We start from the raw sequence: 72,089 nt of genomic DNA on the forward strand, positions 1-72,089 counted from the left end.
TCCTCCTCCTCCTTACAAAGAAAAATTATTGAATGAAAGAAGAGTTTATTTGGCACTAGTGGTTTATAATTAATGTATGTTTCCTCCCCTTTGTCCCTCTTCTCCTTCTCTTGCCTTGTCCATGGTCAGAAGTTTTCACTTTTTCTTTCTTTTTGTAAAAGACCTCCCTTACCTTTGACATGCTGAGGTTGAAATTTGTTTTATTTGTGACTATTTCTTCACATGTCCCACCCCACCTTCTTCAATACTCTCTTTTTTCTCTACATCACTTTATCTTCCTGTTGAGTATAATGTATTTCTACACCAAACTCTTCATGTGTTTTTGTTGGGTGTGTGTGTGTGTGTGTGTGTGTGTGTGTGTGTGTGTGTAGTATGTATGTGAAAGTGCATTTAAATTTTCTTTATGCAGTTCATGTGATATTGAGGTTCATGGTATGAATATTCCTCTCTACTCTTCTTCCTTATTCATATACTTTTCATCTCATATAACTTTATTATGTGTAATAGTATGTTTATTCTTTTCTTTCCTCTCCAGTATATTACCATTTCTCTCCAATTTCCTTCTTTTTCTAAGTCCATGTAAAAGAGTATGACCATCTTCAAGTCTTCAGTATAACTCAATCTTACTTTATGACCCTTAAAGCCATTAAGTTTCTGAGAGGACATTTATATTTTCTATCTCTTTTAGAGAGAAAACCATTAATCATTTTACAGTCCCTTTCCCTGAATCAAATGTCCTTATCTTTCTCTGTTTCTCTTGATTCTTAAGTTTGGATTTTATAGTTTCTGCTGAATTCTGACCTTTTTATGAAGAATGCTTGGAAGTCCTCTATTCCATTATTACAGGTACATTTTTATCTTTTAAGATTATACTCACTTTTGCTGGCTAAGTATTCTTGGTTATAATCTTATATCTTTGGTCTTTTTTTTTGGCGGGGTAATGGGGGTTAAGTGACTTGCCCAGGGTCACATAGCTAGTAAGTATCAAGCATCTGAGGTCAGATTTGAACTCAGGTCCTCCTGAATCAAGGGCAGTGCTTTATCCATTATATCTTTGGTTTTTTTATGCCTCTTGTCCTAATTTGTTAATTCTCTTCTCAAGTGTTTCTTCCATAGCCATGGCTCCTTCTCCTTGTATATTTCTGAACTATTTCTGTTTTCATGCTGTGAGCCTGATATGCCCCCAAACACATCCTTTTAATTGCGCTGATGTCAGGTTTCCCAGAAGACCCAAGGTGTTTTGCTTTTCAGGTGTGGCGCTGGCTCTTTTTCCTATTGTGGCTCTTCCGTGATTTGGACATTGGCTGCCTAGTCACTGTGCTGCACAGGTGCTGGTCTGGCATTGCATTCTGTTTTAGTTCAATTTGGGTTGCCTGCATTCTGTTTGGGGCACAAGTAGCCTGGATACTAGTTCAGGTATAGATCCCACATGTGAACGCCAATGCTTAGTACTAATCTGGTCCTGTCTACTGCAAAGGCTGGTAAGAAGGCCTTGTGCTAGATGTTGATCTGGTCCTTGCTCCTATATACAGTCTTTGTAAGAAAAAGAAAAGAAGGAATGTGCTAGGAAAAGAAGAAATGTCTGCTTCTTAGCTATTCCAGGTATCTAACCTGAGGCTCTGCCTGTTTTTGAAAATCCACCCAAGGGAACAGTTATCTTCGAATCTCATTCTTAGTGGCTCAAGTTCATTCTAGGTGGAAAGGCCAGGTTGACCTGGAAGTCAGATATGGGCAGTATGATGGAAGAATAAGACTGAGTTTTTACCTATAAATTGTGCCTACTGTATAAAAACACATGCTTTTTTATGTACAAGAAGACATTTTTTCCATTATCCAATTGGATTCCATGAATAGATGTTCATAAATCTTGGAGGGACGTTGAAGATCACGTATTCATTTCCTCTCATTTTAACAGATAAGGAAATCCAAGCCTTGAGAGGTTGATGATATTTTCACATATATTTGCTGGCTAAAGACTTCAGAGCAATGTATTGCTTAGAATGGCTTTTTCTTGCACATCCCCCTGACCCCAAAGCTGTATGATTGTGTGTATGCATGTGTGTGTGTACATGTATGCATATATCTACACAATGGGACACACATGCATACATATATATGAATTTTTAACTAGTGGAGATCTGTGTAGGTTGTAGGAATAAATATGTACAGAATCATAAGGTTAGGTAGAAATTCAGACATTCCTTTAGCGTCAGTTGTTGCCACATGCTTGACTCATATATATTTTATACCAAGTAAAATGCAAAAATACTGATTTTGTAGGGTTATACTAGCTGTTCTATCAGAAACTCAATGAAAATTATGGTATTCCTTTTCTAAAGGTTATTGATATGAGGTACTATTGTTAGAAATTGCTTCTAATAATTATTATTTTTATCATTATAACATTTATGTAGTATTTCCTAAGGTCTCTATTGCATTCTTATATACAGTGTTTGATTTGAACTCCACAATAACCCTGTGAGGTAGGTATTAGTTATCATTCATATATTTCAGATGGAGAAACTGAGGCTCCCATGTAAAATGTTTTTCTCATGATCGAGTGTCAGAGTTAGTATGTAACTTGGTCTTTTGCACCCAAGTCTAGCATTTGTTACCATACTATATACCATGATAGATTTTTTTCCTTCATTTTAAGAATTGTGATGCCATGCATTTTTTTACATTAGTCATTTCTTAATATATTCTAGCACTTCTTTGTAACAAGGAAAAAATTTAACGAAAATATCTGACAAAGCAACTACTGGTAATAGCATGTATAACTTTCTATAGCTATAGTCCTCCTACCCTTCCACCAACAGGAAAAATTTGTTTTCATTTACATATTTATGTGTATTCTTTATGCATATTCTCTTAGTTCTGATCTGCACAACTTCATACTTTATCTTATGGCACAATAGTATTTCATCATATTCATGTGCCATGTTTTATTTAGCCATTTCCAAATTCATGGGCCCCCATTTGGTCTGTAGTCTTGTTTTTACAACAGAGTGATGCTATGAATATTTCTTTTTTTTTTTAGTTGATTATTTTTATTGTTTGTTTTTTTGATGAGGCAATGAGGGTTAAGTGACTTGCCCAGGGTCACACAGCTAGTAAGTGTCAAGTGTCTGAGCCCAGATTTGAACTCAGGTCCTTCTGAATCCAGGGCTGGTGCTTTATCCACTGCACCACCTAGCTGCCTCGAATATTTCTTAATATAGTACATATTCATTTATTGTTTACTTTGTTGGTGGTGTATATGCCCAAAAGTGGGATCTCTGAGTCAAAGCTCTCACTTTTTTTTGTATAATTTAAAATTTATATCTGGAATGGGACTAGTTCACAGTTTAACCACTAATGATTAGTATGTCCATCAGAGTCAGAGTCAATAAACATATATTAGCTGCCTGCCATGTGCCAGGCACTGTGCTAAGCCCTAGTATTTGAATGAAAGGAATAAGACAATCCCTCCTTCAAGGAGCCCATCATCTAATGGGGAAACATAACACAGGAAAAGAAGCTGAAAAGTGAGATGAATGGATCCACCCCTGAAGCTTGATGAAGTCTTACAGATAGGCTAGGAAATGATCTGAGAAGGTTAGTTCCAGAGTGGATTTCATCTTGCAGAATGATGAGTTTCTGGAGATCATGAAATCCAGAATATGGTGGGAAATGATGAAAAGCCAGATGGATTATCTTTTTCTAGGCTCTCTGTGATTAACTATTTTTATCTTTTGCCTTGTATATGAATTTGTGGGGCATGTGGTGAAACATCAGAGTTGTTTGGTTTTCTATTGAAGTCCTGATTTGCAACAGATTTCCAGATGGTAATTTGTAGTTGGAAATTCTTCTAAAACTATTTCTTGATACCCTTAGCTTCTCTAGTGGGGAATGGCTTTTGGTATTAGATATTTGTGTTAGTCAGCAAGTGTTTATTAAGTGCTTACTATGTTCCAGGCACTTGTAATTAGTGCTTCACATACAAAGTAAGGCAAAAACATATTCCCTTCCTTTAAAGAGCTGACATTCTAACATTAGAGAATCTTTCTGTCTCTCTCATATCTCTATCTCTGCAGATATCTCTGCATAGATCTTCACAGATCTAGATTTAGATGTAGATATTTGGCTATATATGGAGATAGCTATGTATTTGTGTACAAATTATATATATGTGTGTGTGTGTGTGTATATATATATATATTCTATATGTTGGGTATCAGGTTTCTATCAGTGATACTTGATGCAAATATTTTCCCACTTGACAGCTTTTGTTCTATACTTATTTGTGCAAAAGCTTTTTATTTATATGTAGTAAACACTATCTGTCTTGTTTCTTATCATGTCCTCTATTTGCTGAAAAATTCTCTCCCTTGATGGTGCTTTGTAAATGATCAGATTAAGCTCTATACTAATCTAACTGTCAAGGTGATACTTTATAGAGCTAACAAAATTATAACAAAATTCATTTGGAAGAACACAAGATCTGGACTCTCCAGAGAAATAATAAAAGAAGTAGAAACAATTGGGGAATAGCTCTTCTAGATTCTAAATTATACTCTAAAGAAATAATGATCAAAACTATCTGGTACTTGTTAAAAAAGAGAAAAGTAGATCAGTTGAACAGAATAGAAAAGGAAGAATCAGAAACAATTGAACTCAGCAATTTAGTGTTTGATAAATGCAAGAATTACTTAATAATTACTTAGAGAAGAACACCTTATTTAATAGCAATTGCTAGCAAAACTGGAAAGCTTTGGGGCCAAAATAAGGTTTAGGCCCATACTATTAATGTATGCTTATATTAATATTGTTCCAAAAAGTACTACAAAATGGTTTGATATTTTCTTTTGTTAGAAAGCACTTTATATTTTTGATATATAAATATATATATATGTATATATACAATATATGAATACATATTTGTGTAATATAATATGTATTTATCAACTAATATAATGTTAATTATGCTGTTCTTCATGTTTTAATAACATACTGTGGGGGCCAAATTTAATATATGGAGAGTTAATTGGGTGACTTGCCGAAATATTGGGTCCCAGAAATAATGAGGGACCTCTGGGTTCAAAGCTCCCTCCCCTCCAAACTGACTTTTTAGATATTTCTCCCAGGCCAATAAGAAAGGAACCGTACAGCTTCTTTTCCACAAAAGGATCAGATTTTATTACTTGGGAATTAATTAAACAACAAAGGTGAAATTAATAAAAATCAAAGATAAGGAAGTAGGGAAAAAGAAATACAGATAAATTCTCCTAGCTCTAACCTAAGTCTATACAGTCCCCAGCTCCTTTCCAAATAAGCTAATTCAAAGGAATTTGTGTTCACTCACCACACCTGGGATGTCTGCAGTTTCTCATGCCACCGGAAAGGCAGAGAAGAGAGAGAGAGAGAAGAAAGCAGCTTTCCAGAAGCGACTCAGCCTCCCCTCAGAAAGCCTTCAGTCTTCCTCCCCAAAAGGGGAGGTCCTTCAAAAACTGCCTATGGAGAGGTTTCTCCTTCTGACCTCAGTAGCATACGTAACTTCAGGGTGGGCCAGGTGTGGCCCCTCCCAAATGAGTCAGCTAAACTCCAATAATTCTTGCCACATTACTATCATGACTTTATATGTGAGAGGCAGTGTAGTATAGTGGCTAATGTAATGACCTTGGAGTTAGAAAGACCTAGGTTCAAATCTCACTTCATAAATATGCTAGCTATATAACCTTGGGCAGGTAGTTTAACATTAGGAGCCTCAGTTTCATCATTTGTAAAACTAGGCTAATATTTATAGTACTTGTACATAGTGTTCTGAGTATGAAATCAAATACTGTATGTAAAGTGGTTCATAAATTTATGTAAATGGAAGTTTTCTTAGTTCATGTGTGTCAGAAAAGATCAATGCATTATATTGTGAGCATGGTGGAGTGCCCTGAAATTTTCAGTGATTGTCACCACTTGCAACTGCTTTAGATTTAATGTCTGAGGTAGTTTAGCTCAGTTCCTTGAAATACATGATGGTAGAAGTCGAGTCATATCCATCTGGACAAGTTCACTTCATTCTGTCGTCATAGACTATATCCCTCATTGTGATGAGCAACCTTGGAAAAATCATGCAGGTGGCTAAAGTACTTGTTGAAATTGCTTAATCCAATAAAGCACAGGCCCTGGATTCAGGAGGACCCGAGTTCAAATTCGGCCTCACACACTTGACACTTACTAGCTGTGTGACCCTGGGCAAGTCACTTAACCCTCATTGCCCCACCAAAAAAAATTGCTTAATACAACCCTTTTTAAAAAAAATGTTGTGATTCATCAATGGACTATTGTGCAAATAAGTTGCTCTCTCTGGATCTCTTGAACTGCTTGACATATCTCTCTGCCTCTTTTTGTAGGCCAATTGAAGTAAAAGACCTTCGATACACAATAGCCTGAGCAGTCTAATACTTAGATTAAATATGTTCATAAGGAGCATTGTGCCTATTAAGAATACACAGAATCTTTCACATCAACTTAATCAACCATCCACTGGGGCTAGTTGCACCTTCTTAGGAGATGCAGTGGTCTTCCACATCCTGAAATTTCAAATGGCCTCTATCCTTTAACCTAATCAAATTGAGGTTCTCCTCATCAAGACTGTCCTCATGAGCCCTCTGCACTGATTACTTATCACTTGTGTTAGAAAACTCAGTTAGTAGCAGTAGTAAATATTGGGCTCAAAGCTGTCATGAAATCGTGCTAGCCTTCTGTATGAGTGCACAGATAGCACAAAGTAAGGCTTTGTGCACTAGCATGGGGCTCAGAAGGTAGAAATCCTCAAATCAATTTCACCTGTGACCAAATGAGGGTTTGGGTAGCTGAAAAATTGGTGCATTTATCTATTCTGACGTAGTAATTAAATGGGAGACTATATGTCGTTTTTCAGAAGAAACTCTGATATAATTTTTGGCTAATTTTTTAAATTTTATTTTTTTGGGTAGGGCGGTGAGAGTTAAGTGACTTGCCCAGGGTCACACAGCTAGTGCGTGTTAAGTGTTTGAGACCAAATTTGAACTTGGGTCCTCCTGAATCCAGGGTCATTGCTTTATCCACTGTGCCACCTAGCTGCCCCTTGGCTAATTTTTAATGAAGTGGTTTGAACAAAGGGCTATCCCCTGCCAGGTCATTTCAACTAAGTTAACCAGACCTTTTTTCCTCTCAAAAGTACAAAGAAGGTGTGAGGCTGGGTCTGAATTGACTTTCGTTGGGACTGTCATTTTTTTAGTTCCACGTTTTCTGCTTCACATCTTGAGCTGTAACTAGAGCAAGCAGGAATGAGGAAGGAAACAAGCTTTTATTTTAAAATTATTTTTAAAATAAAAAAAAAAACACTAAGTACCAGAGATAAGCACAAAGAATGTCTCTGCCTTCAAGGAGCTTATGTTCTAGTGGGGCAGCGCAATGCGATTTTTCAGTGATGTTTCATGACAAAGAAAGTCATGATGAAGAGTTTCAAAATGAAAACTGAGTGAGTGTCCATCATTTGGAGAGTGAACATGTTTTGGTATATGAATGCAATGAAAAACTATTGTACTGTAAGAAATGGTGAAGGGGATGAAACCTGAAAGGTATGCTTGAATAAATGCATAATAAAGTAAACAGAACTAGAATAATTCATACAGTAACCATGCCATTATGAAGATGAACAACTTTGGAAGTCTTAGGAACAGTGATTAAGACAGTGAGCAACCATCATTCCAGACTAATGAAACATGGTACTCACCTTCAAAGGAGGTGATAGAATCAAAGTGCAAATTAAGCCATTTGGGGGAGGCACTAAATGGAGAATTTGTTTTGCTTGACTATATATGTTTGTAATGAGTTTTGTTTTAAATTCTTGATAGATGGGGGATGCAGGAAGGAAAGAAGGTAAATTTTTATGGAATGAAAAAAATTGATTTAAAAAGAGTGAACTTGATTGTTGTTTTTTTTTCCCCCAGGGCAATGAGGGTTAAGTGACAGCTAGTAAGTGTCAAGTGTCTGAGGTCAGATTTGAAGTCGGGTCCTCCTGAATCCAGGGCTGGTACTTTCTACACTGCACCACCTAGCTCCCCCCATCCCTGATTTTTTTTTTTTTTTTTTTGTGGAGCAATTAGGGTTGACTTGCTCAGGGTCACACAGCTAGTAAGTGTCAAGTGGCTGAGGCTGGATTTGAACTCAGGTCCTCCTGAATCCAGGGCTAATCCTTTATGCACTGAACCACTTAGCTACCCCTCATCCCTGATTTTTTTTAATTAACATAAGAGAGCAGAAGGCAGTTTTGGAGGGGATATAGCCAAGTAGTACAATTTGCTTACTACCATGATAAATTTAATATACATTTTAAAAAACAAACGGTATGTAACAGATTCCGCAGTTTTATGTACAGTCTTCTTTTGTGTTCTTTTTCTATTGAAATGTTTGTGTTGATGTTTAAGTTCATAATAAAAACAATTTTTTTTGAAAGGTCAAGGGAGAGAGATTAAACTGTTTCAGTTTCTTTAATCTGCTGCTACAGAAATTTATTTCAGAATGTTGTATATTATAGAGGCTATTGGATCTTTGTTTCAAAAATCTTCACTGGCTACATGAATAGTATACTAAAAGCATAAACAGAATGCACCCTTTCTGATCTGTTATTACATTTTCAGTAGTATTTTTTTAATTTTTAAGATGATAGTACGGAATTATGTGCAGATGAAAACCTCACACTTGCTATGTAGTAATTATCTGTTTAATGGACATTTAAAGAAGATATAGATTTGACAATTTCAAAACAAAATTAAGTGAGTTGTACACAGGGTAATGCAAAACCAGATGTTTTCATTCTGCTCTAAAGAAATCCAGATACTTTTGCCTCATTACAAATTATTTTGAAATTTTTTTTTTCTGTGTCAACCAGTTCTATCCTATTTGGTGATTAGGAAATAAAATTCCATATATGGATGTTGATGAATAAACATAAAATTCATCATCACATATGTTTAGTGCTGAAAGGTATCTTAAAAGTCATGTAACTCAGCTTCCTTAAAGAGGTGGGAATTGAGGCCTAGAAAGGTTCAGCAATTCATTAGAGGTCACACAGATATTAAGGGACAGATCTTGGATTTGAACTCAATTTGAATTTGCTGACTCCAAATCCAGTTGTTGTTTTTTTCTAACATTTCATCGTGATGTAGATGAGTTTCTCATTTGTATCCTTTTTCTTATATACACAAAATAGCAAGTTACGTAAGACATTCTGAAATAAGAACATATAATAATACATATCTAGATTATATTTCATATTAGTCAATTGAATGTGTACATGTAGATAGGTAGAAAGAAAAAAAAAAGAAAGAGACTTTTGGTATGTTGTAGTATAGGTCCCTGTTTTGACAAATAAGAAATTGAGACCCAGGGAGATCAAATAACTTGTCAAAATCACACAATACCTTAGTGGCATTTGGGACTAGAATTTGGGGATCCTGAATACTTTTCAGCATATTTCCTCCGTATAAGTTATTTATGACCTTAACTAGATAATAATGTCTTGTGTTTTTGGTTGTTTGAAGCATTGGTGAATTTCAGGAAAATCTTAGACCTCTTCCTTTCCTACTCCTTCCATCTTCTGGCAATGACTCAGATATGGTTCTTTACTGATGATATTGCTTTCCCTTGCTACTTTTTCCAATTACCGGGTATACTTTCTTTCTTTACCCCGTTCACCCAACTCTTCCCTGCTCTCCATTTCCAATTCTAGATTCTCTTAATATGACCATTACTCTGTGAAATCTCTCCTCTTTTGAGGTTCACATTATTCAAATTTATCACACGATTTAGATCCTGTTGGCTGTTAACATGTCAACCCTGAGGACATTCCTCTTCCTTCCCCAGTGAGTTCAGTGCCACTTTCTAATCTCCTCCACTCTAACACCTGCCCTCATACCTTCAGATATCCTAACTTCCCCATTTCATCCCCATGATCTGCTGTTCCACTCCGCTTCAGCTATGCACAAAATCAATCATACCTTTGACCATGCCATCATCCACAAGTGTTCTCTTCCCATGTCCATAAAATAATTTTATCTGATCATAGTCTTTAATACTTCTATCTTTGCTATGTTTGCTGTGACCTCCATTCTCTCCTTACTTTAGTTCCACCTCAGGATTGGCTACTTTTTTGCACTAATGCATCACAACCCATTGTTGAATCCATTTAAGTCTATGCTACCTTCTATTCTCTGCTCTCTTGCCCCCTTGTCCTATGTCAGGTCATGGCCTTGCCAAAGGCCAATCTTGGATTATTCCCAGTATTGGTCTCCTTCATTTCTATCCATATGCTACATAACAGAGCTAGTGAATATCATAAGTCATGCTGATTGGGCCCATTACAAATTTATGTTACTTAATTTCACCTGGAACCTTACTCTAGCAAGTCCTTCCTACCATTCTTCTCTAGTCAATTCACTACCCCCTTGTCCATGACAATTATTACCAAACTTTCTTATTTCTATTTATGCCTTCTACTACAACCTCCCTCCTCCTTGGTACCTCACTTTATAATCCACAAAAAATTCAAGGCTTTTTGCTAAGATAAGAGCTCTTTATCCTCTCTTCATTCTCAGTTCACATCACTAAAATATTTCCCCCTCTATCTCCTCCTTTACTCCACATGAAGATGTGGCCCTACTAATTTCCTTGACTTCTTTAAAGATTTAACTCAAATCATAGGTTCAAATTTAACCTCACATTCTTACCAACTGTGTGAACATGGGTCACTGAAGACAGAATTCCTTCTCTTAATTGGGTTTTTTTTTAGTTTAGTGTCTTCAATTGTTTTATTAAATTCCTCTTCCTAAAGGTTTCATGTGTCACACTGTTTGATCTATGAGAGGAAATACTGGAAATATTGAAAAGTGACTGACCCAAAACAGCCTCTTGATTTTGGGTTCCTGCAGTAATGAGGATAGGGGAATTTTGCTCCTTAAGACTCATGGTTGCCTCCAGAGTAGCACTATACATTTTTTTTTTAGGGGGAAAAAATCCACATTTCTTTGGAGGATTCAGTTTTACAAGGATTCAAAGTGACTTATATTCTTTATTATCTAAGTGTTTAATGAGGCTAGCTGACATAGCTTATTCCTTTGGCATTTTGTACTCACATAAACTCTACTAAGGCCTGAGGAGAATGATACAGTGGCATTGAACTTTCCTTATACTTTATGTTATCTATTTCTCAAACCAGTTTGAAAATATTATAATATTATAATATTATAATATCATGTTAAACATTTATAATGTCTTCAAGCTTTCAAATTAATTAATTTTAAATTTTATTTTCAATTTACCACATGCTATAAATGTTAAAAAATTCAGTTGCATTTTCATCTTGAGCCTAATGGGAAATGACATGTCATGGTTATAGCTACAAAGCAGAAGCACATGGGATTTGGGAACCCTGAATGTTGGTTTATTTTCTCATCTAAATTTACCTATTGCTTCTCTGGAGTTATGACTAGTGGAGAAGATTTTTGTCTTCTCTGTCTTAGTAACCATCTATTTCTTAGTAATTGTCAGACGTACTAGTTGTCATGGATGTCCTTTTGCCTTGCTGCCATCTTCATACCTCTTCCAGTACCGTCAGTATTTCGTTCCAGGAGATATAACTTCATGTTCAAAGAGAATTGTTTCATTTAACTGAACTTTGCTTAGTTCTGCAGTAATTTTCTGAAAGAAATGGTTGTTTTGCCTCCATCCAATTCCCATATTGCATTTTCATAAATGACCATTTTTAGAAGATCTTTGTCTCCATAAAAATACACAGGTTACAAAATCAGTCAAAAGCCTTGGTCACTTGAAAATAACTGATGATTATGTAATTAATGATTTAAAGTTTGCAAAGTATTTTATGTGCTTTTTTTCTGGTCCTCACAACAACTCAGTGAGGTTGGTGCTGCAGCTTATCCTTATTTTAGAGATGTAGAAACTAGTTCATCAAGAGGCAAAATGATTTTGCTCTGATTTCATAGCCAGTAGGTGTCACAAGGGATACTTGAACCCAAGTCCTTTTGACTTGAGGTTTATCACTCTGTCCACTCGTACCATGCTGCCTCTGAACAAACAAGAGAGTATAATTATTTACAGTGTAAAGAAAAAAGATGTAATATTAGCTCGAAGAAGCAATTAGAATCCATTTCTAGTGTTGGAATTTTGTGGAAAACACAGAAACAAATGGCAGTATATGAACCTGAAAAATGCGTGGTGTAATTGATCAGGACAGTTGCTGCTATAACAAAGTCAGTGAGTGGAAGGGAAACAAAACCCACTGACAATAGGTGGTTTGTGAGTAATTCAAATGCCAAAAATTAGAGAGATTTACCATTTTGCAGTCATCACCAATAAACCTTCCCAGGCCTTGCTACTTACTTCCTAAACATTCAATTAGGAATGGCAAGGAAGTGAAGTTTGCTATTTCTCAATGCTGACATTTCTGTACTATTTCTTAAGGGCATTTGTTCATTCTGAATGATGTTTGCAATCACAACTTCACTCACGGGAAATTCTGCACCAAGTAAAATGCCAATTTGACTTGCAACATATATTTACATCTCCTCTGGCTTCTTTCCCCTTTGTGTACCCATCCTCCCATATGCTTCTACTTCCCCCCATCAACCTTTTCTTTCTCCTTGAATCATGTAGGACCATGCCTTACACCATTAATATTTCTTTTTAAAATTTTATTTTTTCTCAATTACATATAAAATATTTTAAAGATTGATAAAAAAGATTGAGTTCAAAATTCTCTCCTTCCTAATTCCTCTCCTCCTTCCTTGAAAAGGCAAATGATTTGATATAGATTATATGTGTGCAGTCATGCAAAACATTTCCGTATTAATCATGTGGCAAAAGAAAACAGACAAAAATTTTTTAAAGTAAAGTATGCTTCAATATGCATTCAGAGTCTTTCAGTTCTTTTCCTGGATGTAGATAGCATTTTTCATCATAAGTCCTTCGGAATTGTCTTGGATCATTGTATTGCTGAGAATAGCTAAGGCATTTCACAGTACATCATTCTACAATATTGCTATTACTATTTACAGTGTTCTCCTGGTTCTGCTCACTTTACTTTGCATCAGTTCATCTAAGTCCAGGTTTTTCTCAAAACATCCTGCTCATCATTTCTTATATTATAGTAGTATTCCATCACAATCATATACTACAATTTGTTCAGCCCTTCTCCAATTGATGGGTATCCCCTATATTTATAATTCTTTATCCCACAACAAAAAAGAGCTGCTAGAAATATTTTTCTACATTTTGGTCCTTTCTCTTTTTTTTCTCTTTGGGATACAGACCTGTATTTTTATTGATGGGTCAAACAGTATGTGCAGTATTATAGCCTTATGGGCAAAGTTCCAAATTACAGTCCAGAATGGTTGGATTAGTTCACAATTCCATAAACAGGTCATTAGTGTTCCATTTTTTCACACATCTCCTCCAGTATTTGTCATTCCCCTTTTCTGTATTATTAGCCAATCTAATAGGTATGATGTGGTACCTCAGAGTTGTTTTAATTTTACTTTCCCTAATCAATGGTGATTTAGAGCTTTTTTATATGACTATAGATAACTTTGATTTTTTTTCATCTCTGTTCATATCCATTGATCATTTATCAGTTGGAGAATGACTCGTATTCTTATAAATTTGACTCAGTTCACCGTATTTTTGAGAAATGAGGTCTTTATCAGAGAAACTTGCTGTTAATACCCCCACCCTTTCTCCTACTTTCCTTCTAATCTTGACCGCATAGTTTTGACTGTGCAAAACAGTTTTTTTTATTTAATGCAATCAAAATTGTTCATTTTACATCCTGTGATCCTCTCTGTCTCTTGTTTGGTCATAAATTCTTACCTTATCCATAGATCTGCCAGGTAAATTTTTCCATTCTCCCCTAATTTGCTTATGATATTACCCTTTATGTCTAAATTATGACCATATCTCAGTGGATAGTGTGAAATGTTGGCATATACCTAGTCTCCCTTCTCAGCATTTGTCACATGTATTCTCTTCACTCACTGTCCATCATACTAGTTCATGCCTTCTTCACCACTTGCCTAGATTATTGCAGTAGTCTCCTAATAATTTATTGGTCTCCCTACTACAGTCTTGCACCTATACCGTTCATCTCCCAACTTCAGGTTACTCTTTAAAGTCTTTTGTTATCTCTTTCTGGCTACTTTTCCAGACTTGCTTCATGTTACTCTCATTACATAGTCTACATTACAGCCAACCAACTATTCTCTACAGGCCAATTCTACACTACAGGCCATTCAACTATTCTCTAAATAATATAGGTCATATTTTATATGTCCTCATGTATTTGTTTTTTTGCAGGGCAATTAGGGTTAAGTGACTTGCCCAGGGTCACACAGCTAGTAAGTGTCAAGTGTCTGATTTGACGTCAGGGCCAGTACTTTATCCACTGTGCCACCCAGCTGCCCCTGTCCTCATGTACTTTAAAAGACTGATATCATACCCTGAATAGCCTGTCTTTTTATCTGTTTTCCTTGAAATTGATTACTTTAAGGCTCAACTCAGGTGATATCTCCTATAGGAAACCTTTACTACTCACTCCTAGTTCCAGGTGTTCTTTCCCTCTTTAGTGTATCCTGTGTTTACTTACCTCCTACATATTGTATCCTCCAGTTAAAGGTAAACTTCTTGAAGGTTTAATTTTTTAATGTTTTAATTTTTGATTTTGTATCCCCAGAACTTAGCATAATGCCTGGAATAAGGAATATTCTTAATAAATGTTGATGGAATTTAGCGTCACATCTGACTTTTTGAATAGTTTGCATGAACACGTTTATATCTATTGAGCATTAGATGGCAAGATGGAGTTGTGCAGTTTCAAGTCAGACATCATTGAAGTAATGTTCATTATAATGCAATTCTGCCTTGTAGACTATAAGGAGAGAATAAGTGACAACAGGATGGCCAAGCACCTTTTCTATGGGCAGCTAGCATGGAGGCAGAAGTAAGGAGGGCAGAAGAAATGCTTTACAAGGCTGTACCACTTAAAGTAATACATTATCATTGAAGTGGCTGGGAAAAACAGCAGAACAGATGAACCAGCTTGTTATGATAGTATTAGATATAAAAGATACAGCCCTTCCTGAACAAAGAGTTCGAGGCATCTTTGAGATGGAAGCACAACCCCAAAGGGACAGTAAAACTGAAAATCAGAGATCAACTGTTAGAAATAGATCATCTACAAAAAGGAGTGCATAGTGGTCTTTCCAGTCACACCTGGACACACGTGTAGTAATCAGTGACCTGTAAATGTCTCTGTGTGTGTGAGTGGGCTGAGGTAGAAGGGTGTAGTTCACTGTTTAACAGATCTTGAACAGTAATATCAGTGGGATAGATTACTTCCAGGTAGGTCCCAGTTGGTAAAAATAATGAATCCCATGAAGTGGTCACATGTATACAAATGTGCATTATTCAAAGTTATAATGATATAAAAGAGTAATTGGTTCCAGGCCAATGCAGATATGTAGTGTGAATTAGTATTATGCAGCCACTTCACAGGATTTATTATTAGCACTAATCCGGAGCTAGCTAAAATATCCATAATTGTTTTGATCTGGTCACTGCCATTGTTAGTGTTTTGTTAAAGGTCATCATTTTAGTCTCCTCGGGGTGTTATGTGCCCTTTGATGATAGCTGTAAACTATGATGATTGTGTAAACATACATTAGCTAACAAGATCATTGAGAGGTTCAGATCAGACAGGAAGTCTGACCAAGGGAAGCAGATTTTGTGCATTTTGCTTTGTGAGGACTGTGCCCTTCTTCAAGAGAGGGAGGAATTGAAAAAGGAGGAACAGATCCTATTTTGATTATCAAAGATCATGGACTGTGATAGAGACAGATCAGAACCCAGAACCAGAGAGCCGAAAAGTAGTGCCATCAATACCCCTGGTTCTGTTTAAGCCTGGCCCCCACAGCCATCATAAAGGGCAGCAGTCCCCTATGTAGAAAGGCCAAAAGAGGCCTGTCATTCTTGCCACCACTGCCACAAACTGCTGACCAACTCACTCTGGGAAGCCATGCTAGCCTATTCTAAGCAGCAAGGTCTACTGAAGGAAAGACAGGAAGAAGCACAGACCAGATGAGGCAAACCTTTCCCCCACTCTCCTTCGACCTTAGTGGAGACAGCCCAGGTTACAGAGCACAAGAGCCGTGAGAATAATGCCCCCCCCCCCCTCATTGCGAAGTCCCCTGCCAAAGTGGCCCTCCTGGCCATCATAAAGGTCGAGTACCCATGTGAAGAGACATCCTGCCAATTGTCTCTCCAGATTACATAGCCCTTGGACTTTTACCACCAAAGTTCTTGGGACTTTTGTATGGCTCATCATCAGACACAGACATAGTTTTATGAATGGAAATAACATTTTAAAAAGATCTATTACCTATCTCCCAGAGCAGTTGTGAAGATCCCAAGATAGTATTTGAAAAGTACTCCAGGCACATTGATTAACACATAATAAGTGCTTAATAAATCCTAGTTTCCTTCCTGTTAGTGCTGCCATATCCTAAGGTTCACTAGATGTGTTTATGTGACTTGTAGATAAAATCTGCAGTGTATTGTTTGTTCATCTTAGACTGTGGTTTTCTGGAGACCGGGGACCATATTGTTATTCTCTCTGTATCCTTAGTGCTTAGCACATAGTAAGTGCTTATAACTACTTTTTCATTCTTTATTAATCTTATTTTGTCAGTGTGAAAACTGTGGCTTAAAGAATCACAGATTTTCAGAGTTGGAAGTGATTTTAGCAGCCATTTGCTACAGCTCACATCTGAAAAAGAAAACTTTCTCCAGCATACCCAAGTGACCATTTGGCCTTTGTTTAAAGACCTCTAATGAGTAGTAAAATCCACATCTTACTGAGGCATCCCTTTTGACTTTTTGGGTAGATCTAATCACTAGAAAGTATTTCCCCCAAGCAGAAAGCCTAAAGAAGCCCTTCAGTAGCCTTATTCTTCTTGGAAGTAGTCAGAATGAACCTGCTCCCTCTTCTCCATGACAGTCATTCAAATACTTGAAGTCAGCTGTGATGTCAGTCACTCAATCAGTTACCTAGCATTTATTTTTTTTGCCATCTTAAATATTTTATTTTTCAAATTACGTATAAAAACAATTTTAATGATCATTTAAAAAAATTTTGAGTTCCAGATTCTCTCCTTCTATCCCCCCCCCCCATTAAGAAGGAAAGCAGTAGATATAGGTTATACATGTACAGTCATGTAAAACATTTCCATATTAATCATTTTCTTTCACAATATACAGACTATCACAAAACCACAAGAAAAATAAAGAAATAAAATATAAAATATAAAAATAAAGAAATAAAAAGTATGCCTTGATCTACATTTAGACTCCATCAATTCTTTCTCTGGAGGTGCATAGCATTTTTCATCATGAGTCCTTTGGAATTGTCTTAGATCATTATATTACTGAGAATAGCTAAGTCATTCACAATTGATCATTGTACAGTATTACTTTTATGTTCTCCTGTTTCTACTTACTTCACTTTGCACCTATTTCTTTCTTCCCATTACCTAGCATTTATTAACTGTTACGTGCCAAATAGTGTGCTAAGTGCTGGAGTTACAAAGAAAAGCAAGAGTCTACTCTCAAGGAGTTTACAGTCTAATTGGGAAGATAATGTATAAATAACTGTAAAAACTCACTCTCTTTCTCTCTCTCTGTCTGTCTCTCCCCCCTTCCTTCCCTCCCTCCACACCCATACCATTTACAGGATAAATTGTAGATTGTATAAATAATTAACACTGACAAGACATTACCATTGGTGTCTCCTAAGTCTTCTCTAGGCTATATATCTCAAATTCCTATAACCAGTCCTCATAAGGCACAAACTTAAGGTCCTTCACCATCCTAGTTTTCCTTTTCTGGGTACTCTCCAACTTATCAATGTTCTTTCTTAAATGGTTGTGCTAAGAGCTAAGCACAATACTCAAACATGGTTTGTCTCCTTATTCCCAGAAGCCATTTTTCTTTTCATGCAGACCAAGATCATGCTAGTCTTTTGGGAGTGCTGTATCACATTGTTAACTAACTCAACTGAGCTATAATTCAATATCACTATACTGTTATTTTAAAAACCATTTGCTGTCTAATTATGCCTCTGCAATCTTGATCATGCAAACTCAATTATAACCCAAATATAAGAACTTCAACATTTATTACCATTGAATCTCATCTCAAGTAGATTCATTCCACTTATAGCCTGCCCTCTTTTTGAACACTGATTCTGACATCTAATGTAGTAGCTATCTCTAGCTTTGTATAATCTCTAAATTTGATGTGTATCATTTACATATTTATCTAAGTTATTGACAAAACTATTATATAGAATATGACTAAGCTCAGCTTTTGGGGACTTTGCACTGGATACTTGATTTCTAATTGTTATATCATCTTCCCCCTTTGAGGCCATTTACCATCTCAATTCTTCATCTTTTACACGCAAATTTATCAAATGCTTTGCTGAAATCTCAGCAAAATCCTGGCAATAATTATAGCATTCACCTGAATTACCAGACTAATTGTTCTTGTTGAGTTGTTTTTCAGTCGTGTCTGACTCTTTATGACCCCATTTGGGGTTGGCAAAGACACTGGAGTGGTTTGCCATTTCATTTTCATGTTCACTGTACATGAGGAAACTGAGGCAGAGTGAAGTGACTTGACCATGGTTACCCAGCAGTAAATGTCCAACAACAAATTTGAACTAGGGAAGATGAGTCTTCCTGACTCTAGGCCTAGGACTCTATCCACTGTGCAGCAGAGCTGCCCCATCTAGTCTAGTAATCCTGTCAAAAAAACCCCCAAAAACCAAAAACAACCTGTTCATTCTAAGGACCTGTTCTTGATGAAGTTGTGGCCATATTAATTTTTGCTCCTTTCTTTTTTTTGAACAAAACTGCAGTTTAATTTTAGAAAAAGTATTTATATATACATATATACATCAATTTCTGATATACACTTAATGTGTTAGTATACACAAAATGATGCTTTCTCTTGAAACTGTATTTTATGAAATGTACATTTTTAATTTAAATACTCAGTATATACTGCACTTAATCTTCATGTTTCATTTATTAAATACATTAAAATCTGCAATGTAACAAAATGGTGTCTGCATAGAAAATTCAAAGCACCATTTTAAATGAACAAAAGATGGCTCACTTCATCTTCTCCTAGTGCATGGCACACTAGCTCAGCTCTACCCACACCAGCTGTTTGTTCTTTTTTATTTGACATTGTTCACAGACTAATACATAGTACAATAAGAGTGCTGGATAAAAACATGAGGTATGAGAGTGGTTCAAAGATTACAAGTCATGCAGATCATTCTGGACAGCAAAGAAAATTGTGAATGAGAAAACTGAATAAAAATACATAAAGAATGTGCGTTATAAAAACAACAACAACAAACAACAAACTCCATTACACAGCTTTGCTTCTTTGGTTACAAAGTAGGTTGAACAATTTCACAGCTTTTTATTCACACCTAAAAATAAGTCATACAAAATGTTGAAAAGCAGAGGAATTGTGGCAATTTCTCTATAGAAAGTAGAAACAGAAATAAGAAAAGTTTTCTTCATCAAAATAGCCCATCAATTGATTATATCACAATAACTGGTGACTACCTGTACAGATGCACTATGGTCTTCATACTAACCCTATACAAAATTTACATTCATGCTGGGTCTTTACTACCGAACATAAATACCAAAGGTAAATTGCCATTGGTGTTACAAATATGCCAAGATTCTTTTGTTCAATTATTTCCTAAATCTAGTAAATGCAATCCTGTCTATCAATTCTTTTACTCATACTTACATTTATTTTTTAAAAATTAAGAAAAAGTTCTGTGACATTGTTCATGTACGTTATGAAAGTAGCAGCCCAGTAATAAATAAAACACAAAGAAATGAAAACGAACGTAGGCCAATGTTACTTCTATTGAAAGCATGGTGGCTCTTTAGATGAATGATTACTTATAACAAGATAGGAAGGCTCAAGGTAATCCATGGACAATGCGAGCTGGAGAGCCACCCTGCCTGCTCTTGGCCACCAGATTTTGGCTTTCATAACCCTCCTCTACGACTTTGCTGGGGTCCCAAAGACAAACAACTGGATACCAACTGTGCGGCATGATGTCTCAAAGTGAGGACTAGCTCTTGGAGAATGATTATCTAATACTGAAAAGGCCAACACACACCTGAAGCGTGGATCTACTTGCTTTCATTTAAAGTGGAAAGAACACCAGTGGCACACAAGGACAGCCTGCTTTCAGGTTTGTCTTAATGAAGCAAGGATGCTTTATTCTGAGGACACATCCGGCTGCTGAGGAGGTTGTGGTTAGCTGAGGAGGCTGTGCTATCACTGTCTGCTGCTGAGAAGTGCTAGTAGGTTTGGCCTATTGGGTTGAGAGTCGGGACAATTGATCATTGTTTGAAAGAGATTTTAACAGTGTATTCTCTCGTTCCAGTAGAGTTTCTTTCAACTAATTCTTTCATTTGTTCCTTCAGAACTTCCACTTCTTCTCTTACTGCATCCATCAAATGACTTTTCACCAGATTCATCACCTGCTCTATTTTTGTTGTCAATGGCTACGCTGCTTGCCCCAGATGCACTATCTTCATAGTCATCAACAGGAATGGAAATAACCAAGACAGAGCTGGCCAGACTGTTCATGGGAGTGGTTGAGGGCAAAAGGGGGTTCACCAGGGCATCCTGAATGGGAGGCTTCACTAGAGGTTTATTTTTAGCAATGAGAGAGAGTGGCGGTTGAAGTAGGGGTTCTGATTTTCTTCTAGTCTCATCAACTTTTCCATCTAAAGGTGGGGTCTGAGTCTGAAACTGGCAGACACTAAGGCAAACTCCCTGGAGCAGTCCACATGCCTTTCATTAAGAGGAGTCCCCTGGAACTTCTGCCTGATGTGTGGCTGCTGCTCAGCTGGGACTGGATGAGAGTCACAGGGACCTTTGGCATAGTAACAGAAATCATAGACATACTAGGCACACTGGGACCTGGCACAGCCATAGGCACTCTCACACCTCTGGGGACCATGACTTGGAAGCCGCTGGGTTCCCCTTGACTGCTGCCGCCCATTGGAAGCTGAGTCAGGACAGCACCCTGGCTGCAGATGGCCGGGCCACTTGTTTCTCCGGACTGGGAGGGTCCTTCCACCAAGTGGGCTCCCATGGAGGAGAGGTTCTGGCCGCTGCCTTGGTCCACAGGAAGACTGGACTCCCCAGTGCTGCTAACGGAGGCTCTGCTAGCTGGCTGAACACTTCTTGGGACTGAATTGCTGCCATGTGCTGCATGTAGTCTGGCTGGCTGGGAGGCTGGGCTGGCCGCAGATGCCCAGCAGCCACGGGTGGCTGAGGGTACGCTTAGGCGGGGTCCCCGCCACCCGGGGGGGGCGGTGCTGCACCTGTTGCCGGCGTTTCCTATTGTGTCCCCCTCCCCCCAGACCATGGTGGGCACGCTCCTAGGGGACGGGCTCTGCTGCGGGGGCCCCCACAGTGGGCTGGCTTGCTGGTCCGGAGTAGAGCAGCTGGTACTGGCGCCAGGGGCACAGCTTCACTTATGGGCGTCTGCCCAACGACAAAATGCTGGGACTGGGGCGCCAGCAGTGGGTTAACTTTCTCCGTTGGCAGGGCCCCGGGACACAGCGGTCAAAGAGTGGTCCCCACCTGGGTCGGAGCTCTGCCTGGTCTACACAGCCACGACTACCACCACAAAGCCCCCGTTAGCGCCCAGGCCACTGTCCCTGTCGGCACCGGGCTTGAAGGTGGTGGTGCTATGCTGAATGTAGTCGCCGGTCCTGGTGAGGATGACGCTGTCCGAGTCTTAGTCATAGTACTCCATACGTGTCCATCGCCCGCGTCTATAGGGTTCCCGGATCCGTGGTCCAGCTTGATGATCCGAAAGTGGGAACTCCAGGTATCCGTCATCTGAGAAACGGCTCCAGTGACCAGCCCCAGCCGAGACGGACAAGTGGGGGCTTCCGCTGGCTAGCGCCAAGGCCAACTGCCCGTAGAGGATGAGGTTGGGCGACACGGTGCCGGGGGTCTCGGCGTCGCCCACTTTGTTGAGGATCTCTTCTGACAAGGTAGGCTGGCACACCTCCTCCGGGCCATAGTCTGTGGCTAGGGAGACTTCGAAGATCTTGGAGGCCGTGTACTCAGTGTGGGATTAGTCCGGGTCGTCCAGGCTCTCCGAGTCCTCGGGGATGCTGCTGGCCACCTGCACCATCAGCTCTTCTTCTTGGACAGCGTCTTGGACGTGGTGGGGGCTCCAACGGCGGGGTGGTCCTCGGCCAGGGCTGTGGGGGTTGTTCCCCCCTGCCCGCAGGAGGGGATAAGAGGGGTACCCGGATCCTGCCAACACCAAGCATCTGAGTTCCTAGTCCTGGGGACTGAAACCCAGGTCTGAAATCTGGGTCAGGCGAGTCAGGGGCAGAGCCCGGCCTAGGAGGGTTGCGGGTCGGACAAATCCCCTTTCACGAGGGCTGTTTCCCCCCTCCTCCCAGGCGCCTCTGAGGCTCTGCCCCCCCCCCGTGGGCGTGGCCCGGGCTCTCCACACCGCTCCTTTATTTTATTGGCAATTGGTAACTATAGTTTAATAATATGTTGAAGAATTTTGTCAAGAGAGGTTAGAAGACTTGCCCATGGTTACACTGCTGGTAAATGGCAAAGGTGGGATTTGAAACATAGGTTTTCTCAGAATCCAAGTACTAAGCTTTAGTCACTGCACTAAGCTGCCCCTTATTTGCATTGAATAGTAAATTCTCTGTCATCTTGAGAATGTTTTACTGACCCTGGTTTTATTCTGAATTGGCTACCATTAATAATACTGAAAACTGCTTCTCTTGTGATTTGTGATTCAATAGGAATTTTTAAATTGGTTACCTCATTAAATTGTACTGAAGCCCTGACTCCATATCTGGAAAGATCAAGACACTGGTTATGGAAAGAGGTCATTTGGGCTCTGTTATTGGAGTTTGTTTAATTCTTAATAGCTATATTTCCTATTAGTTATTTTCCTTTTTCTTTTGACTTCAGGGACTTGGAAGATATTTTATTTATGACACCTCTCTCTGATCACTTATTGCTAGCAGCTGATAACCTTTCTTCAGGGTTTGGAAATAACATTTCTTTTTTCAACTGTGTCCAGCATTGCCTTCATTCATCAGGGGAATTGTTTTCCTAAGACATCTTTTGAAGGTCACTCATCACTACTATATTCTCAGTTCATTGTGCATGCCTGCAGCCTTGCAGCCTCTCAATAAGTCTAATAGAATTTATGGTACTAAAGCCCTAAGAGATGAGAGGGAAACTACCCCTTCAAGTTTTGACTTGTGGTAAGACTCCTAGAAAAAGAATTCATTGCAGTCATTTCAAATTAGGGAAAAAAAAGTAAAATGCTAAACTAAACTCTCTATTAAAATGGGAGACTTTTTTTTCACTTACATGTGTATATGGACCTGTGTGTACTAGAATGCTAGGGAACTGTGGATGGTAGATGTATAACAATGAATCAGAATCAAGAATGCTTAAGGCATGGCAGGAAATTGGCGGTCTAGGTTTGGTTGAAGTTCAGAAACCAATTAGGTAGTCTAGAACAATCCATACCCAGGAGCTAAAGGTCATAATGAGTCAAGGAATCAGAAAGTAGTTATGCAAACAGAAGGTGGGTCATCTAGAGATAATGGAGGTCAGGGAAGGAAGTAGGTTGTCAGAAAGTGAGAAAGCTGTTGTTTATCATTCATTCTTGAAGAGGACTATGACATTGGGAGGTGATGTCATGACTTGAAATGTATTGGATTTAAGTGAGGCAGGACTGTGCAAAATCACCAGCCTCACACTCTCCTCCAGAGCCATCTCGGTACAGTGGCAAGAGAGACATCAGGACGACTGGAGATGGCCCTGGATTTTTGAGGTAATGGGGGTGAAGTGACTTACCCAGGGTCACACAGCTAAGTAAGTGTCTGAGGCTGGATTTGAATTTGGGTTGTTTTGACTTCAGAGCCAATCACTGTGCCACCTAGCTCCCCAAGAGATAACAAATGAAGAGAATATAGTTACTGAAAGGTAATGCAAGGTAAATGGTCAAAAGGGTAGGTAGTCATTAAGTAATTACATTGATCACAGTATTAAAATGGCATGGTGAAGGAGGCATTATAGTATAATGGATAGCATTCTGGAATTGGTTTCATGAAAAGTTGGGTTCAAATTCTACCTCAAATGATTCTTGGCTTTGTGACTCTGGGCAAGTTCCTCATCTCTTTCAATCTCACTTTTCTCATTTGTCAAATGAGGATAATAATACTTATTTTACAGGGCTTTTGTGAGAATCAAATGCATAATGCATTTAAAACATCTTTTACACATTAAGGTCCTAAAGGGAAATTAGCTGCTATTATTATCCCTCTGCACTTGGATCCTTCTTACACATTGTTGCCAAAGTCATTTTCCTTAAGGGCAGATTCAACCACAGTTACTCTCTTGCTCGATTCTAATGGTTTCCTATTGCTTCTGGGCTAAAATATAAACTCCATTTAGTCTTCAAAGCCCTACACAATCTGGTCCCAACCCAACCTTCCAGCCTCATTCCTCATTCCTCATTCCTCATTCCTCATTCCTCATTCCTCATTCCTCATTCCTTATTCTACTGTCCAGCTAGACTGGCCTTCTCTCTGTTTCCCACGTGATATATTCCATTTTGTACCTATGATCTCCATCTCACATGCCTGGAATGTTCTCTATCCTGATGTCTGTCTCATGCAGTCATACTCTTCTCTTAAGACTAAGCTGGAGCACTTTATGATTAAAGCCTTTCTTAATTTCCCCCAAACTGCTAGTGTGTTTCCTTTCAAACCACATTGTATTTAACTACTTTGTAAATAGTTGTATTTATTCACTTTATGGTAATAGATTTCTAGTGTGTCCCAGAAGTTTTAGTGCAGTTTTCAGCTTCAGTAACTTCAGAAGTATAAATACTACAAACTTACAAAAAACAGCATTTGAAAGATTTTAAAATGTAAAATAATGATGTTTCTTATGAAAGTTTAACATAACCACCATCTTAACTATGCATCACTTCAGACAATATTCAATCATTATAAAAATGTTGATTAGTTTCTGTTCAGTGACTGAAATGATTCCATTTATATTTTTAGCCTTAAGGTCATTCAGAAAATTAGATTTTAATGCATGCATGACAGTTTTAGTATGACTGTGCAAGAAAAAGTCTAACGGAGGTGGGTCAAGTGATCACGGTGGTGAAATAAGATCTTCTCTGTCTGAGCAAGAGTCATTCAGAAATTATCACACATGCAATTACTGATGACAGCATGCCCCATCTTGTTAAAATTAAAATTTGAAAAAAATTCAAAATGAACAAAACTAAATAATTTGAAATAAATATATGTAAACTTTCAAATTATTTTTTAAGACTTTATAGCATTTGTACTTATGAAGTTAACAAAACAAAACTGCACTAAGAATTTTTGAATGTCCTCTATATGTCAGCTAATATACTTTTATTAAGTGACTTCTCTGGGCAAGTAGCTAACTGCTAGGGATACCAAGAAATGCATAAGACAATTCCTACCCTCAAGTAGTTTACAATCTTATGAGGGAAGGCAGTACACGAAAAGAAACTGAAAGGGAAGTAAGGTATGGGAAAGTCCAGAGGAGCACTGCTGGGTGGGAAATGAAGGAATGACTGGCCTGGGGAACTTCCTTAAATGGAAGTAATACATATTCTGGAAGGAACTGTACACTTTCAATCCGAGGGAAGAAGGGACCCCAGGGACAGAAGAGGGAGGAAGGGAATAAGTGCCTACTATGTGATAGGCAGTGTGCTAAGCACTTGATAAAGATTATCTCATGTCATGATGCTCACGACAACCCTGGGAGGTAAGTGCTGATATCATTCTCATTTTACAGTTGGGGAAACTAAGTCAGGGAGTAAGTGACTTGCCCAGGGTCACAGAGATTATAAATTTCTGAAGCCCGATTAGAAGTCCGGTCTTCCAAACTTCAGGCCCAGAGCTCTATCCATTGAGCCATCTAGATGACTACAGAAGTTACTGAGAGGTATGAGTTCCACGGCTAAAATGATCTTTCAAGTTGAAGACTTTCCTGGGGCATGATGAGGAAAATCCAGAGTAGAGCAGTTTGGAAATGAATGCACACATGTATGCACACTTCTTTATTAGAACATAAGCTTCTATATATTTTTTAAAATAATAATCATTTTTATTTAAAGTTTTGAGTTCCAAATCTTATCTGTCCTTTCTTCCCTTCCCCACCCTTCTCCCTGAGGTGGTAAGCAATTAGATATAGGTTATACATGTGCAATTATGTAAAACATTACCATATTAGTCATTTTGTATAAGAACACTTGAATAAGGAAAAAATATCGATATCAGTTTTTTATTTAGAGGTGGATAGTATGCTTCATCATTAGTCCTTTGGGATTGTCTTGTATCATTATATTGCTGAGAATAGTTGTCATTCAAATTGCTTCATCAAACAATATTGCTGTCACCATGTACAACATTCTCCTGGTTCTGCTCACTTCACTATATATCAGTTCATCCATTTCTTTCCAGGCCCTTCTGAAATCATCCTGCTTGTCATTTCTTATAGCACAATAATATTCCATCACTATCATATACCACAACTTGTTTTAGCCATTCCCCAGTTGATGGACATCTCTTTGATTTTGTAACGATTGGAATGATGCCACCTGCTGGAGACTTACTGTAGAAGAGTTCCGCCCATGAAGCGAAGGTCTTTGAGGGCAAGACCAGGAGTCTTTTCTTTGGCGTCAGGAAGTGACACGGGCTAGTGGGAGGAGGAAGGAAGAGACTGGCGCTCAGTCTCAGGCTCTTTCCTTTGGACTCTGGTGGAGAGCGGAGCTAGAAATGTGCTCTCCTTTTAATAGATAGGAATCTAGGCCTTTTCTTCTCTCTTTACCAAACTCTTATTCTCCTTAATAAATGCTTAAAAGTCTAACTCTTGCTAAAGCTTATAATTTATTGGCGACCACTCATTGGATATTTTAGACAGACTAGCTAGAATTTTAACCCTTAACAATTTCCAGTTCTTAGCCACTGCAAAAAGAGCTGCCATAAATGTTTTTGTACAGATAGGTCTTTTTCTCTTTTGGGGGATGTCTTTAGGATATAAACCTAGCAGTGGTATTGCTGGATCAAAGGGTATTCACAGTTCTATAGCCCTTTGGGCATAGTTTCAAATTCCTTTCCAGAATGGTTAGGTCTTTTCAAAACTCCACCAACAGTGGATTAGCATCCCATTTTCCCATCATCCAATATTTTCCATTTTTGTTATATTTGCCACTCTGATACCTAGAGTTGTTTTAATTGGCATTTCTCTGATCAATAGTGATCTTGCTCCTATATATATATATATATTTAGTGAGGCAATTGGGGCCAAGTGACTTGCCCAGGGTCACACAGCTAGTAAGTGTTAAGTGTCCAAGGCCGGACCTGAACTCAGGTCCTCCTGACTCCAGGGCTGGTGCTCTATCCACTGTGCCACCTAGCTGCCCCGCTCCTATATATTTTTAAAGAAGAAAATGCATTTATTACCCTAAACACCAAGACCCCTGCTACTACTGCTGAATCAAAGGGCATGTATGGTTTTATACCCTTCAGGAAAAGTTCCAAATTGCTCTCCAGAATGGTTGAATCAGTTCATAAGCCTACTAACAGTGCACTAGTGTTCCCCTCCAACATTTGTCATTTTTCTATCATATTAGGCAATATGATAGGTGTGAGTTGGTACCTCAGAGTTGTTTTAATTTACATTTCTCTAATAAGTAGTGATTTAGAGCATTTTTCATATTATTATAGATAGCTTTGATTTCTTAATATGAAAAATGCCTCTTCATATCCCTTCACAATTTATCACTTGACAATTTGACTCAGTTCTGTATATATTTGAGAAATGAGATCTTTATTAAAGAAATTTGCAGTAAAAATTTCCCCCTAGTTTTCTGCTGTCCTAATTTTGGCTGCATTTGTTTCATTTGTGAGAAACTTTTTAAATTTAATGTAACCACAATTGTCCATTTTACTTCTCGTGACCCTCTATATGTCTTGTTTGGTCATGATTTCTTTCCTTATGCCTAGATATGACAGGTAAAATTTTCCATGCTCCCCTAATTTGCTTCTAATATCACCCTTCATGTCTAAATCATATATCCATTTTCATGTTGCTCTATACTTCATTTCTACCAAACTGCTTTCCAGTTTTCTCAGCAACTTTTCTCAGCTGTTTTCAGTGCTAGTTCTGGGGTCCATAAGCTTTCAGTTCTTTGAAGATGGTATGATCTCAAGGAGAGTTGTATTTAATACTCTCTGGCCTATGCTCTGGTCTGCGAGTAACCACAAACACTTTTTTCTGCCCTGAAACTGTGATCAAGCTCCCCACTCTTCTGTGGCTACAAGCTATGATGTGCTAGTGGTCCTCCTCACCCTGGGACTGCAACCCAATACTGAGATCCAGATCCACATAAGGGTAATACAAATAGTCCTGAGTCCAGTGGGACCCATGTGATTTCATTCTCTGATCAGTGGTCCAACGCAATTACTGTCTGTGGGCTGAGACCTCTGGAAGCTACTGCTGCTGATACAGTTGCCCCTAATGCCTGCTGCTGGCTTTTGGGGAGTTGCCTGCACTGGACTGCATTCGACTCTCATCCCAGTGAACAGACCTTTCCTACTGGCCTTCTAAGTTGTCTTGAGCTTGGAAATTGTTTCATCCCATCATTTTGTGGTTTCTGTCATTCAGGAATTTGTTTTAAGGTGTTATTTTAGTGTTTTTTAAAGGGGATTTTCAGAGAACTCAGGGGAGTTGCTGCTTTTTCTCTGCTATATTTGTTCTGCCTTTGGTGCCTGATAAATTAACTTGGTTTATGTATTTTCCAAGTAATTTTTAATATATGTTTGTCAGGTTTTTATGCCTAATACATGGTTAATTTTTGTAAAGTTGTCATGTACCCCCGAGAAAAAGATATATTCCTTTTCCTTCCAATATAGTTTTCTCCAGAAATCTGTCATATCTAACTGAGATTTTATTCATCTTTTTAACGTTTTATTTTTTTGGCTAGATTTATCTAGTTTTGAGAGTAGAAAGTTGAGGTCTCCCACTAGTATAGTTTTACTGTCTATTTCTTCCTGTAACTCATTTAACTTTTTCTTTAAGAATTGGGATGCTATGCCATTTGGTACAAATATGTTTAGTACAGATATTACTTCATTGTCCATGGTTCCTTTTAGCAAAATTTGGTTTCCCTTCTTATCTCTTTTAATTAGGTATATTTTTGCTTTTTCTTAGATCATGGTTACTACCCCCTGCCTTTTTATGTCAAATGAAGCATAATTAATTCAGCTCCAACCCCTTATTTTTATTCTGTGTGTCTCTATTTTTCAAGTATGTTTCTTGTGAGCAAAATATTGTTGCATTTTGGTTTCTAATACATTCTGCTATCCATTCCATTTTTTTGAGTGAGTTTATCCCATTCACATTCACAGTTATGATTACTAAGTGTTTATTTTCCTCCAGAATATGAACTTCTTAAGAATGATTACTATATATTTCCCAATAGAATGTAAACTTCTTAAGAGTTTTAACTGATTCATTTGGTCTTTATTATTATGTACTTAATAAATACCTAATTATTTTATTGTTGTATGTGACACCTGAAATGAAAGCGATTTTGAAGGTGATAAGACAAGAAGACATATGAAGAGGAAGATAACTGGCCTAGGAGTTTGTGCAGTCCATGCCTTTGGCCAATGCTTAATGACTTACACAGCATTTATTTATACGACTTCTTCTCATTCGTTCCCCATTACAACACATTGAGTTATTTGTACAGGTGACCAGTTATGACTAGGGCCCATCACCAAGTTAATTTGGTGGGCACCAGGTTAATTTAGAGAACTTTGCAATCTTTTATTAATGCAGGAAAAAGTGGAATTTAGCATACAGATAACAAGAATAATTGCTTTAAAAGGAAATTATAAAACTGCATGCCTGCATTTCCTCTCCTTGTTGATGTATTCCAGGAAAGCTCTGCCTCTAGCTAGATTTGTTTGCTTTTCTGGCTCTTTTCTTCCCAGTAGCAATATTCCTAGCAGCAGCCTCATGGTGTTCCAGGATTTCTGCCTTCAGAGGCCACATCTCATCTACCTCCCAGCATTAGAAGGCTGATTTCATGCCTTGGGTAAACAGATTGGTATACAGGTATTTGGCAGGTGGCATTCTCATTTTACAGATAAGTTAAATGAAGCCCAGAGAATTCTAAAGAACTAACAATTAGAAAAGCTCAAAGTAGGAGATCAGTTCATATGACTTTTAGTCCAGTGGGAATTCTTTCCACTAAACTGTGCTGAAGTGAACTGTCTTGCACTTTGGTTATTAAGCCTGAATTACCATTTCCTTGGGGATTACATTATTTGGTATTAAAACTACAAGCATTTGTTTTACCAATATCAGGCACTTTGTAGTATGCGCAACAGATGAAGTTCTAGAATAGCTTGCAGGGTCTGAAGTTTGGCTAAATTCTGTCTACTATTTTATATACATACCTGTTACATATTCCCTTTGATTAAAACTTTTTTTGATGAACAGAACAGCAAAGGAAACCAAGAGACCTTAATATATTTTCTTTTTCCTTTTAGGAAAGACAGGCACATATTATTTTTCTCTCTTATTTCACTTTGTTTTTTCAATTACATGCATTTTTAAATATTTGTTTTTAAAAATTTTTGCTTTCAAATTCTTACTCCCTGCCCTCCCCTTCCTATAAAGGCAAGCAATTTGACATTGTTTCTACATGTGAAGTCCTCTAAAACTTATTTACATATTAACCTTGTTACAAAAGAAAACAGATTGAAAAATAAAGATAGCTTAAAAAGTATGCTTCTATCTGCATTCAGATTACATCATTTCTTTCTGTGGAGGTAGATAGGATTTTTCACCATAAACCCTTCAGAATTATTTTGGATCATTGTTTTGCTGAAAATATCTAGGTTGTTCACAGTTGATCATCATACAATATTGCTGTTAATGTATTCTCCTGGTTCTGCTCACTTCAGTTTGAATAAGTTCATAGAAGTCTTCTTAGATTTTTTTCTGAAAACTTCCTGTTCATTATTTCTTATAGCATGATAATATTTCTCTCTCTCTCTCTCTCTCTCTCTCTCTCTTTTTTTTTTTTTGGTGAGGCAATTGGGGTTAAGTGACTTGCCCAGGGTCACACAGCTAGTAAGTGTTAAGTGTCTGAGGTCAGATTTGAACTCATGTCCTCCTGATTCCAGGGCTGGTGCTCTATCTACTGTGCAACCAAGCTGCCCTAACATGATAGTATTTCATCAAAATCATGTATCACAATTTGTTCAGCCATTCCGCAACTGATGAGCATCCACTCGATTTACAGTTCTTTGCCACCAGAAAGGAGCTATTCTGTGTGTGTGTGTGTGTGTGTGTGTGTATGTGTGTGTGTGTGTATTTATATTTTTGTGGGGCAATGAGGGTTAAGTGACTTGCCCAAGGTCACACAGCTAGTAAGTGTCAAGTGTCTGAGGTCAGATTCGAACTCAGGTCCTCCTGAATCCAGGGCCGGTGCTTTATCCACTGTGTCACCTAGCTGCCCCCTTATTTATTTGTTTGTTTATTTTTTGCGGAAAGGAGCTACTATAAAAAATTTTTGTACTTAGAGGATCTTTTTCCATTTTTGTTTTTATCTCTTTGGGATATAGACATAGTAGTGGTATTGCTGGCTCAAAGGGTAATGCACAATTTTATAGCACTAGGGCCTAGTTCCAAATTTCTCTCCAGAATGGTTGAATCAGTTCACAATTCTATCAACAATGCATTAGTGTCTCAATTTTCCCACATATCCTTCAACATTAGTCATTTTCCTTTTCTGTCATATTAGCCAATCTGATAGGTATGAGGTGAAACTTCAGAATTGTTTTATTTTGCATTTATCTGTTCAGTAGTACTTTAGAGCATTTTTTCATATTGCTATAGATAGCTTTGATGACCGCATCTGAAAACTGCCTATTCACATCTTTTGACCATTTATCAATTTGAGAATGACTTGAATACTTATAAATTAATTCATTTCTCTATATGTTTGAGAGATTGTTTTTATCAGAGAAACTTGCTATAATTTTTTTACAGTTGTAATTACTAACTGTATGTCTCTCCATTCTGTTTTGCCTATCTTTCTTTTTTACTCTGTCTTCAAAAGCATTTTGCTTTTGACTACTGCCTCCTCCAATCCAGCCTTTTATCAGTACTCCCCCTTCTGCTGTATCCTTCCCCTTCTACTTTCATGTAGGGTAAGATAGATTTCTATCTCGAATGAGCGTGTGTATGTTATTCCTACTTTCCGCCAATTCAGATGAGAGTAAGATTCAAGCATCCCCCCTCACATCTTCCCCTCCACTGAAAAGCTCTTTCTTATCTCTTTTATAATTTACTCTGCTCTATCCCCGTTCCCTTCTCTCAGTGCATTCCTCTTTCTCAACCCTTACTTATATTTTTTCACATATCATCATATCATATTCAACTTTTACCCATACCCTCTGTACACTCCTAACTGTCCTAATAATGAGAAAGTTCTTAGCAATTACAAGTATCATCTTTCTATGCAGGAATGTAAACAGTTTAACTTTATTGAGTCCCTTATGATTCCTCTTTCCTATTTACCTTTTTATACTTCTATTGAGTCTTGTTTTTAAAATTAAATTTTTCTATTTAGCTCTGATCTTTTCATCAGGGATGCTTGAAAGTCCCCTATTTCATTAAATGTCCATTTTTCCCCCTGAAAGATTCTGGGTAGGTGATTCTTGGTTATAATCCTTGTTCCTTTGTTTTCCAGAATATCATATTCAGAGCCCCTCTGCTCCTTTAACATGACTATGGCTCCATGATATTTGAACTTTTTTGTTCCTGATTGGTTGTAATATTATTTCTTTGACCTGGGAGCTCTGGAATTTGGATATAATGTTCCTGGGAATTTTCATTTTAGGATCTCTTTCAGGGGGTGATTACTGTATTCTTTCAATTTTTATTTTACCTTCTGGTTCTAGAATATCTGGGTAATTTTCATAATCTCTTGAAATATAATAAAAGGCTCTTTTTAAATCATGGTTTTCAGGTAGTCAATAATTCTTAAATGATCTCTCCTGGTCTATCTTTGAAGTCAGTTTTTACAATGAAATGTTTGACATTTTCTCCTATTTGTTCATTCTTTTGATTTTGTTTTGTTGTTTCTTGATGTCTCTTGGAACAATTAGCTTCTACTTACCCAATTCCAGTTTTTTAAGAAATTATTTTCTTCATTGAACTTTTATATCTCCTTTTCCATTTAGCCAATTCTACTTTTTCAGTTCTTCTCTTCAGTGAATTTTTGTATATCTTTTTTCTATGTTGGCAATTCTGCTTTTTAACTAGTTCTTCTGTTCAGTGAATTTTTGTGCCTCTTTCACCTTTTATCTTATTCCTTTTTAAGCTATTATTTTCTTCAGTAACTTTTTTGTGCCTCTTTTACCAAACTGTTGACTCTTTTCATATTTTTCTTGCATCACTATCATTTCTTTTCCCAATTTTTCCTCTGCTTCTCTTATTTGATTTTGTAAATCCCATTTGAACTCTTCCATGTTCTGAGTCCAATTCACATATTTATTTGAGGCTTTGGGGTCAAGTGACTTCTTGCCCAAGGTCACACAGCTAGTAAGTGTCAAGTGTCTGAGGCCAGATTTGAACTTGGGTCCTCCTGGCTCTAGGGATGGTGCTCTATCCACTGTGCCACCTAGCTGCCCCTGCACCACCTTGCTGCCCCCCCAGTTTTTTCTTGACTTTTAACTTCACATTACAGTTGGGCTCTGCTCTCAAGTTGGAGGGGGCACTATCCAAAGCTTTGGATTTTTTTTTTGTACAGCTGTTTTCAGTGCTAGTTCTGGGGTCTGTAAGCTTTCAGTTCTTTGAAGGTGGTATGATCTCAAGAAGAGGTGTGTTTACTACTCTCCTTGCCTGTGCTCTGGTCTGTGAGTAACCATAAGCACTCTTTTCTTCTCTGGAGCTATGATCAGGCTCCCCATTTTTCTGTGGCTACAAGCTATGGTGTTCTAGTTCTCCTCCTTGCCCTTGGCCTGGGACATAGATCCTAGTATGAGCAATGCAACAGAGTCTTGCACACAGTGCCAACAAAGAAACCCCTGTAATCTCTTTCTGACCAGTTGTCCCACCCTCTTATTGTCTATGGTCTGAGAGATCAGGAAGCAGCAGCTGCTGTTGCTGATTAAGTCATCCACAGTGCTTGCTATATGATAATTTATAATATGATTATGTCATAATATGGTTGTATTAGATTATTATTTATGTTGTTTGATGGGGTAGCCTATGCTCCAATCTCACTCCAATACAATAGACCTTTCCTGTCAAACTTCTAAATTGTCTTGAGCTGGAAAATTGTTTTACCCCATACTTTTGTGGGTTCTGCTGGTCCATAATTTGTTTTGAGGTATTATTTAAAGTTGTTTTAAGAGAAATTTAGGGGAAATCAGGCCGGTCCCTGTCTTTTCTCTTCCCCTCTCATTATTTCTTATAGCATGATAGTATTCATCACAATCATATACCATAACTTGTTCAACTATTGCCCAATTGATGGACATCCTCTCAGTTTCCAATACCATCTCTTCAATGTCCAGTTCTTTGCCACCACAAAAAGGACTGCTAGAAATATTTTTGTTCATATATGTCTTTTTCCTTTTTCTTTTATCTCTTTGGGATAGGGAGCTAGTACTTGTATTGCTGGATTAAAAGATATGCATGGGGGCAGCTAGGTGGTGCAGTGGATAGAGCACCGGCCCTGGAGTCAGGAGTACCTGAGTTCAAATCCGGCCTCAGACACTTGACGCTTACTAGCTTTGTGACCCTGGGTAAGTCACTCAACCCCAATTGCCTCACTTAAAAAAAAAAAAAGAAGAAGAAAGAAAAAGATACGCATGGTTTTATAGCCCTCTGGGCATAGTTACACATTACTCTCCAGAACATTTGAACTAATTCAGGAATCTGCCATTAGTGTCCCAATTTTTCCACATCTCCTCCAACATTTGTTATTTTCCTTTTCTGTCCTATTAGCCTATCCGATATGTGTGAAAGTGGTACCTTAGAATTGTTTTACTTTGCATTTCTCTTGTCATTAGTGATTTAGAGCATTTTTTTCATGTAAATATATATAGCTTTGATTTATTCTTCTGAAAACTACCTTTCAAATGCTTTGACTATTTATCAAATTTCTTGTATTCTTACAAAATTGACTCAGTTCTATATATACTTGAGAAATGAGGCCTTTATCAGAAAAACTTGAGGCAAAATTTCCCCTGCTCTTGTGTCTAATCTAAGACAAGTACATATTAATGACAATGAAACATAAAACACCAATGTCAGAAGGGTAACTTAACCTCTAAAATATTTCTACTAATTACCTTTTCTTGTAGCTACTAAGTGATTTGGGGCAGCTCCGTGGTACAGTGGATAGAGCAACAAGCCTGGAGTCAGGAAGACTGAAGTCACTTCAAATCCAGCCTCAAATACTTACTAGTTGTATGACCTTGGGCAAGTAACTTAACCCTGTTTGCCTCCGTTTCCTCATTTATAAAATGAGCTGGAGAAATAAATGGCAAACCATTCCAATATCTTTGCCAAGAAATCCACAAATGGGGTCATGAAGAGCTGGACACAGCTGAAAATGAATGAAGAACAAATAAATTAATTGTAATAAATGGAGCTAAGATGGTGGACTAGCAGGAAGAGCTACAGCAAGCTCCCACTCCTACCAAAAAAATCCACAAAGCAGACCTAGAAAATGTACCTGATCAAATCCTTATTGAAAAATCTAATTAAATAAAACCACAGCGAATATTTTTTCTAGCCTAAGTCAACATAGGGAGACAGAAGTTTTGGGATACTGGTGACAGGGCCTCATTAGGAGTTTGCCATATATTACAGCTCTATAGAGCAGAGCAAGAGGAGGTCCCAGACCATACTGGAGGCACTGCAAAAGGAACTGGTTATTTTGTTGCCCACTACCGAGCTCCAGGACACAGATTGAGGGTAGACCGAGGAGGATACTTGTTCCCAGGTCAAAGAAAAAATACAGCAGGAAGCCAAAAAAGCTGCTTCAGGTGCCAAGGAGCCATAGTCAGGGTCACACATGATTTAGCAGCTACATCTGTATAGGAATAGAGAACTTGTTACATGGTATTCTAGAAGGCAAAGGATGTTGACTTATAGCTAAGAATAACTTACCTAGTGAAACAGTATAATCTTACAGGGAATAAAAAGAAATGGCCTTTAGGGGGCAGCTAGAAGGTGCAGTGGATAGAGCACTGGCCCTGGAGTCAGGAGTACCTGAGTTCAAATCCGGCCTCAGACACTTGACACTTGCTAGCTGTGTGACCCTGGGCAAGTTACTTAACCCCAATTGCCTCACTTTAAAAAAAAAAAGAAAAGAAAAGAAATGGCCTTTAAAGAAATAGGGCAGGGGCAGCTAGGTGGCACAGTGGATAGAGCACTGGCCCTGGATTCAGGAGGACCTGAGTTCAAATTTGGCCTCAGACACTTAACACTTACTAGCTGTGTGACCCTGGGCAAGTCACTTAACCCCAATTGCCTCCCCCCCAAAAAAAAGACATAGTACAGCTAAGTGGCACAGTGGATAGAGTGTTTGACTTGGAGTTAGGAAGACTAATCTCCCTGAGTTCAAATCTGGCCTCAGATACTTACTAGGTGTGTGACTCTGGGCAAGTCACTTTACCTTGCTTGCCTCAGTTTCCTCATCTGTAAAATGAGCTAGAGAAGGAAATGGCAAAATACTCCAGTATTTTTGCCAAGAAAACCCCAAATGGGGTCATGAAAATGACTGAACAAGAATAACAAAAACAAAAAGAAATAGAGGACTTTGAAGCATTTCTGATGAAAATTCTGGAGCTATGTAGCAACCTTGATGTTCAAACACAGGAATTAAAAGAAACATAAAAAGTAAATATGAAGGAATAATTACAAAGAATATGAACAAGGATAAGCTACTTAACTTCTAATAAAGGGAAATGATAAGTGTGACCTCTCTGAACCCTATTATCATTCTGGATCATAGAGAGAATCTAATTAGATCAGGTCTGGGAGTGGTTCTATAATATTTTGATGATATAAAGAATAGAAAGAGTGGGGAAGAGGAATTTGGGGGTTCCCAAAGGGTAGGGAGTAAAATAGATTAGATATTATTTCACATAATCAGGGTCCACAAAGTAGACATCTATATAAGCTCATTGTTTGTCCTTTGTTCTTGAAGAGGACCATGACATCAGAGTGATGTCATGACTTGTAGTAAATTGGATTTAAGTGAGGGAGGGTTATGCAAGGTCATCAATCTCTCTCCTCCAGAGCCAAGATAGATATCAGGAAGACTGGAGATGGCCCAGGGTGTTTAAGGAAATTAGGGTAAGTGACTTGCCCAGGGTCATACAGCTAGAAAGTGTCTGAGGTGAGATTTGAACTCAGGTCCTCCCAACTGTTCCATCTACTGTGCCACCTAGCTTATTAAAATAAGCAAATAGAAGGTGGAAATGGAGAGAGTCTGACACTTAAACTTCATTCTCTTCTGAAGGGAATACACACTTACAGAGTGGGTGCAGAAATACATTTCATTCAATAGGGAAACAAGAGGGAAAGAGGAGAAGTGACAGGGGGAAATAGAGGGAAAATAGATTAAGGGAGTCATTGGTCATAATCAAAACAATTTCTAAGGATTTACAAAAATATAGCTCTTTTTGAGGTGGCAACAATGGGAATCTAAGGGGACATCAATAAATTGGGGAATGGTTGAACAAGTTAGGATATATAAATATAATAGAAAACTATTGTACTTTAAGAAATTATAGGGGTAGCATCGTATCATACAGCACAGTAGTGTTCTATCACAATCTTATCTCACAATTTGTTCAGCCATTCCCCAGTTGATGGACATTTCCTCAATTTCAAATTCTTTGTACCAGTAAAGGGCTGCCATAAATGTTTTTTGTACAAAGAAGTCTAACTTTTTATTCTTTATCTCTTTTTGGATACCGACCTATTAGTGGTATTACTAGATCGTAAACTATGCATGATTTTATAGCCCTTTGACCATAGTTCCAAGTTGCTCTACAGAATGTTTGAATCAGTTTACAACTCCAACAACAGTGCATTAATGTTTCATTTTCCCCATATCCCTTGTAACATTTGTCATTTTCCTCTGCTGTCCTATTATCCAATCCAGTAGGTATGAGGTAGTACCCCAGAATTGTTTTGACTTGCATCTTTCTGATTAATAGTGAGTTTTAAAGCATTTTTCATATGGCTATGAATAGCTTTGATTATTTCATATGATAACTGTTCATATCTTTTGATAATTTCTAAATTGGGGAATTGTTCTTATTTTAACAACTTTGATTCAGTTTTCTATGTGTTTGAGAAATGAGGCCTTTATCAGACAAACTTACTTCAAAATTTTTTCACAGTTACTATTGCTAACTGAATTTCTTTCTTTCCACCCTACTCCCTTCCCATGTCATTTGCTCTATTCTCTATCTTTTACCCTTTCCCTTCTCAAAGGTATTTTGCTTCTGATTGTCCCCTCCTCCATTCTGCTCCCCTTTCTATCATCTACTCCCCCCCCCATCCCCTTCCCCTCCTTTCCTGCAGGGTAAGATAGATTACTATACCCAATTGAGTGTGTATGTTATTGCCTCTTTGAGCCACTTCTGATGAGAGTAAGATTCACTCACTCCCCAGAACCTCTACCATCTTCCCCTCCAGTGGATAAGTTTTTTCTTGATTCTTTTATGTGATACTTTACCCCATTCCACCTCTCCCTTTCCCTTTCTCCCAGTGCATTCCTCTCTCACCCCTGAATTTTATTTTTTAAAAATATCATCCCTTCATATTCAACTCACACCTGTGCTCTCTGTCTAAAAATACTTCATAAGGCTGCTCTAATAATGAGAAGGTTCTTATGAGTTACAAGTATCATCTTCCCTTGTAGGAATGTAAACGGTTTAACATTTTCAAATCCCTTATGATTTCTTTTTCCTATTTACCTTTTTAGACTTCTTTAGAGTCTTGTATGTGAAAGTCAAATTTTCTGTTCAGCTCAGTTTTTTTCATCAAGAATGCCTGAAAGTCCTCTCTTTCACTGAATGCCCATTTTCCCCCTGTAGGATTATACACAGTTTTGCTGGGTAGGTGATTCTCGATTGTAATCCCAGTTCCTTTGCATTCCAGAATATCATATTCCAAGCCCTCCAATCCCTTAATGTAGAAGCTGCTAGATCTTGCATCATCCTGACTGTGACTCCAGAATGCTTGAATTTTTTCTTTCTGGATGCTTACAATACTTTCTTCTTGAACTGAGAGTTCTAGAATTTAGCTATAATATTCCTGGGAATTTTCATTTTACGATCTCTTTCAGGAGGTGATTGGCGGATTCTTTCAATTTCTGTTTTACCTTCTGGTTCTAGAATATCAGGGCAGTTTTCCCTGACAATTATGTCTAGGTTCTTTTTTGATCATGGCTTTCCAATAATTTTTAAATTATTACTCCTGGATACATTTTCCAAGTTGGTTGTTTTTCCAATGAGATATTTTGCCTTTCATTTTTTCATTCTTTGGTTTTGCTTTATTGTTTCTTGATTTCTTATAAAGTCATTATCTTCCATTTGCTAATCCTAATTTTAAAGGAGTTATTTTCTTCAGAGAGCTTCTATACCTCCTTTTCCATTTGGCCAATTCTGCTTTTCAAGGCTTTCTTTTCCTCGTTGGCTTTTTGTGTGTCTTTTACCATTTTGTCTAGTCTGTTTTTTAAGGTGTTATTTTCTTCAGAATTTTTTTGTGTGTCTCCTTTATCAAGCTTTTGACTTTTTTCATGATTTTCTTACATTGTTATGATTTATCTTTCCATTTTTTCCTCTACCTCTCTTACTTTATTTTCAAAGTCTTTTTGATCCCTTCTATGGCCCAAGACCAATTCATATTTTTTCTTGGAAGCTTTATATGTAGGAGCTTTGACTTTGTTATCTTCTTCTGAGGGTATATTTTGATCTTTTCTGTCACCACAGAAACTTTCTAGGGTCAGTATTTTTTCTGTTTGCTCATTTTCCCAGCCCATTTCTTGACTTTTAACTCTTTGTTCAAGTGGGACACTGCTTCCAGGGTGGAGGGCACACTGTCCCAAACTTCAGTGGGTTTCTAAAGCTGTTTTCAGAGATACTTCTAGTAATTTGTAAGTTTTTAGTTCTTCCAAGGTGGTATGATTTAAGGAGAGGTATGCTTACTACTCTCTTGGCCTGTGTTCTGGTCTGTAAACAGCCACATGCCTGCTCTTCTGCCCTGAAACTATAAACAGAGTCCTGCTTCACTGTGGCTGCAAGCACTGGTGTGCTTCTGCTCCTCTATCATCTGGGAATGCCACCCAAGACTGTGACCTGGATCTGATTATGGGCAAAACAACATTCCTGCCTCAGTGCTAGCGAAGAGATCCCTGTAATCTCTTTCTCCCCAATTTTTTGGCCCCCTTACCATCTGTGGGCTGAGTTACAGAAGCAGTTGCTGCTGCTGGTGATTCAGAGGCTCCCAAGGCCTGCTCTTGGTTTGCTGGGGCTGGATCTGCCCTGGGTCTGCATCTGTGCTAGTCTGAGCTCCACTCACATGCTGGTAAAACAGACCTTTCCTCCTGACCTTCTAAGTTGTCTTTGGCTAGAAAATGATTTCACCCTGTATTTTGTGGGTGCTGCTACTCCAGGAATTGTCTTATGGCATTATTTGAAGGTATTTAGAGGTGCCTTAGAAAGAGCTCAGGCAAGTCATTTCCTTTATTCCACCATCTTAGCTCTGCCCCCCCCCCAGGGGATTGTTTCAAGGAAATATGAGAAGACTTCTATGAACTTATGCAAAGCTAAGTGAGTAGAACTAGGAAAATAATTTATACAGTTTTAACATCATGTTAAAAGCAACCAAATTTGAATGAATTAGGAACCCTCATCATGTAATGACCAACCACAGTTCTTGAGGATTAATGATGAAATATCCCTACCCCATCTATTGATAGATAGGTGAAGGACCAAGATTGCAGAATGAGATACTTTTTTTGGATATAGTTAATGTGGATTTTTTTGGCTTGATTATACATATTTATTACATAGGTTTTGTTCTTCATTTTGAATTGTGGCAAAGTCTAGGTGATTTTCTGCCAAACATTAGTTAGTGTGTTAAGAAAGAGCATGTACCCAAAGGCAATTTATTAATTTTTCTTGCTTCAACAGAATCAACCTTTTGATTATATCATTCTGATAATATTCATAAGACCGTTAGGTTAATGATGTTTACAACTCACAAGGTGACATTTTTCAGGTTGAAAATATGAAGACTGTTTTTGTATTTAGCAAGAATAGTTTGATCAATATTTAACAAATTTTGTAATTTTTTGTCATGTCCTTTCTTTTTATGGCACTTTTTCTTGGTCATATATTCTTTCCTCTAAAAAGAAGAGGAAAATTGACAAATATATCAACTGAATCTTGACAGTATAGGCAATATTCCGTACTCATAGTTCCCCCCTCTGCACAGAAGGGATAGAGGTGCATTTGTATGTTTTTCTTTAAGGTTAGACTTTTTGGGAGACTATAGTAGCAAGAGCAATGCTATTGACTCTGGAGTTAGAAGACTTGAGCTCAAGTTTTGATCCTGATATGTGACTTTTGGTCAGATTACAATATCCCTAGAAAGTCATTTTCTTATACTTTAAAATAGGAAAGTTGAACTAGATGGTTTCTGAGTCGGTTTCCAGTTCTAAATCCATGATCCTGTGGTAATTTTTAGGAAATGTTTTTTTGAAATTTTTTGAAGCATTTATCTAATTTAATCTGTTGATTTCACTCGACTAACAAACTAGCATTTAGCATTGCTTGATGGGCATAGCACTGGCCTTTGAGTCAGGAAATTTCGTATTTGATATCCATTTCCAATCTGTTACCAAGTTTTGTTGATTCTGTCTCTATAAGGTTTCTCCCATCCATCCCATTCCCACCACTCATTGCCACCATGTTAGCTCTGTCCCTCACCACCTTTTTGCCTGCCTGACCTGTTGCAGTAGTCTCCTAAGTGATCCCTCTGTCTTCAGTCTGGTCCATCACAAATCCATTCTCTACACAGCTGTCACATTGATTCACTTGCTTATGAAACTTCACTGGGTGCCTTTTGCTTTAAGAGTGAAATGAGGGAGCAGCTAGGTGGTACAGTGGATAAAACACTAGCCCTGGATTCAGGAGGACCTGAGTTCAAATCTGGCCTCAGACACTTGACACTTACTAGCTGTGTGACCCTGGGCAAGTCACTTACCCCTCATTGCCCTACCAAAAAAAAAAGAGTGAAATGAACACTCATATGTAATTTAAAACTCTTCATAATCTTTCTGCAACTTTTCTTTATAGACATTTAATATTTTTTCTCTCACATTCTATATTTTAGCCAAACTACCTGCTTATCATTTTATAAACATGACATTCTACCCTACACCTCTATACCTTGCTCTAAGCTATTCCTCATCTCTGAAATGCCTTCTTTCTCACCTGTGCCTCTTGGAATCTTTAGCTGCTATCAAGGCTTAGGTCACAGTCATCTCCTACATGGGACTTCTTATTCCTGATTCCAATAGTTAGTCTTTCCCTCCCCTCATTACTTTGCATGTATTGGCTGTGTATATGCATTAATTTACTTTTCTGAGTACATGTCATATTGTCAGAACCTACTGTAGTATTTGGCATATTCTAGGTGCTTGTCAAATGAATAAATAATTTTTTTTGCGGGGCCATGAGGGTTAAGTGACTTACCCAGGGTCACACAGTTAGTAAGTGTTAAGTGCCTGAGGTCAAATTTGAACTCAGGTCCTCCTGACTCCAGGGCTGGTATTTTATCCACTGCACTACCTAGCTGCCCCGAATAAATAAATTCTAATGAATTCTTCAGCTGCATATGATGACATGGTCAAATGTTAGACCTCACCATATCTTAGAACTGATCATGTACAGAATCTGAAACTTGGAAATTTCCCTCTCAGATGACAATATTCTTTTTATTCATTCACTCACACTCCATATACTCTGTATCTTTGTACTTGTCCTTTTACTCATCACTCTTCTTCGATATAATCTCTCCCATTCTGGCATAGCTTGCCACCACTATGTCCAGCTTCAACTCTGTAGTCTATGCTTTATTTCATAAAATTTTTATTGTTACCTTTTTATGGCATTATGTTGATTTCTCAGTGTATCCCTCCCGCCCCCCCACTTACAGACCTGTCCCTTATAACAAGCCAAATGAACACATTTTTAAAAAACACAACTCTGAGGTGTTTCATAATCCACCCATATATTTTCCTAACTGTGAATAAGGGAAGGAACTGCATCCCCATACCTCTTCTTTGGGACCAAGATTGATCATCATAGTTTCATAGTGCATGGTTCCCTCACTTAACTTAATGTAATCAGTGTAAGGTGATGATGAAATGTTAAATGTGTTAACCGATGGATTATGCATTCTGATATCTATTTTAATTGGATCAAGAAATTGATTGTCTAATGAATCAAGTTAACTATGCCTATGGCTTTAAATGGCTGGACAAACTTAAGCAGTGAACCAGTCTAGTGGTGGAGGACTACAAGTTAGGGAGCTAAGGGTTCTAGTCACAGAGTAGAAACCAGGGCTCTAAGAAAAAATAATAAGTAATAAGAAATCATTCGTGGATGGAGTGTTTTATAGCCTCCATGCACTTCCCCCCCTCCTCCATCAGCAACATCATCAGAGATACTGGGCCCACTGCAGACAGTACAGCTAGCTTGTATCAAAGAGACTGAACTTGTATCAAAGAGACTATAATGTCCATTTAGTAATGACTGTAACCACCTCTGGCTTGTCAGAGTCCTCTGCTTGAGAGAGAGTCCCATCATCTATCAAATTACTTCAGTAGCTGAGGGGAGGGGAAGTGGAATGATGGTGATCCAGCTTTTGGTGCCTAGCCTGTTCCCTCCTCTACCCTTCCCCTCATACCATGTTTCACCATTTGCTGTCTCTCTTTGGCCCATTTGAGGTAATATATATCCTCCAGTTGGAGGATAGAAGAATAGGAGATATGGTCTAGAATGTATTCAAAATCAATAAATAAAAACTTGAGCCTTTCTTCATTCTTTCAATTAGCACCCCTTTCCACCCCACTTCTACCTTTAGCAAACGAGTTTGACCAGAGATTTCACTTCACAATTTGCTTTCCTCTGCTTAGCTTCAGGAACAAAGAATAAATTGCATCCTGCTCTATGGCTTAAAAACAACCTCTAGTATAACAAAGCTGCTTCTTCCTTATCTTCTCACTAATCCATGGCTTCTTAACCTCTTTTGTTTTAATGGGCCCCTTGGTAGTGTGGTAAAGTCTATGGAGCCATTCTCAGAATCATGTTTTTAAATATATAAAATAAAATATGTAGGATTATAAAGGCAACAAAATTGCACTGAAATAGTTATCCAAAAAAGGGCCAATTTAGAAAAACAACAGCTTGGTGTACCCCAGGTTAAGAACTTGTGATCTAAGCTCACACAAACTCTGGGTGGAAGTCTCTTTGGGGCAATGGAAGTGGCAATTTGCAAATACTGGGAACATAGGCTTTCATATGTTTCCTAATATACTTGAACTTTTCTTGAATCCCCTTTACCCTTGTTTTCCCTGGGAGATCTTAGACAGGCAAGATCCCATGTATACATGGCTATTGTCTCATCAGAGGAAACAGAAGTCCTTTCATTACTGTTGAAACAAAGTGAGTCATTCATTTTTATGTTTCATAATCAGATTTATTAGAAATAATATTTTTGTACACGAATTCTTTTCCTTTTCTTTGATCTGTCTGGGATATAAGCCTTGTAGTATTGCTAAGTCAAAGAATATGCACAGTAAAGTAATTTTTAGGTCATAGTTCCAAACTGCATTTCTTTATGGGGGTTTGGAGAGGGGTGGAAGAAAGAGAAATTAAATGTTTGCTAAATGAAAAAAATTGAAAACAGTATCTTATTATATCATATAGTTGTTTTGAGGACAGAGATTCTTTTGTATTAACCAAGCATCCCAGTTTGACCAGAGAAGTCTGAGTATTAGATACTCTTGTGAAAAATTCTCATAGAATGTTCTACAAATCATCTAATAATATAGGGTTTTTCGTTAAAGTTACAAGTCAGAAACGAAATATTTATCCAAGGGAAAGGGAAAATGAAACGGATCAAAATTTTATTTTGGGATGTAAAACAGTAGCTGTATCATACAACTTCAGGGACTTCAAGGATAAGGTTAAGATACTGCAGTCACAGAGATTCATAATGTTATGGGCCTGGGTACCTCATTTGAATGGCCCTGGGTATCCCAGAAGTTTTGTGGGGTAAATGAAAAGAACATTAATTATCCTTGAAAAACTAAACCAAAGGACAGACACACCTAAAGAGATAAGTGGCACTGGATGGGGACTGAGCTAGCTCCAGGACCACCACCCTTCATTCCAGTCTCCCCCACCTTTTGGGGAGAAAAGAATAGGTGTGGCTGCTGCGTTTGTGGCATGAGGACAGAGATGGCTTGAGCAAGATCTAGAGCTGCCCCTCACCCAACTTTCCCCAGCCACCACCAGTGGGAGATGATCCTCCCCCAATAAGGGAACTTTGCAGTCAGATGATCACCTGCATCAGTCCTCTATAAAAGTATCTGCCTGTCTCCTGCTCAAGGAGATAGGTATCTCAGAGCTACGCCTCTGTGCTATGTCTTCTCATGAGAGGAAGTCCAAGGATTTCTCTCTTGGTTTCCTTTCACTAGCCCCTAAATAATCTATTATTTTTTTTCAAATTGGATTTGTGTGCAAGAGGGTGTAATTCTTTAAAGAGGAATTCCTAAGAACCCCTCTCTCAAACCCCCATCCATTCCCCAATAACAAAATCATAACAGTTTGAGGATAGACTGAATTCTTACTACACATATATAAAAATTTAAATATTTTTGATGTCTTATATTACGTTAGAATTTACATGTAGGTTATTTTATTTTGATTATCAACATGTAGCTTATAAATTTAGTGATATTAGTACATTTCTAACTAAGCCTTATATATAACTCCATTTTAATGTATTTTTAATCTAAGATCCTAAAACTTTGCTTGCACAGTCTACCATTTTATGTCTTTTAGGAGCCATGTGTGTTGCTTTGTATCAATTTCTTTTCATTTAAAAAAAATTAATTGCATAGGAGATACTGTACAGTGTTTTTTTCTCTTCTGGGCTAAAATTTTTTGACATTTGAATCAAAGTATGACCTTTGCAACATCATACAAGTGTGATTCTCATATATATATATATATATATAATGTCTATTTATGACAGTAGTACCAAGGGATCCAAAAATAGAACTGTAGCAATATTTAAAGTCCCATTAGTTGTCCTCATAGAGTTTGGACATTTGCTATCTCATTTCAAAAAGTAGATCATTAATATGTTCAGATAAGTCTGGAATAGAAGTACAGCATTCTTTTCCAATAAAGACACATGCTCCACCCTTATTTCCTAGTACAAACATCCATTAGCCATATGATTCTGAAGGACTGTTGCAATGGGAAAAAATTCCTGCTGTAATTGTGCTAAGGGAAGAAGTAACATTGCTTACTTCGTCTAGGAAACAAGCTAAAAGGTAAGTTTAAGTACCATCAAGAGTTAAAGTAACTGGTTTCTACTGAGAATAATTTAAAATATAGGTAGATAAATCTGTTGTTGGTAACAGAATGAGATCTGGTTATATTATAATTACAATGGATTTGAGATTCTGGAACTGATCTTCTAAAGACATTACACAAAATCCAATAGTCTGTTCAGCTAGAAAAAAAGATGTAAATGAGGGACTTCAGTGGTACTTTTCTTTGATGGATTTGGATAATACCAATCTTTCAACTTTTTGTTCTCCCACTAAGAGTAATTTAAATAAGCAGTAATGTCTTCAATTTAATTTCTTACAATACTCAAAAGCATGTAAACATGCAGTTGTCTAGGGCATGGTTAGCTATCAGTGGGGTGGCTCCTGCTAGGTATTAAAGAATGTGAGACTACAGCAAGCTTTAAGAAACTTTCAAGTCTTTAACAAATTGTCACGACACATGTAGGAAAGCAATATTGTATTCGCCTACAAAAGGTGATTTTTTTTCTTCTCTCAAGAACGGCAATTTTTTCACTTTAATTTTTTTCTTCTATTCAAGTTTTCTTATACAAAATTACTAATATGGTAATGTTTTACATAATTGCACATGTATAACATTTATCTGATTGCTTATGCCTTAGGGAGGGGGTAGGGGAGGGATGGAAGGAAGGAAGGATAGAATTTGCAACTCAAAACTTTAAATAAAAATGTTTATTATTTTAAAAACCACCAAAAAACTAAAAAAAATCTCATAGAGATAAATGCAGAGAATCTGAAATCTCCAAAGAGATGACAAATGAAATGTATTTTTGAGCTTTGCATGTTTGATAAAATTCAGTCTATGTCAAAGAGGAACCTTTAGACCAGGGAAGTTATGGGGGAAAAGAAAGTAATTTATTCTTTTTCTGATAATTTTGATAAGTTTTCTAATGTTTATGAATAGGAGAATAATACAGAATTGTTCGCTGAAGATCAACTATTGTATAATCATTCGTTGTTCATTTTAGGAATCTCTAGCTGGATGGAGACCTTGTTCCTATTCCAGAAGTCATAGCAGAAATGCTATGACAAATCCTTTGTATTCTAGAGTGGTAAATCATCTTCATCTACAGGAACTTGGCTCTTGTTTTATTGCGCGATGTATACTACTTTGATGGCAAGCATTGGGCTTGTTACTTTTTTCCACGAATGAAATAGGTCGTGGTCATCCAGTGTCTCATGGGATAATCGTCTTCTTACTTACTATTTGAGACATGGATCCAAGTGGAGAGGCCTTGGCATTTTGCTGCAGTACTGGTTGTGATGAGAACTTAATATATACACTTCCAGTAGGATTCCTGGCAGGATTTTCTTTGATAACTGCATCTTTCTTTGAACTCACTCACCAGGCTAAATGGAATGACACTGCATCTTAATTTTCTGGTTAAAGCAGATTACAGCTGTGTATCAAATGCTTTAACACATTTCATTAGTGCTTTACAATGATTCAAAAGAATATCAAGTAAGTGTAGCTCAGTTAATTGGGCTGATGTGAGGTAACAGAAAGTCTCATAGGTCTGCCAATTAATATCCCATGTGAATTAAGTCAAGTTTTTGTGGGCTAAAGTTGAAACTTCTGGCTACTTAAGCCCAGTCTCAGTCCAAATTTCAAATATCTTCCTGTTAAGAATCACGGTATTTTTTTCTATTGCTTGTGCAGACTGTGTCATATAGACAGTGATACTGTTGAATCTATAAGCCTTGAAGATTTCTCTTTAATCTGCTGTATAAATGAGTTCTTCTGTCACTATTCATAGGCAAGGATACCAAATCTAGTAATAAATTCCTTTAAAGCTCTTTTAGCAGTTCTTTCTCCCTCCCCCTTCCTCCCCCCTCCCCTTCCCCCCCTCTCCCCCCTCTCTCTATATATAGTTATATATATATATATATAACCATTATAACTATTTTTCACATAGCATTTTGGCATTTGAATAAAATCAAACTCCATGTTTACAAAAGGTCTTGACAATAAGATAAGCTTCATGTTTCACTTTGTCAGGTTTTTTATTCTTAAGCCATGTGAGATTAAAATTGGATATTAGATCATAAATCTCCCCTACTTAACCTTTCCCTTAATTTATCTCCCAGACATGCGCAGCGGGCGCACTGGCATGCGTAGCTCATGCCATTGGTCTCCTCCCCGAAAGGGTGGTCCTTAAAGAAAAACTGGCGTCTTTCAGTTATCCTAACCGACTGTTAAAAAACTTTCATATTTTTTTTACCACATTTCCCCCCTTTGCTTCCTCAAGAAATGGAATGTTTCCTTGATGGAACAGTAAAAAGAATATAATAACTATTGCTAACTAATAATATGTGAACAACAATATAGAAAAGGAAGAGAGGAAAGTTTTGTCCAGAGGGGCGATTTTTTTTTTTGTCCTCATGAACCAACGCTTTGACATTAGTCTTGCAAAGGGAGAACCTCTGCAGAGAGTACATGTTACAGATAATATATATTATAACAGAAAGGATATAGTAAAAACTAATAAAGCAAAACAGTTCATATAAAGTCTCTGAGTTCTCTTGTCTTCCTGAAGTGGTAAGATGTCATCAGGAGGAAACTGGATTCTGGTCTGGAAAACTGGATTCTGGTCTGGATTCTGGATTCTGGACTCTGGTCTGGAAAGGTGGATTATCTTCTTTAACTGTTTGAATTGCTGTATTTTTTACTAAACCTTAGCATAGCATTGTCAATGATCAAAGCCAAATTTAGTATGTGTTCATGACACCTGAAAATGTTATGGAAAGGTTATCATACCATATCTCATGGTTCCGAGACAGCCAGTGATTGTGCTAGGCCACAGGTGAGTTCAACTGAGTGAGATAAAAAGATAAATAAGTTCAGTTAAATTAGGTTAAATTAGGAGGGAGAGAGGATGAATACTGGACTGTGCCTAGTAATATAAAAAGAAATAATGAACAAAGTAAGAAAGAAAGTGTCTTCTGTATTTCAGATTTCAAATTACACATCAAAGTAGTAATCATTAAAATAATTTTCTACTAGAAAAGAAATATACATGTGAATCTGTGGAACAGATTAGGTTTATTATATAAAGAAGCAAGTAAACACAAAAGTATTGTATTTATTCACTCAAAGCTCTGGGATACCAGGGAAATAACTCACTTTTGGGGGGGGGTGAGGAAATTCAGGTTAAGTGATTTGCCTAGGATAATGTGAGATTAAAATTGGATATTAGATCATAAATCTCCCCTACTTAACCTTTCCCTTAATTTATCTCCCAGACTAGTAAATGGAAGAAGCTTCTGGTTTTCTAGATAGAGCCTTTTTTGTATGGTAGTCACAAGGTGATGTTGATTAGAAGGATAGGAAAGTAGAAATACAATACAAATCATCTTAAGTCTAGGCTTAGTCTATATTCTGTATAAAACTCACTAAAACCCAAGGCCACTTTTGGGGAGAGAGAGACCGAGTCAAGCGCGTGCTGTTAACCGAGAGCCGGGCCGAGTCAAACTCCAGTCTGCGTCTGTCTGTGCAGCGCAGCCAGGAGACCAGCGGAGCAGGAAAAAGCCCCACTTCCGTTCTCTCCTTGCCTTTTCAGCTCCCACCCGGAAGTCGAGTGCATAGCAGGCAGTCTGACATGCGCAGCAGGCGCACTGGCGTGCGTAGCTCATGCCATTGGTCTCCTCCCCGAAAGGGTGGTCCTTAAAGAAAAACTGGTGTCTTTTAGTTATGCTAACCGACTGTTAAAAAACTTTCATATTTTTTTACCACAGCCATAAAAGGAAATTGGAAGCAAACTTATGCCATCTAACTCTTGAAAAAATAATGAATAATGAACTTTTTTCAATCATTACCCTCCCTACCCATCCCAGTCCCTGCTGTGTGCTATTTCTTTGCGTTTGTGAATAAAATATAGTCCTGAGGGGAAGATGGGACAAAAGATTCTGGAGTCAGTATAAGACCTTGAAGTTCTCTGAACCCATATATGGAACCCATTACAGTTCACTTGCTGTCTTATCTTAATGAGTTGGGTACCATACATTAACATCCTTGAACATAAGCATTATTTAAATTTATATACTCAAAACAATTAGGAAATGTCAGATTTTTTAAAGAAGAAAGTTATTTTTGATTTTAATTATTTTTAGCCTTCAAATAATTTTTCCTCAGAAATTTCAGAATTAGAAAGTTATTAAAAAATTAAATGTTTATATATGTATGTATACATGTATATATTTAGCAGAACTAGTTTAACACAGTGTAAAATGGGAAATGTATCTTAGCTATTTAGTCATTTTTAAAGAAAAGATATCATGTTTCCCAAAAGATAAATATGCATTATTTAAGGAGACTGAATTCTCAGTTTAAAAAAAATCCTTTGAAATTGACTCTGTATGTTATTATTATTGTTATTCTTAATATAGCTCAACGTGACTACTTGCCTTCTAACTTTGATATTTTAATATTTTAAAGTTAAAATATCAAAGTCTTTGTCTAGGGCACATATGCATTTTTTTTTGCCATGTACATGCACACACAGACACAGCACATACACACAAATATAGAAGTTCACACACAAACCCTTTCCAGAAAGAAAATGTTCTGGCCACATTATAGAAATTTTAGCTCAAAGATGAACATACAAATTAGATAAAATGAACATTACCTTGATCTGTTATTCATATGATGAACTTTATTTAAATAGCTTCTCATGACAAATTATATACTTATAGTTTTTTTTACTCTGAGACAGAACTAGAAAATATCTTTCTTGTTCTGGTGAAATGACAAGACCTGAATACATGTCTGTCACATGGGAAGTTAGTCAAGTCTGTACAGGATTTTGAGGTAACTGATTGTATCAGTCAAGAGAAAATTAAGAATGTTACAATAGAGTGCTTAGAAAACTGGGTATATTATTCAAATACCTGATTCCCAATTTAACATTCCCATTGAACTACATCCAAGAGAAATTTCACCAGGGAAATTATATATTATCTATCTACCTACCTATGTAATTTTGTTCCCAAATAATTTCAATTTCATATTCAACAACTTGCCACACTTTTATGTACATTTAAATGTATTCATATATTCAGTCCCTTTTCTAAAGCCTGACCAGACAATAGAAAAATAATTGTTCAAACTGAGACTCCATACCAGTTGAGTAGTTTCTCTTTTTTCACTTTAAGATTCATACACATACACATACACACACACACACACACACACTCTCTCTCTCTCTCTCTCTCTCTCTTTCTGTATGCATGTATGTATACATATATACATTTATGAAATATGAACAAATTTGAAAAATGCTTGTATTTTTCCACATGAATCATTGACTTTGATACAAAAGTAATCTTACTTTCCTGGGATACATGCCAGGTCATACAATGTTTCCTACTGGGTTTTCTTATCTATTAAGTTTCTCTTCAACTTCTTTTTTTATCATGTTCTCAGCATTTTGAAGTTTATTTGAACAATTCTGAAACAGCTAAATTCTACTTCATACATATAGGAGAATATATTTCTGTCTTCATTTGGCTGTGGATTAGAGTTTGTTTTTTGCTACTTTGGTTGGTTTTTTTTTTTTCTATTCTGAATCTGTTAAGAAGAGAAAAGGTAACATTTTTGTGAGATGAGACTGAAGTAGTAAGATTTTTCTTTAGGATTGTTTAAGCTCAGATGAGAAATAGAAATCATTTCAGAAGTTTCTCTCCTGGGTAGTTTGGCCAAGTTACTTATAAATGGGTGGTGGTCAGACTGGGATGCTTTTTAAAAAAGGTATGGTTTAAACTATTGTTTTTCTTGTTATTTATAGATGTTAACAATTGAGGATGCAATGAAACTATTAGTAATTCATAAGAATGTCAGTTACATCTAAATTCTAAGACTTTTAAATGTTTTTAACTTTATGTTCAGAGTTTTTAAATTAAAAAACTTTAGATTTCATCTTTTAGAAAAAAAAATGTGTCCATTCAAGATTTTAGAGCACCACAACTGAAGTATACTTTTCAGAAGCGTAATTTAAATAAAAATCAGCTTGTATTGACTACTGTTTAGAATGATTACTATGAGTAAGAGAATTTAACCATGTCTTAAACTGTTGGACCTTTATATAATTGTAAAGCAGGTTAGAATACCTTTTTGGAGAGGAGGCTACTGATAAATGTTTAGTGCTTCTGTCACTCATTTTACTTCTCAGTTCATATGAGCTTTTAAATGGTAAGTCAAATAATAGCAGGGATTCTTAAACTAGGATCCATGAATTTATATATATATATATATATATATATATATATATACATACATATATATAAACTATATTTCACTATTATTTGTTTCCTTTGTAATCTTGTATATTTTATTTTATGCATTTGAAATCAGTATACTGAGAGGAGGTCCATAGATTTCACTGGACTCCCAGAGGGTCCAGGTCTAGTTGACATTAGTTTAAGACAGATTCTTAACACGTGTGTGTGTGTGTGTGTGTGTGTGTGTGTGTGTGTGTGTGTGTGTGAGAGAGAGAGAGAGAGAGAGAGAGAGAGAGAGAGAGAGAGAGAGAGAGAGAGAGAGAGAGATGGACCTCTTTGACATTCTAGTAAAGCCCATGGACATCTTTTCAGAATAACGTTTTTAAGATTCATAATGGAAATGGTAAATTTCAATTAAATATCAGTGAAAATAATGATATAATTTTTCCCTATACAAGTTCATGGACATAATGAAATTTTAGTATACTCTTGAATGGGGAGCAAGGGACAGTGAGTGTCCTAGCAACTTCAGTTTAAGAATTCCTGGTTTCCATTTAAGACTGATCAACAGGTTTGTATTACTAGAATATCACAGGCTAGCTTTCAGGGATGATATATTCATTCTTTTGCTGAAAAAGGTAAATCATTCACAGTTTTTATGTATATAATCTCAGTTCTTTGAGGGAAAGAAGCAAAAATCCTCCTTGGATGAAAATGCATGGGAACTTCCTGTTTTGAAATCAAGTCATTCTTAATTGGTGATAGGGAAATTGTGGATGGAAGAAACTTCTCACTTTACCCAGTGAATAAAATAACAGGAGAATATTCACTAATTCTATTTGAAGGAATGAGAAAACTTCTCTGACTTTTTGTGTTTATCATGTTATCTTGATAAAGCAACAGTCTCTAAACTATGTATTTAAATGTTGAATCCAACAGATCAATATATACATAATTGATCTGATACAGATCCAAACAAATTATAGCAGGCACAGATAATTTCTCACTGAAAAATCTCATAGAGTTTTAAACTAAATATTGTGCCCATGGCATTAATGAAGGAAAAGTCTGTACCATTAATAGCCTTTACCGGAAATCATTCTGAGTCTAGGGTACTCTATTGATGAAAGAAATAATCTTAATCACCAAGCCTTGTGATTTTTGACCAAATCTATTAGAAATAATATTTTATTACATATATTAAATAACTATTTGGAGGATGGTTTTCTAAGCAAGATTAATACAAGAAATCTACTTGTTATATATATGCTCTTATGAAAAATCCTCACAGAAAGTTCTAAAAATTACTTAGTGCTGTAGAGTTTTACATTAAAGTCACAACTTTACATTAAAGTCACAACTTAAATTATTTGTAAAGTTAGTGTAACTAAGTTGTAACAGTAAACTTAGTATTTATCAAAGGTAGAGAGAAAACAAAGTTTCATTTTCTAATATAAAATCATAGCAGAGTTATCCAGCTTCAGAGACTTCCAAGATGAGGTAAGAATACCTGAAAGATGCAAAACATATCAAGGTAATAACATTTCAAGACTCAGAAATGATTTCGAATAAACTAAATAATGCGTGTAAATGCATACACCTTAGTATGTATACTTGTTTTTGGAGAGCCATTTGTTAAACATTTACCAACATACCACTGGTAAGGCTAGATCATCAAGCGTGTAAAGGGGAATAATACAATAATATTGGAGAGATAAGAAAGGTCCAGATAGTAAAGAACTTTAAATGTCATAAGAATTATTGTTTTATCTTGTTGTTTATTCTTTGTTTTGAAAGAAGATCAATGATGACAGTGATTAATGTCTTGATTTGCACATGAATTAAAGTGAGGCATTGTTGCACACAGTCATTACCCTCACTCTTTCTTCCAGAGTCATAAAAGTCCAGTGGCAAGACAAAAGTTATGATGACTGGTGATGGCCCAGGATGCAGTGAATGACCCTGGTGTCTTGAATGTCTGATCAAACTCTAAGTGCTCCACAGCACCATCAGCCACCTTCATGGCCATTGGAACAAATTGTTCTCATCTACCTGTTCTGCCAGGAAAAGTCTTCACATGCTTGGAGTGGACATCCCTCTGTCTCAGCAAAGGGTTTAAGGCGAATCAGTTAACCTCAAAGCTGATTTAACACATCCGCTGAGAGAGTTTTAGTGGGGTGTGGTGCCTGTGCATGCTACAGCTTCTTGGAGCCACAGGTAAGAGAAGCTACTGCAGTTTATTGAGAAGGGGAATGACATGGTAAGACATGTTTTATAGCAAGGGTTTCCAATGTTTTTGTTCTGAGAACTCCTTTCAACAACAAAAATGTGTCATTAATTTCCAAGACAATTTAATATACTACTCATTATATTATTTTAGATTTATTCATTAAGAGCTTACAATAACTACAATGAAAACTTAAACCCCAATCTTCCCATTAAAATTTACATGAAATATAAATGTTTAACCTACTTCTAATTATGAAAAATAAATATAAAATAATAAAATAATTATGAATACTTTTAATGGGATGTTCTGTACGAATTAAAGGAAGCAATCCAGCAAAAACTTCGTATGCTTTCTGTTATCCATAAGACTATATTGATTTTTAAATTTTTTATAATTTTAATATAAATATTTTAAATGAAATAAGTTATAACTTAGAATATTTGCATATTTGGCTCACCATGAGACAGTCTTAAATCTGGTTTGGTATCAAGCTTATATTTCTATTTTGATTTTAAATAAAATGAAAACATTTGCTCACACAAATATGAGTTAGAAAATAGTAGAATTCACAAGCTCTCTTGCTGATAGAAATTCCTTTTTAAAAAATTTTAGTCACCATTTAACCAATTGATTAAAACTAATAACTAGCTACTATGCAAATGTTTACTCTTTTTAACAGTTTATATATAAACTAACTTTTGTTAGGAAACTTCTGATGTGACTTCTCCCTCTTCTGTCATTGGCTGCATTCTCACAAAAGCTCGACTAATTGACTGACTAGTTGTGCCAACTAGTTCAGTTGAAAATTTCCCCAGATAGAAGAATAATAGTATATGTAGAGAATGTTTTTATCAGAAAATAGCCTTAATACTGCGATGAGGGGCAATATAAGATTTCGAATTACCTGGGTTGGTTTCAAAATGTCATTCCTAGCAACTGAGGTTTCCAAACACCCTGACCTCTACGGATCAAGAGCGCAGAGGCTTCTAACATCCTGATCATGTTATTCTACAGCTCACAATTACAGGATAAGCAAAGGAAATGAGGGAAATATTCTGGTACATTGTACATTATGCAAATAAAGGTGTGCCACAGTACAGAGGAGGGCATGTACATGCATGGTACCATCCTTTGGGAGGTAGTTTGTGTTAGCATGGTGGTTTTGAAAAAAATGATGACGGGCTGACAAACTGCAAGAACATGTTGTACTTAGAGTAGTCAGAGTTGAATGCAATCGCTGCACGAACACCAAAATTGTTGGGCGATCTTGGCTGCTGAAGAAACAAACCTATAATGCTTCAAACATGCACATGCTTCTTGTCACAGAGGAAAACATAGTTGTGACATAATAATAGTCAATTATTTACTGCTTAAGGAGCCATTTAAAGAATTTTGAGCAAGAACCCCAGGGGACTACTGAATTGTAGGAAGGTACTACTTTACAGTTGGGTACCTTTGTGAAAGGTGTACTGGAATAGGGAGATACTTGAAACAGGAAACCCAATTTGAAGCCTATTTCAATAGTCCAGCTAACAGGTAATTAGAACATGAACAGAGATGGTAGCTAGGTGAATGCAGAGAAGTGCAAGTATCCAATTAATGTTGTAAAAGAAGAAAAGATGAGATTTAGCAACTAGTTAGCTTTGAGTGGTGAGTTAAGGATTACGATTAAGTTGCAGACCTCGGTGGCTACAATGATAGTGGCATCCTCAAGAGTAGTAGGGACATTCAGAAGAAGGGGAACATGATGAGGTCAGTTTTGTATATGTTGTGTTTGATATGTCTGTAGAACATCTTGTTTGAACACTTTACATGTTATCTCATTTGATCCTCCTGACAACTGTGTGAGATAAATACTTGTATTTCCATTTTACAGGTGAGGAAAATGAGTCGAGGAAAGATTAAGTGACTTAAAGGGTTACACCCTGGTCAAAGTGTGAAAGGATTTGAACTTGAGTCTTCTTGACTCCAGGCACAGCACCCTATTAACTATATCACTAGGCTGCCTCAGAAATGTTTCTCTTGGTGCAAGGCTGAGAGCAGTGACAAAACACTAGATCCTTTTGGGTGGGAATAGAGAAGGGAATATCTGAGGAGGTGTGGCATGATCACACTCTAAAGATAGAGACTAGAGTGGAGGGTAAGCACCCAATCCTTTTCATCTTCAAACAAACCTTCAATGCCCATAGACACTTGACTTCAAAAAGAATTCTGGGGGAGGAGGGAAAAGCACTAGAAACTAAGGAGAGGTTCAGGAAAGACCTTAATATAGAGGTGGCATGAGAGCTTTGATTCTAAGAGGCAATGGTGATGGAGAGCATCCCAGGAATTGGACCTAGTTTGTTTGAAGTATATACATGGAAGATGGAATGTCACAGATGGTAAAGTAGTCTAGCTAGTCCAAAGGACTCAGGAAGTAGTGCAGTTTGATTTAAACATAAAGTGCATGAGGAGGAGCAGTGTGAAGTCAGTCTGGAATATATTTATGAATATTCTACTATTCCTTCTTCCTTCCCTTCCTCCTCCTCTCCTTCCCCTCCACTTACAAAAATGACCATAAACCTGACACCCAGTAGAGGATTCATGACCATTTTCTTCCCTGAAAGCTTATTTGCTGGTTGGCAAACTAGAAAAGAGACCTAAAGATATAATCACATCAGAAAACTTTCCACTTCCCCCAAACCCTAACCAAACAGGAATCAATGATCTTCTCAAGCTCCAAAGAATTTCATAGTAAAAATGGAGCTCAGAGGGGAGTTGATAAACATTTATTAAGCTCCTAATATGTGCCAGACAATGTGCTAAGTGCTGAGATTATAAAGAAAGGAAAATGACAGTCCTTGCCCTCCAGGAGCTCACAGTCTAATGGGTATCTAGTTCAACCTACACATGCAAAATCATTGTCTTCTGCAACTTCCCTGACTATAGTCCCTGCCCTGGTTACTTGCCTGTGTATTGAATCCATGATCTGGAGTTGGAAAAATCACCGGCTGGGAGTTCTTTGTGAATTTTCTGATTATTTCTTAGTATGATACTCTTCTTCCATCTTTGTTAGAATAGTTGTGAGAGAGATGGACTGCAATGCTTCTTCTAATTCCATCATTTTTGCCTATTGGTGATCCCTTATTTTCACTAGTCAGCAGTGATAAAAAATATATCTTGTACCTTTGTGGTGTTTTTCTTCCCCAGATCTTTGTATTCTAAAATTTTTATAGTCTGTTTTTAACATTCTTTTCATTTTATTTTTTGTCCAAATTCTCTCCTTCCTTCCCGAATCCCTCCCCTACCCACTGAGAAGGTAAGCAGTGTGATATGAATTATATGTGAGGAATCATGCAAAACACATTTCTATATTGGCCATATTTCAAAAAAGCAAGAAAAATAAAGAATGTGAGAAAATCATGCTTCAATTTGCATTCACAGTTAATAGGTTCTCTCTGTAGATGGATAATTTTTTTTTTCATCATGAGTCTTTAGGAATTGTTTTGGATCATTGTAGCAACATCTTTCAAAGTTGATTACACCATTGCTGTTACTGGGCACAATGATCTCCTGATTATTCTCACTTTACTTTGCATCAGTTCATACAGGTCTTGCCATGTTTTTTGTGTTTTGTTTGTTTGTTTTTGCAAGGCAATGAAGGTTAAGTGACTTGCCCAGGGTCACACAGATAGTAAGTGTCAAGTATCTGAGGCTGGATTTGAACTTGGGTCCTCCTGAATCCAGGGTGGGTGCTTTATCCACTGCGACACCTAGCTGCCCCCTTACCATGTTTTTCTGAAACCACCCCCTCGTCATTTCTTATAGCATAATAGTACTCCATCACAATCACAATTTATTCTGCCACAATTTGTTCTGCTATGCTTCAATTGACGAGAATCTCCCCAATTTCCAATTCTTTGCCACCACAAAAAGAGCTGTTATAAATATTTTTGAGCATGTAGGTGCTTTTCCTTTTTTATTTTATTCTTTTGACATACATACATACATAGTAGTGGTATTGCTGGGTCAAATGTTTTCTTCTATTTTTATGACTTTGTTTTATTGTTTCTCGATGTCTTATGGAGTCATTTGTTTCCAGTTACCTAATTTTAATTTTTGAGGAATTATTTTCTTCAGTGAGGTTTTGGAACTCTTTCCCCATTTGGTCACTACTGCTTTTTAAGATCTTTTCTTCAGTGAATTCCTGTGCCTATTTTACTAAGCTGTTCATTTTCTTTTCATAATTTTCCAGCCTAAGAAAATTTATCAGATTAACAGGAGAGGTTCATGAGGTCAGCAGGAAAGTTCTGTGACGCCAGGGTGGAGGGATGTCCAGAGTACAACAGTGGTGGCATCAGCAGCTTTGAGAGCTCTCAGCCCAGAGATGGTAAGTGGGTCCCACTTTGGTTTTTTGTTGGCTCTGCTGCTACAAAATTCGATTGGAAGTGTTATTTTAAAGTTGTTTGGAGGGGAATGTTCAAAGAGTTTAGCTGTATTGCTTCCTCTAATTTGCCATCTTGGCTACACCTCCAGATCCCTGTATTTTTAACAGTGTATTTTTTCAGATTCCTTCTGGTAGGATGATTTCTACCTGTGTCCATGTGAATCACCAGAAGCTAGTAGTGGCCATCCACTTTAATAAGTTTTTTCTTCTGTCTTTCCTACCTGCCCCCAAAATAGAAGATAGATATCATCTATTGTTATTTGGGTGACTGATAAACTGCTTGAGTTCTTCTGAAAAAGGAGTCATTAACCACCATTCTTCTTCATCAGACCTTTAGTGATTATCTCACATAGCCTCTGGGGTTTTCCTGATCATTCACTGAAGGACAGGCAGCATATTTTTCTTCAGAGCATGTAGCTTTGAGAAACATTCCTGTTCAGGAGAAGCTACAGGTTTGGTTTGGTTTGGTTTAAGCTTCAAGTGTACACTTCTTATTTTTTGCTTCCTTCTCCATGTAACATTTATATTCTTCTATTCTCCAAACTACTGATTGGTTATTTCTCCTCTGCCACTTAATATACTCATTTTTAAAAGGATTTGTTTTCTGCATTAAACTCCTCATTTCAATGATTTTAAGGAAATCTTCACTGGGCCTGATAACTTGAAGTGTAGATAATTTTTCATGGAACCCCTTGTTTGTTTGTTTTTCCCCTGTAGGGATGAAACCAGTCTGCACATTGAACATAGATAACAGTTACTTGACTGTAGGAGAAATACAAACATCACACACTTTATTTAATCACTTCAGTTTTATTTTTCAAGTTGATAGTAGGTGTTTACAGCTAACTTCCCAGACCCTTCCCTAATATTATTTTATACTTTTATTTCATTAATAGGTAATAAAATATCATTTTCCTTCTCTGACTGATCTTTTATTCAGTTTTACTAATTTTAAATTTATTTAAATTGCCACTTTTTCTTACAGATTATTACTTACTTTATCAACTAGCTTCTCAGTCTATAGGAGTCTTCTTTAACCCAGTTCAATAAACATTTATTAAGTGCCTATTATGTGCCAGGTATTATGCTAAGCACCTGAACTACAGTTTAAAAAAAAGCATTTCCTGACTTCGAGGAGTTTACAATCTAAAGGGTGAAACAAAATACAGGAAAATGGGGGTGGAGATACCAGGGGATTCCTGGCATGAGGGCATCTTGTTCCTTGGTATTGAAATCTTGTAGGACAGCAAATGCAAAATGGAGTGAGCTCAGCCTTGTCTCTGCTCTCTGTAAACGAAGGCACAGGGAGGAGTTCAGTACTCTGTCCTCCAGAAAGAGGGAAAATGAGGCTGAGGGAGGTGATGCCAATCAAGTCTTGAGCTGGCAACACGTTGGTGAATTTAGAAGTGACAAAATGTTGAAACCAGGCAGAGCAGCAGATGCAAAGTGGAGTGGTTTGAGTTAAGAAGCCTGATTCTTCAGGACTTAATTTACATTCTTTCTCAACTTTAATTTGATGTCTCCTTTCATGTCCCCTAATGTAACCTGAAGTGGTTTGCTTTCATCTTCCATTCCTTAAGTTCAGTCTCTGGCCTTTTTCAAAATTCCAAAGCCATCCCAGTTACCTTCAAACTTTCTTCCTCCTTGTATTCATTTCAGCTTCCCATTTTCTTCTCTTCCTTCCACAACTTTTTCCCATGGAAACTGGAAACAGGAGTTTAAATGAACTAAATTGACATGATGTTTCCACTGGACTGAGCTATTATCACCAAAGTTCAGCCAAAAATATCAGTGAGGGTTGCTCTATTTAGTCATGTGATTGCTAGCAAGCTAGATTCATTAATTGTTAACATTATCCAGAGAGACCAAAGTTTGTAATCAAAATAATATTTTAAAAATTGTTCTTAGAAAATGTCTCAGTGGTCATCCTTGGGAGACTGGGCTGCACACAGTGATAAGATGGATATGAATGTGAGTGGAAAAATCATTAGATTGTTTCTGTTTAGAGAATAGTTAGCTCTGGTTTGTTCCTGTGCCATAGACTACATCCTTAAATAGCTAGCTTTTGTGCTCATCTGCACTATTAGATTGGGGCAAGTGGAAAGGCAGAAAGCTAGATGAGAGGACATGGGTAGATGGGCACAAAATTGTCCCCACTACTGACCCATTGACTCAGAAGATACACTGTACTGAGGAGAGCCAAGATCATCCTCTTAGCTGATGCAGAGCACATTTTTTGTTACTCATATATAAATTAGGGTTCCTTTTTAATTTGTTTTGTTCCATATTCACATTATCCCTCTGATTTCAGGGAGTCAAAGATCCATGAAGAAAGATGTGAATTTATCCTAGGGAAAAGATTTCTTCTAGCTCATAGAGAGTCTCTGACAGAGCTGGTAATGAAAGTCATCTCTTTGAATTCTCAAACTTGATCAACTTCTCTAAATATCCCCTCTCTTCCACAGTGATTAAATATACAATCAATTGTTCATAATATATTATATAAAAGTATTACGCTTTCTTTTCTGCTGTTATTGCTTTAGCTTGCAAAGATAAGTGCCACTGCCTTTCTTTGTAGAAGCCAAGTTCCTTTGACACATGCCATTGTTGAGTTTATTAAATTACTGCATCTTCCCTGTGATTTATAATTTTGAAAGCACATTCATGCTCTTGAAATTGATGGCACCTGCAGTTGTAGAGGCATAGAAACATACTGCAATTGATCATGAAAAGACTTTGTCATGTAAATGAGCAATGGCAATAAAAAAAATTGAGCTCAGAAGGGATTGAGGCATAGCTCACATTTGCTCTCATTCTAGAGTTCTGGGGAATGGATGTAGCTGGGAATTTTACTTTTTGCTAGGTAACTTCACTTTTTTGGCGTTTCTTTGTTTTTCATCCTCACCTCTATTATTTTCATTTTTCATTTTCTCTTTTTAAAAAGTCCCTTTAATAGTTAGAAAAATACCCTCTTTAATTATTTCTTCTAAGGGTTCTCCATTTATCACTTTTCCTTTCCTATCCTTATGCAGGGTATTCTTACACAGCCTTTGGAAGCATCTTGTGATGGCAGAAGGTCGTGGCAATTTTTTTCTAGTATTAAGGAAGAGGGAAGATTAGATAATGTCTAAGAAGTTCTGTTCTTTGTTAAAGTCCTAGTGATATAAAATCTGTATTACAAGATTTCAATCTTGGATTCTAAGAAAAAGGTCCTGATGGCAAGTGATTTGGTGATTGAATTTCTGGTCCTGGCAAGTGAGCGTCCTGGTATTAGAGACTTTTTGTTTGTTTATAATCTTTAAATTTTATTTTTTCAATTATACATAAAAACAATTTTAACATTCTTTTTTTAATATTTTGAATTCCAAATTCTCTCCCTCCCTCACTCCCCCTCTTTAGAAGGCAAACAATTTAATATAAATTATATGTGTGCAATCATGTAAAACATATATTCATGTTGTAAAAGAAAACACAGATATCTCCCCCCAAAAAAGCCCCCAAAAATAAAGTAAAAAAAGTAGGCTTCAATCTACATTCAGACTCCAGAAATTTTGTCTCTGGATGTGAATAGCATTTTTCATCCTAAATCCTTTGACATTGTCTTGGATCATTATATTGCTGAGAATAGCTCTATCATTCACAGTTTGTCATTGTACAATATTTCTGTTACTATGTGCAATGTTCTGCTTATTTCATTTTGCATCAGTTCATATGTCTTTTTCAAGGTTTTTCTGAAAGTATCCTGTACATCATTTCTTATAACAACACAGTAGTATTCCGTCACAATCATATACCACAACTTGTTCTGCCATTTCCCAATTGGATAACAGAGACTTTGATCCTAGGCTAGGTCCAGTGTAACAAAATAAGCTTTTTCCTGTCCCAGCTTGGTGGTAATGGACAGCTGTAGCATTGTTGGACCTAGTCTGGGTAGAATATCAGCAGACACTTGGAAGGATGAGGGAAAACACTGGGACAGGTCCATTATATGAATATATGGCCCTACCTTTACTTATTTTTTTTGTGGACTTTCAGGGCAATGACTACTCTTCAAGATGTCCTTGTAAATATGGTATAGGAGCAACTAGGGTTGGATGAAGAAGGTTTTATCCCAGAATGCGAATGTTTAGAATATACTTCTTCCTCACAGCTATCTTCCAGCCCACCATAATCATGCTTCTTCTGGTGTTAAAATATTTAGCATAATTATTCTCCTTTGACCCCCCACCCCTGGTACCCTGTCACCCTGATACCCCTTTTTCATCATCTGGTTGTATCACTCCCTTCTTTTTCCCTCTCCAGAGAGCAGTGTCTTGGGATCTCTCCTCCAATGGAGCTTTCTGTCTCTAGGTTTTCAATCTGCTTCCTGCTTAGCTGAATTTCCCATGGTTTTCAAATTCCTAATAGTGGTTCTGTCTGTGGTTCTAATGATGATAGGCCCCTTATGGTGAGCAATTTCCTGCTACCTTTTTAAGTGAGTGGATATTGGTGGTACCAATTCCCATTTTTTAAATTATTTTTTTTATTTTTTGGAGAAATAGATTCGTGCTTATTATATGATAGTATACTTTTAAAAATAACCTACTTTGGGGGCAGCTAGATGGCGCAGTGGATAAAGCACCGGCCCTGGAGTCAGGAGTACCTGAGTTCAAATCCGGCCTCAGACCCTTCACACTTACTAGCAGTGTGACTCTGGGCAAGTCACTTAACCCCAATTGCCTCACAAAAACAACAACAACAACAACAAAAAAATAACCTACTTTGGAGGTATTATATGTGAATTTAGTTATTTGACTATAATTAGACTTCTTTAATAATAATAATAATAATAATAATAATAATAATAAAAAACTGTATTTTAATCGAAATGCCTTGTTATCATAGTCAAAACATTTGTATATAGACATAAGTGAAAATACAAATATTAAATAAATCAGTACTTGATAGGATCATTGAACTAAAGCAGGATGTAACCTTAGAGGTCATCTAGCCCCTAACTTCTTAAACTGTGGGTAGTGACCCTCCTATGGGGTCACTGACGTAACTAAGTGCGGGGTTCATGAAAAATTTGGTAACAGTACAAGGTTATATATACCTATTTTATATACCTTTATACCTAGGATTGCATAAAAATTTCTCTGGCAAAAAAGAGTTATGAGTGGAAAAAGTTTAAGAAGCCCTGACCTAGCCCACCTCCCACAATTTACAGATATGGAAACTGAGACCCAGAGACTTGTTGCGTAGATAGAGACTTGATGCATGGGTAGAGTAAGTGATAGATCTGGGGTTTGAATGCAGATTCAGTGATTAGTGCTAAGGGAAGGAAACACAAGGAGAAAGAGACAACCAGGGACTTGAGGACTGATCTTGGGCCCACTTTGGATACCATGTCCTTTAGCCAGTATAATTACTTCTAGGTGAGGGGATGGAAAGAAATCCCTTCCTCTGCCTCCAGCCCAAAGCTTCTTAAACTGTGGGTTATGATACCATGTGGGGTCATTTAAATGAATCTGGCAATCACAAAAATATTTGGCAACAATAAAAGGTTATGTACACCTATTTTGTATACCTCTGTACCTGGGGTCACGTGAAAATACCTTGGGTGAAAAGGGGTCATAAGTGGGAAAAATTTAAGAAGCACTGGTCTAGATGACCAAAGTAGATCTGAAGTTGGCAGAGTTCCAAAAAAGAGGCTACCTTACAAAACAAGTAAGTGAATGATTACCATCAAATATAAAAGGAGAGAAGATAGTCCCAGACCTCAAGTAACTTCAATTCTAATGGGTAAGACTATATAGATAGAAGAATGAGAAGAGAGAGTTTTGTTCTGAAAAGTCATAGAAATGGTGAATTCTTTCCAGGAACAGTATTGATTTGATTTCTCTGATGAGCAAGAGATAGAAAGCAGGCTTGGGGAAAAGGAACAGGGAGTACAGAATAAATGCACATTAGCAGGCAGATAGTGAGAAGGCCTAGGTTAGATGGTTGGATGGGCTATGAAGATGACGCATGGTCTGGTGTCTAGGGTCAGAACAGTAGATATAGTCAGGTGAGTGAGCTAGCCAATAGTTTTCTTTCTGTTAATAGCCAACTGGGTTGGACCTTTAGAGCAGGAGCTCCAAGTTTGAGTGTGTTAACTTCCCCAGGGACTGAAGGTATGGATTTCAAGGCACAGATTTCAAGTACCGAATAATAAGTAAAGGGTGCCAATATCTTTGTGGTTTGTTGAGAATAGTCAACGATTGATGACCAGGTTCAATGTGGAAATACAGATCCAGAAACTTCCCTTTGTCTAACTCAACAATTCTCTGTTGCATAGCCCCTTTCACATTCCAATCTGTCCTCCCTTTTATGCCCATCCTAGAAATCAAGGGACAAATTAGGAGCCTCTGATCCTCTCTGTCCTTTAACAAAGATTCAGAGCATACTGCTCTGCCCTATGGAACTGTAGGGGCCAAATTTAATATGGGGAGAGTTAATTGGGTGGCTCTTCCTGTTGGGATCCCCTTTTCTACCTTTTTCTCCCTCCCCCAAAGGGGAGGTCCTTCAAGTAGTGTGGCTGAGACTGGTTTCCTGTTGATGACAAAGTCTACAGCCTCTGAGGACACTCCTTCTCAGGGTCAGCCAAGTTAGACTAGGCTTAAGAGGGCAGGCTGGGTGTGGCTCAATATATTATCACCTTTAAGTGGGTACTTAGTAGTTTCTCATTCACACCCAATTCAAACACTACTAAGTCAATCAAGTTGGACCTCTGGGCATCTGCCAAGTTCCATTATTTTACCACAGAACTAAAGCATACATTGGAAGTATCCCAGTCAACCCTGCAGCTACTTGTAGTTGAGGAAACTGAGGCTGAGAAGGTTGAGGTGATATCCTCATGGTTGCAGAACTAGTAAGTATCAGTCAGGATTTGAAGTGAGGACTTTCAAAACACTCACTCTTTACAACACATCGCTCTGCTTATAGGATTGCAATAATGTGGCTCTGTTTATTTTTAAAACACAACAACTAGAAATACAGTAAAATCTATCCATCACATAAACATAAGGTTCATTAATAATATACTAGCCATTAGTTGCACATTAACCTACCCCTTCCCCCTTCACCCCCCCCCCCAAAAAAAAAAAAGAAATATTAGGTAATATGTGCTTCTACTTCACATACCTCCCTTGGATCCCATCCTGGTCTGGTTCTGGGAAATGAAGCTATGCAAATAACTACAACCCAGGAAATAGTCTCTTTCCAGATTGTAGATCAATTCATTGTGGTCTGAGGTGGTTAATGCCTGTGGGCTTTTGCACTAGGATAGACAAATGGTATTGGAGTCTTTTATAAATGTATTAGTCTGGGGTAAGCAGAACCCTGGGCATCTTTGAAGAAATGAATGAATGAGGAAGATACTATTAAATGCTACTATGTTGAAAAGCACAGTGCTAAATGTTAGGGAAACAAATAGAAATTGATCAAGTAAGTCTCTGCTCTCAAGGAGATTGTATTCTAATATGGGAAGACAATCCATATAGGGGATTCAGCTCCAGGTTTGTTGGATAGGTCAGTTGTCTTTGCTGAGTACACCAGTCATAAGTAGACTAGATACAGATAAAAATGGATTGATTGCTATTGGGCTCAGTATCCCAAAATTATTGAGTCATCTTAATTCTCTCTCCCTATCTGCCTTGAGAAAAAGTCCCAGTCTAATAGCCTGCCTTAAGGACTCAATGAACATAAAGCATAGAGATTGTGATTTGAAGAATATATTTGCTTGTTCTGTGTGAAGTGATAAGCAGGAATGTGCAATGATCTTTTAACATGTAAATGGTGGTTGTCATCAAGTGCTGAGTTCTTTTTGATAAGAACTTTATGCCTAGGAATCCAGTGATTCATGATTTAATTGAAGTCTTAGGATTATGGTATAGCTGATATCTGTGCAGGCTAGATATCACAAGAAAAAACTCCAACATTTACAAATCTGATGCATAACATGGCCTTGGGGAACATTTGTAAAGTATTTCCAAGCATGAGTCAACATTCCATGTAACATTTCTGATTTCCCTTGGTTTAAGAGGAATACACACACATGCATGCACATTGTGCTGGAAAGTATAAATCAATGTTTGCATGTAAAGAGATTGCTGATACTTTTACCACAATATCTCAACATTAGATTTTTGCCAATATATTTTCATCATTTATATTTCCAGTTGGGATCCCAGTACCTTGGGCATCTCATGAAGGCAACATGAGGTGCTTTTAAGTACTACATTTCATGTAGCTGTGAAAAATGCAAAATGGTGATTTGTAAGAAGTGTTGTAAATAATTACCTAAACTTCTGCATTTTAACTTCAAGGTTTTAGGTACTTGTGATTCAAATGACACTTACAGAGAAAACAAAATTAAAATTGGTACTGAAAAGTTAATTTGCTTTTGGAACACAAAACCTTACATGCCAATTTTCATTGCATTCAACAACATTTATGGTGACAAATGAAAGTTGTTTTGTTAGTGGTAGACAAAAATAGTTCCCCGTACCTTTAACATAGTTTTTATGTTTTATTTTATTTTTAAATCCTGAACTTGAGCACCAACAAAGAGCATTTCCATACACAACAGAATACAAACTAAGATGCTATATGAAGTCATGTATCACCATTTCTAATCATTTGCTTTTAAAGAAATATGCAATAAAATCTACATGTTACTTTCAAAACCACCCTGTTTTTAAAGACTAACCAGATTCTAGTAGAAGTGTGAAGATGTGGGGTGGGGGGTTGATTGGGGGTAGAAAAGCTTTCTATCTTGCTCTGTGGCCCTCATTTTGTGAAGTCTCCTATGTGAAGATGAGAGGTGGGATCCTTCAATGGTGCCTCTCCTACCTAATCTCTAGCCTGTCTTGAAATTATGAAGTAGAGTGGTAGGTGCCTTCCCCTGGTCTTCATCCTTCTTTGGGAAGAGGAGGAGCATCATCCAATCTTACCAGTCTTCTATAGAGGGAGGACATATTTCCATCAAATTTTCTAACTGGTCTTTTGACTTGGGAGAGGAGAATATTAGTACTCTGCTGTCCTAAGGTCTTTTCCCTTTGTCTGATCTACCCAAGACTCTGAAAAGATTCTACCCTTACATCATAGTACTTTGAAAATATCTCTAAAATTTTTCGTTTAATGATGAACAACCTCCCACCTGGCCATACTCTCCACATTCTAGTGATTCCAAACTCCTGCAGATCATCATCCACACCCCATTCCCCTAGCCCCCACTACTTGATTCCTTCTTCTTGTCCTCAACCCACCCACTAAAGTCCCAGGCAGACTACCCACCTCTTTAACTGTGCCCCTCTAGAATGCATGTTCCATAGACAACAAATTTACTTCCATCTTAAATCTTTTCCTATCCTATTCCTTCTGTCTTTTGACTCTTAACTGAGACCTGGCTTCTTCCTGACGACAGAGCTTCTCTGGTCACCCTTTCCATCACTGGCTACACTTTTACTCATTGCCCTCATCTCACTGGGAAAGATGGGAGAATTGAGACCAATTTCTACTTTCAGGTTTTCCTCCTGCCATCTTCACTCGGTAACATTGCCTGCTTTGAGCTCCATGTAGTACACAACTACATACATGTGATCTATAGACCTCCAGGATACTTTGTTCCTCAGTGAGTTCCATATCTGACTCACAATCTGTCTCTCCTCCTTAACTCATACCCTCACATTAGGGGTACTCCCCCAAACACCCTAACCTCCCAGTTCTTTTTTTTTTTTTGCGGGGCAATGGGGGTTAAGTGACTTGCCCAGGGTCACACAGCTAGTAAGTGTTAAGTGTCTGAGGCCGGATTTGAACTCAGGTACTCCTGACTCCAGGGCCGGTGCTTTATCCACTGCGCCACCTAGCCGTCCCCCACCTCCCAGTTCTTCAACCTACTTACTCCCTATTATCAATTCTTCCACTTCAGCTCAAGCAGACACAGATAGTCATACTCTTTTTTTTTTGAGATATTTTATTTTTTCCGTTACATGTAAAGATAGTTCTCAACTTTTGTTTATACATGCTTTAAAATTTCAGATTTTTCTCCCTCCCTCCCCTCCCTCCCCCCTCCCCTAGACAGCAGGTAATCTGATATAGGTTATATCTATATATCTCTATACATATAGATATAGATATAGATATAGATATATATACACACACATATATATATATATATATACACATAATATTAATCCTATTTCTGCATTAATCCTTTTACAAGAGAAAGAATCAGAGCAGTGATGCAAAACCTCAAAATAGAAAAAAAAACAACAGCACCCAAAACAAAAGAAATAATATGGTTCAATCAGCATCTATACTCCACAGTTCTTTCTTTCTTTTTTTTTCTTGGATTTGGAGATCCTCTTCTATCATGAGTTCCCTGGAACTCTTCTGTACCATTGCATTGGTGAGAAGAATATAGTCCATCACAGTAGGTCAACACTCAATGTTGATGATACTGTGTACAATGTTCTTCTGGTTCTGCTCATCTCACTCATCATCAGCTCACGTAAGACCCTCCAGGTTTCTCTGAACTCTTCCTGCTCATCATTTCTTACAGCACAATAGTATTCCATTGTATTCATATACCACAACTTGTCCAGCCATTCCCCAATTGATGGGCACCCCCTCAACTTCCAATTCCTTGCTACTACGTAAAGAGCAGCTATAAATATTTTTGTACATGTGGGTCCCTTTTCCCCTTCCATGATTTCTTTGGGCAAAAGACCTAAAAGTGGGATTGCTGGGTCAAAGGGTATGCACAGCTTTATCGCCCTTTGGGCATAATTCCAAATTGCTCTCCAGAATGGTTGGATCAGCTCACAGCTCCACCAACAATGCATTAGTGTTCCAATTTTCCCACAGCCTCTCCAACATTTATTATCTTCCTTTTTTGTCATTTTAGCCAATCTGATAGGTGTCAGGTGGTACCTCAGAGTTGTTTTAATTTGCATCTCTCTAATCATTAGAGATTTAGAGCATTTTTTCATATGGGAATAGATAGCTTTGTTTTCTTCATCAGAAAACTGCCTGTTCATATCCTTTGACCATTTCTCAATTGGGGAATGACTTGGATTCTTATAAATTTGATTTAATTCCCTATATATTTTAGAGATGAGGCCTTTATCAGAAGCACTGGCCTCAAAAATTGTTTCCCAGCTTTCTGCCTCCCTTCCAATTTTGGATGCATTGCTTCTGTTTGTACAAAAATTTTTTAATTTAATATAATCAAAATCATCCACTTTGCATTTTATAATATACTCTATCTCATGTTTGGTCAAAAACTGTTCTCCTTTCCAAAGATCTGATAGGTACACTATTCCTTTCTCTCCTAATTTACCTATGGTATCACCTCTTATGTCTAAATGATAGTCATACTCTTAATCTTGCCAACACCCCAAAATGCACTACCTTTTTGTTCAGGAACTCTGAAATTCTCTTATCCAATCCCAATCTGTTGGCTTTCTACCTTTCCTTCTTCCGTCCAATAGCAAACCCTGCCATTGATACGTACCATGCCCCCCAGTCCCTTGACCTCTCAGTTCTCTCTCAGGCCATCACCCTCACACTAGCCACAACTCTTTTCCCCCATTTTAACCCCTTGGTTTACTAGTTCAACACAATGTTGTCTTCTTTTTGAATACCTTGGTCCTTTATTGTGTTGCTGATTGTGTCCGGCCAAGCCTCAGCTGTGAATCACTTTCAGCGTTCAGTGCCTTTGCTCATATATACATACAGCTGAACAGAAATGGGAAAAAATTACACTGTGTTCTGACTGAATTCACTACGAATTTATGTTATATAAGTTCAGCTGAGCCCTCCTTGCTACTAGGCAGTCCTCTACACCTCCCTTATTAACTCACTCTCTCAACCTAGTGGCTCTTCCAAACCTTTGCATACCTCCTCCAATTTTCCACGAACTTCTCCCTTCTCCATCCTTTTCAGCTGAGAACCTTGCCTCCTATTTTACTGGAAAAAAAATGAGGCCATTTGCTGAGAGCTCCCTCTGGTCCTCTCACACTACTCAAATTTCTTCTGCTACTGTCTCATTGAGCTCTTTCTAACACAGAGGTGGCTCTCCTCCTTGCCAAGGTCATCCCCTCTACCTGAAAAAGTGATCCCATTCTTCAGTAGTTTGCCCTGTCATCCCCAATTTCTCACTTCAAAATCTCCTTGTCTACTAGCTCCTTTTCTACTGTCTACTAACA

The 72,089-nt window shown here is 37.4% G+C and overlaps 1 pseudogene; it reads right to left on the reverse strand.

The window, feature by feature from the left end:
- Positions 1-20,403: 20,403 nt before the first annotated feature.
- Positions 20,404-28,826, reverse strand: LOC122733956 (annotated as a pseudogene).
- Between the last annotated feature and the right edge of the window lie 43,263 nt (positions 28,827-72,089).

This window comes from Dromiciops gliroides, chromosome X (genome assembly GCF_019393635.1).
Source record: "Dromiciops gliroides isolate mDroGli1 chromosome X, mDroGli1.pri, whole genome shotgun sequence".
NCBI lineage: Eukaryota > Metazoa > Chordata > Mammalia > Microbiotheria > Microbiotheriidae > Dromiciops > Dromiciops gliroides.